The 72089-nt window shown below is 35.6% G+C and overlaps 5 protein-coding genes across 9 annotated transcripts; 1 reads left to right on the forward strand and 4 right to left on the reverse strand.

Annotated features, from left to right (window-relative positions):
- Window positions 1-1118: 1118 nt before the first annotated feature.
- LOC116167387 (aminopeptidase N-like) lies at window positions 1119-8690 on the reverse strand. The gene is made up of 13 exons (XM_031482738.1): window positions 8215-8690; window positions 8021-8170; window positions 7678-7974; window positions 7445-7625; window positions 7224-7374; window positions 3685-3766; window positions 3448-3637; window positions 3221-3401; window positions 2241-2527; window positions 1844-2196; window positions 1659-1799; window positions 1542-1608; window positions 1119-1499 (listed from the first exon to the last, which is right to left on the reverse strand). Exons 1-13 carry the CDS (start codon window positions 8655-8657, stop codon window positions 1383-1385), a joined length of 2640 nt encoding a protein of 879 aa, XP_031338598.1. The 5' UTR covers window positions 8658-8690; the 3' UTR covers window positions 1119-1382.
- Window positions 8691-16318: 7628 nt separating this feature from the next.
- Window positions 16319-18465, forward strand: LOC116166775 (zinc finger protein OZF-like). Its single transcript, XM_031481896.1, has 8 exons — window positions 16319-16556; window positions 16606-16909; window positions 16959-17138; window positions 17193-17359; window positions 17404-17731; window positions 17810-17938; window positions 17989-18173; window positions 18228-18465. Exons 1-8 carry the CDS (start codon window positions 16449-16451, stop codon window positions 18426-18428), a joined length of 1602 nt encoding a protein of 533 aa, XP_031337756.1. The 5' UTR covers window positions 16319-16448; the 3' UTR covers window positions 18429-18465.
- On the reverse strand, window positions 18195-29668 carry LOC116166774 (engulfment and cell motility protein 1-like). The gene is made up of 13 exons (XM_031481895.1): window positions 29488-29668; window positions 29202-29436; window positions 27687-27943; window positions 27378-27631; window positions 27140-27316; window positions 25516-25619; window positions 24561-24651; window positions 24319-24511; window positions 24146-24265; window positions 23942-24097; window positions 23719-23894; window positions 23548-23666; window positions 18195-18663 (listed from the first exon to the last, which is right to left on the reverse strand). The coding sequence occupies exons 1-13, from the start codon at window positions 29656-29658 to the stop codon at window positions 18449-18451; spliced, it is 2268 nt and encodes a 755-aa protein (XP_031337755.1). The 5' UTR covers window positions 29659-29668; the 3' UTR covers window positions 18195-18448.
- Window positions 29669-29738: 70 nt separating this feature from the next.
- LOC116166776 (glutathione S-transferase 1-1) lies at window positions 29739-33218 on the reverse strand. The gene is made up of 5 exons (XM_031481897.1): window positions 33018-33218; window positions 32895-32953; window positions 30256-30397; window positions 30089-30206; window positions 29739-30037 (listed from the first exon to the last, which is right to left on the reverse strand). Exons 1-5 carry the CDS (start codon window positions 33156-33158, stop codon window positions 29805-29807), a joined length of 693 nt encoding a protein of 230 aa, XP_031337757.1. The 5' UTR covers window positions 33159-33218; the 3' UTR covers window positions 29739-29804.
- A 150-nt stretch (window positions 33219-33368) lies between these two features.
- LOC116166966 lies at window positions 33369-51725 on the reverse strand. Of its 5 annotated transcripts, none has more exons than XM_031482187.1 (6): window positions 47874-47943; window positions 44137-44375; window positions 43208-43775; window positions 42944-43120; window positions 33588-34334; window positions 33369-33513 (listed from the first exon to the last, which is right to left on the reverse strand). In XM_031482187.1, the coding sequence occupies exons 2-5, from the start codon at window positions 44212-44214 to the stop codon at window positions 33637-33639; spliced, it is 1521 nt and encodes a 506-aa protein (XP_031338047.1). In that variant the 5' UTR covers window positions 44215-44375; window positions 47874-47943; the 3' UTR covers window positions 33369-33513; window positions 33588-33636. The 5 variants fall into 5 exon arrangements, with proteins under 5 accessions (XP_031338047.1, XP_031338048.1, XP_031338046.1 ...); XM_031482188.1 differs by having other exon boundaries at window positions 44137-44294; window positions 47874-47889; XM_031482186.1 differs by lacking the exon at window positions 47874-47943 and adding an exon at window positions 44435-44920.
- Window positions 51726-72089: the final 20364 nt, after the last annotated feature.

Consider the following 72089-nt stretch of genomic DNA (forward strand, 5'->3'; position numbering starts at 1 on the left):
TCTCTTTCTCGTTAGAGACAATTGCAGATTCTGATATCCTATATACTTCTCATTTCTTGGAGCTGAGCGTCCCCTATTACTATGCAATATGTACTTCATCCTGGCGGTTCATTCTTTACTCGATCCACAATTTCCCCTTGAACTTGTTCAAAGTTTTCCTTGCTGTAACTTTGTTCCACTCTAATTGTATTGCCTACATGCTTTCTCCAAATTAACTCATGTCAATTCTCAGATTTTCAATTTCATTATTTAGATTTTCGTTTGTTCCGTATATTTTTTCATCCATCTTCGTTTCTATACATTTAAATTTCTCACACATACCTTCTTGTCTTCATCATCAATAGTATTAAATAATTCCGTCCGTCTGCTTTTTTCCTCTCCTTGTTGACTTCATACCTTGTTGTCCCAGAGGCGAGAAATTGTCCCCAAAGGCCATTACCTTTCAGCTCTATAAAAGATTTGTGTTTGCAATTATTTTTTATTTTTTCAAATAACCAAATGGCGATCGATAAAAAAATCACAAACCAAGATTTTTTGATAACCAGCCCATCGACAACATTTATCCTAAACATTTTTTTAATTTTTTTAAATTTCGTTTTCCAAAATGCATCGATACAGGTACCCATGTACAGAGATAACTCGCAAATAGAGGAGCTGTGAAGAAAGAAAGAGAAGAATGAGAGGTGTAATGGCAAAACAAATATTCAACTAATATCTGCAGAATGCTCAAAAGCGTGAAAGATATTGAATTGAGGAAAATACTGGAGTCTGGAGCGTAATACTGTATGTTTGTGAAGCATGGACAATAATTAAGAATGACCAAATGAATAGAAGTATTGGCATATGGAGAAGAACGATTCGATTGGGAAGACAGAGTAAGGAATGAGGAAGTACAGCAACCAGTTGGAGAAAGGTGATAAACCATAGATAACGAACAAAAGAAAGAGAATTTGGTTGGGTCACGTATTAAGAAAAAAACTGTTTGCTAAGAGGTACGTTGTGAAAGGAACTGTGAACAGAAGGAAAGTATTATAGGAAGCAGAAGGATGAAAATATATTTTTCTATAAACTTTTAAAATGCACAATATATTTTCAGAGGAACGATAAAATCATCTATCAAGGTTTTTATGATTTATATATTAAAACAACACATTATTTTCAAAAACATAGGTATTCGCGACTAGATCTAATCAAATATATACACATTAGGCACATTACTAGAAAATAAGTTTCACTCAGCTTCCTCGGATGTTTAGAACCAAACCACGTTTTCGTACAGAAAACATCGTCATATTTAGCAGGGCAAAAATGTTGATAAAGTGAAATTACATCAGAGGACTTGTTTTAAAAATCTTCACAGCTCCTGGTATGTACGAGTATTCTTATAAATATTTTGGAAAACCTTCAACAAGCTTTCTAACAGCTTTCTCGTTATTCTCTTCATCAGTAACGAACAAAACACAAAGACGGGTTAAAATTTTCCTGTCTTCAGCGGTAAGCTAAAATAAAATGTTTATAAACTAAAACTAGTACAACCATACCTTTTTTCCGATTTCAGATGGCATTAGCAAATATCGCTCCTTTGAATCCCGAAAGAGCGAATAATATCTGTAACATAAGAATCATTAAAGATCGATACTTAATTGTATTGCGCTAACCTATCATCTAACTGGTTGTCTTTAATGTAATGGATAATCGCCTTTGCGCCCATGAATGTGTTACGAACGAAACTTGCCAGACCATCCGTTCTCTCTTGAGATTTCATGTTATTATGCAAATCAAAAATGAATTTCAAAAACCTGGAAATAATTTACTGATGTATCGTAATTTAAATTCAACTTACCTTTGTTTGAAAACTACCGAGTTGGCACAAGATAAGGCTCTAAGATACTTTTGTCTCAAAATATCGTCATCAGTTAAACTATACTGTTGAATAAGAAAATTCCACAACTGAACTGTGGGCTTTTGCATTGCGGCACATAACCACATTTCCATATCATAATTTCTCAGAGGTTTTCCAGTAGCTTTCCATTCTGTTAGCATCCTCAGACCCTGTAACCTACACCGAAAGTCTCCCAATGTACACAACATTTTCATAATTTCCTCTCTTTTTAGTTTGTCCATGTGTGTATCATATTCTCTTGCGTACAACCCTACTCCGTCAAGGGACGCTTTTAAAAGTGTAATTAGATAACCCTGTAATGCTATAAGTATATATTTCCATTGCGAACTTCGCTTACCTTTACAATCCCGAATTCGTTGTCGTCTCGTCGAATTTCATTTAATTCAAAAATTATATCCAGATCAGTCAGATAACTCTTAATCGGAATGTAGTCTTGTTCTTTGGCCAAATACGATGTAAAATCCAAGAAAATATCCGTATCAAGTTTATCCCTAATAAAGAAGAAGAAGGCATCATCTATTAATTGGGCGCGATTTACCGCCGGGATTAATTCATAATCCTTTGAGTGCAAAAACTCCGTTAAACGTCTCCAATTTTCATTATCGTATGCCACTCGATAGTAACCTACAAAAATAGCGTTATAATTTAAGGGATGGGGCATTTTTGAGTTCTCTCTCATTTCTCAGATAAAAAATATTAGCCAAAATTCAGATTCTTCGGTTTCAAAGTAGATGTTACTTTTATAATCTCGTATGGTAGCGTAATCTTGGTTCCACACCAGTACGAATCAGATCGATGGTGACGTTTTTGTTGCTTTCTCGGTTTGTATAAGTGCACAAAATTTGTAATCAATGAATACCGCCCTAATTATGAGGTACCACCAAAAATTAAATCGGCGGGGATACGATCGCGTTTAGTTGAAGACACCCATCTGCCTTTAGAGAGTTTATTGCTCTGTATGAGAGCACACAATTTGTTGTTATCGGCAATAAATAGCAGAAAATTAGTACAAAACTATTAGCTTCAATTTGTTCGACAATTGTACTTGGGTGTCACATAGCGAAGCAAACCGTGTCCGCCATTTTCTTTTTAATATCTCGATAAATTGATACCACAAAAATGTAACTTATGAATGGATGATTGATTCATGTACTTATACAATGCGTTGATGAGTAAAGTGCGACAAACTTCAAGGGGTGATTCTGCATAATAAAGTAATGACAGTTAGCTATATAACTTTTGTCCGCAAATGCTTGTTTAGCCAGATACGCAATTTCCATGCAATTTTGTAATGAACTTTTCTTGTTTAATTCTCACCTGTTGCGTGCTTATTTACTAAAATCCATCCTCGAGGTTCACCTGTCTGTGCCGTAACAGTTTTATTGGTCATCCACAAATCAGTAACGGTGCTTTCAAAGTTCATCCTATTCTGAAAGGTATATGTTAAAGGAATGTACCAAATATTGTCCTCTGAATCGCCACTCAAATCATTCACTTGCTGAAAAATAACGTTTCTTCATATTAACTTAACTCAAATGAAAAACCTGCGAAAAAGTGACATCTCCTGTTGTGTAGTGTCTAATAACGGTAACAATTGGATATCCTGAACTTTTGGCCCAGTTTGATAAAATCGTATGTAGGTTTAGCCCTCCTAACAAATGCATCTTGCCTTCTCTACGCAAGATGTCTAAGTAACAATCATACAGGTTTTTTGGTTCAGTAACTCGTAATTTACTAAAAATCAAAATATGTTACACAATTCGTGGACCATTGCCACTTACTAGGTGTTCAAGTATAGTCGCAGACCATTTTGGAAAACGGATTCGGTTAATATGTGTTTAGTCATTCTAATGACCGTTGAGGCTAAAAATTTTAAATAAGTAATTTGGCCGCACACCTAAATTACTATAAGTTTAAATACCACGGTGTATAATAATGGAGGTTTATGTACTTCTTATCTTCAGAAGTTATGATCAATGCAATGTAAGAAAGATGTCAGGGAATAAGCAGCACATAACATGAAATTTTAAAATAGTACAGCTAAATTAAGCAAAAAAAAGACAAAATTCGGAAATTAATCTCGTACTTTTGAAATTTGGCAGAGTTGTTCACGGAGGTATTCTGATGCACATATCAAAAATCACCGGTACCTAGAGGAAAGCGGGAAGCCGCTTAAAGGTAAATTTTTGAGTTCTTCCAAAATACTCGTATATTCAATTAAATTTCCTATAAGTAGGGTTTTATGCTTAAATATCGTAAGGTTGATAGTTTATGAGTTATAGTGAGGGAGAATTGTAAAAATGATGTTGAAAATCAAGTTTTCGTCTGAATTGCATTTACAAAAACTCACGATGAAAGGCTAATAAGTAATAACATATAAATATGAAGTTTTGAATCCGATCGGGCCCAATTGTGAATCTGAACCATCCAGCCACACAGCAAAAAATTTCATCACAATCTGTCCAGCCGGTTAGGAGAAGTTCAGTCACAAACACACGTACAGAAAAGTTGTAGGTATACACAGGGTGCCCATTACCTATGTATGGAATATAGCATTACTCGGTAAATATCGACTTTATAAAATAAATTGTACTTATATTAAAGTTATTTGCCATTTTATTTTCCATTCCATTCCATTCAATTTTTTTAAATTTCAGTAAACAAATGAGTAGCCAATAACACTTTAATTTTTTTAAATAGCATTATTAGGCTCATTTGATACAGATTTTTTTTCTCTTTTCGATTACATAAAATCTTAATACCATTATAGTAGAAAATTCTTGAAAAAAATATAAAAAACTGTTATAAGTTAATTTCGCCATTAACATCAACATGGTTATCCAAGATCTCTTTTATTTGTCTTAACAATTGAATGTGTGATAGAATTTTGTTTATTTAAGTAACTTGGTGCATCGGAAAATAAAAATGGTTCATTTAACAGAAACTGAACGGATACAAATTTTTATTATGGTTGGTTATGGAGATCGCAAACGAACACAATTATAGAAGTAGGTAAAATTTTTAATGAGCGTTATCCAAATCGAGAACCAATTACCCAGTCATTATAGTTAGCAAAACTTTGGAACGGTTTAGAGACAATGGACGTGTTACAGATTTGTGGTAGACTGGTCCGAAGAGACAAATGAAGATAAAAAGCTCGATGTTTTACTAGAAATCGAAGAAAATCCAAATACTTCAACTCATCAGTTATGTTTAAACCATGCCGTAAGTAAAGGTTCAATACACAAAATAGTACATTCAGAAAAATTACATCGGTACAAACCGACTTTATTGCAAGAATTATCCATCGACATGTTGAGTTTTGTGAATTTATGATGGAGCGAATCAACAACCATTTTCGCTATAATATTGATTTTTCTGACGTAGCTACGTTTTGTTTAAATGAAAATGTAAATAGGCATAATTGTCGATATTTGGCCGCTGAAAATCCCCACTGAATGATCCAAAATCATACCCAAATACCACAAAAATAAAACGTATGGGTGGGAATTTGTGCAGATTACATAATTGGACATTTCTTTATTCGTGGTACTCTAACTGGTGAGCGTTATTTTCAATTATTGCAGCACTAAATTATTCCAGCTTGTCATGTCAAGCAAATCTTGATGATCTTTGGTTTCAACAAGATGGGGCACTGTCATTTAGCGGGACGCCAATATTTAGATGTGGTATTTGCGGCCCGTTGAATAAGTAGAAAAGGGTATCTGGAGTACGGGAGCCTCCGCAATCTCCGGATCTTACACCTTGCGACTTCTTCTTCTGGGGATATTTGAAATCAAAAGTGTATACAAACCAACGTCAGAATCTGACCGAATTAGACAACAAATACAAGCTGAAGCTCCAGTAATTTCACCTAGATTGCTCAAAAATTCTTTTCAAGCTTTGCAGTTAATGGCGAACATTTTGAACACTTATTACCATGAAAACCGTTTTATTGCTAATTTTGTATTATTTAAAAAAATTAAAGTGTTATTCGTTACTCATTTGTTTACCGAAAACTAAAAATATTGAACCCTAAACCGTTTCAATGTTTTGCTAACCACTGACTGTGTAATTGGTTCTAGATTTGGATGACGCTCATTAAAAATTTCTCATACTTATAATTGTGTTCGTTTGCGATCTCCATTACCAACCATAATTAAAATTTTTATGCGCTCAGTTTCCATTAAATGAACCATTTTTATTTTTCGATGCACCAACTTCTTTAAATGAACTGTATTCTATCACATTAATGACCTTCAATTGTTAAGACAAATAAGAGATCTCGGATAACTACATTGATGTTAATGGTGAAATTAACTTATAATATATAAAAAAATCTCTATCAAATAAGCCTAATGAAAGAGTACATTACTATTTAAAAAAATTAAAGTGGTATTCGTTTAAATTTGGCAAAGTTGCGTATTTTGATACTTAACAAAATGCAGTTTTGAAACTCAAAAAATTCCGACAGCTTTCGGAGATATCCGGATAAGAAGGAAATTTTGCAAAATTAGTTAATTAATTAAAATTAGTTAATTAGTTAATTAAAAAAAAATTTCAAAATAAATAACACATTATTATGACCACTTTTTTCCCTCTACAAAGTACAACACAAGATATCAGTTTTAAATTTTAAATCGGACGGTTCGCCTCCTGTCAACATTCAAAAATGTAAACATCACAATTTTTTAAATATTGTTAAAATATATTCTTTTTTGCCTAGAAAACTTTGTCTTGAGTAGTCTACGTACGAAGTTTCGTGCGTTTTTACGAATTAATACCGCTATTTCCTATTAAAAGATGTTTGCACTTTTGAAATCAGAAAAAAATTCTCTATCAAATGAGACAAAAAGTAAAAATGACTTCCATAAGAAAAAACAATGTTGATAAATGTTTACTGGAGACGAAACGTCAAACTTAAAACTTAAATTGTAGAGGGAAAAGAGATCCCCATGGTGTCTCTCGAATTTGAATCAACCTGTATAATACTTTAACTTTTATGGAGCACACTTTTATCGAAAGTTACGATATTTAAAAAAAAACTAAATAAATTAGGTTTGAACGGCTCACTTTTCCCTCTCACCCCTTAGTAAGGGGGGGGGGATTTTTGATAAGTGCATCAGGACACCTCAGTGAACAACTCTGCAAAATTTAAAAAGTACACATTTCCGATCTTTTGCAAATTTCGCTGGACCAAAAGAACTAAATACCTACACGACGGCATGTATACCTATCTTAAACCGTCTACATGCTTACTCTGTCTTCAGATAGAGCCGTACGAATACACCTTTCGTATGTTACATCGTGTTAAATTTACCTTTCTGATAAGAAATAATTGCTGCTGGAAATACGTAACTTGCTTCAAAAATGAAATCCATAGGTTCGGTGGACGGTAGGAGATCTTCACGAAGTGATCGCTGAAATTCCTCGACAACGTATTGCTCATCTAACCGCCAACTTGATCTTAACTGTATAGAGAATGGACGTGTTGATATGAAAGCAATATTGGAAACAAGTTCATAATCATTAAAAACGTACCTCGGCGGCTATAAAATATTGAAAATATGTAGCGAATCCCTCATTTAACCACATATAATGCCATGATTTTAATGTAACGAGATTTCCAAACCATTGGTGTGCAATTTCATGCGAGTTGTAAGTCAAACACGTCTGAATAGCCCACCGCGTATTGTTATCTGGACAGATCACATACTGTTCGCTATAAGTACAAATTTACCACCTAATCATAAGCCAGAGTCTGCCTATTTTACTCAAATGTAATCAGACCCCAATTTTCCATTCCACCAACTTTGTTGACGACACCAACTATATCAAGCTTGTCTAGTAAATATTTAATACCGGTGTACTTCTCCATTGCATCTAGGACGTTTGCAGCTTCCGTCAGAACAAAATCGGTACTATCCTCCGTAAATTGTGGTCTGACTAAAAGTCGAATTTTCCCATTTTGCCTAGTGTATTTCATATTGCAAATAATAAAGGCCACAAGATAAGTTGACATGGGAGGCGTTTCTTTGTAAACATCTTGGTAGCGATCACCTCCCAAGTACCTTAAAAGTATAACAGTAGATAGTGAATAACAGTAGAATTCCTTACAATGTCTGCACTAGTGGAGAGTTTGAAGCTGAAATTGAAGAAGAGGAACGGATCAAATTTACTATAAATGTCGCTTTCAAGTGTGGTTCGTCGAAGCAGGGAAACGTTTCCCTTGCAGACGTAGGCTCAAAGTCACTTAAGGTAATAAACCTAAAACACCTTCTACAAAAGTTCAATAATGCGGTGTTCATTACCCCTCTGATTTATGTAAACTCTCAAACTTCTCGATGTAGAATCCAGTTCTTGAGTCGGTAAAGGTGCCTTGATAATTTTCGATAGTCAATGTATAAACCCTTCCTCTTTGTAACTCTGTTTCCAATATTATAACAAAAAAATCTTTTTCCTCATCCGAAATCGTATCTTTGTGGAACACCTCATTTCCATAGACATCGCGTATTTTTATGGAATTGTTCGGAATCTCAAGCGATTTCGCGTGTAAAGTAATGTTTGATGTGCTTTCCAAAGCCTGTAGTTCAATTGAAACGCTTCCACGATAATTTGTTTGTGTTAATGGCTCTAATGTTACGATGTAACGCAACGGTTTAACACTCTCAGGAAGAAAATAGTCTTCTGTTTGACATATTACTTGAGTATTAAAAATTGTGAAATAAATGATTAATTTTAACACCTTCATCATACAGTATAGATGCACAAACGAAAGTTTGGTACTGTTCTAATTTCATTAAGCAAAACGATAATAAAGTCATTAGCTTTACATCATAGCGATATGATAATTTTATTTATGTAAGAAGATAAAAGCATACGAGGAAATTATGGTATTTATTTTGAATCAGTCGTTTTCCCAAACGGAAGTGTGCTCTGACGAATAAGTCGCAGAATCCTGGCAATTTTGTTTATTGCCAGGTAGTATTGAAAGGCAAACCTTTGTAACTACTATAAAGGGTATTGTGGGTGTTATGAATGAAATAACACAGATAAGATCAGCAGCATGTGTCTTGATGGCCTCTGGCCTGAGATATATACACTATGTCAATTTCAAGGCGAGATCAAAATAGCATATATGTTAACCCCGGTGCCCTCAACCCTCATCGGGTCCTTGAATATTTTTAATGGTAACAGTGCGTGATCGTTGGGAAACTTTAAAAATGCTTTTCAACCATACACAGTTATGGGCTTCCACTGTGAAAGGTACTCAATTAGCGAACTGAATCGAATGATTATTAAAATAATTACTGAAACAATAGGGGAGGGTGGTCAAACTGTAATCAACCATTTTATTATTCGAAAAGACCATTATTTTTTGGTAATTTTGCATTCACTTTGTTTTATCTCCAGTGCGGTTTGAAAGGGCATAGTAAATTAAAATGAGTGGGTTCCAAACAAGAAGGTTCCAAGTGCCAAGATTGTCCAGCCTTACTTTCGCTAGATATTTAAAAGACGTATTTTATCCATTTCGTTTGATTTTCGGGTACGACCCTTTTAGTAAGCTGACGCTGTAATTGGACGACTGGGCGAGTCGAATGCACGTTTTGCACGTTTTTTTGTATCACCGTAAAAGAAGAAATTTCTACTACTCAAGATCGTACACTTATTATATTTTACCCATTTCGTATGTTTAGAACAAATTTATATTCTCAGATCCTCTGTTGCGTCAGCGAATATGTAAATTAACGTCGGAATTTTCAGGGTAAAAAAAATACACTCATACATTTAATGGATTTAATGGAAACGCTCGTTAGATTTCCGTTTCGATAAAGGAATACTCGCAATAACTACTTAGTTTTTTTTTGCGCGATCGGTCATTTCTGACTATTTACCATGGGTGTTTCCATGACAGTACGTAGAATTTACCAGTTGCTATGATTACGACGACGCCAAAATTACTTACCGATCTAAAAACAGAACAGCAAAAATACTTACCGACGCCTTTTTAAAAATCAACAGTCTTACATTACATTTAATCTTTAATTATTGTTAGGTACATTAATCGTACAATTTGTGCTGTTGTTTCCTATAGCAAGACGCTATTTCTTAGTGCATAGTTATATTGGTTGGATAATTTTAATTTCGATCGCGCAAAAAATGTTATAAGCACGTCGAACGTTAAGGGTTACCGTTCTCAGACAATAATTGGAGTCGTCGCTTCGCTCCTCCTCCAAACAATTGTCTTCGAACGGTAAAAATCCCTTACCGTTCTCCATACTTAATATACTATTATGCTCGCATCTTTCTGAGAACTAATTTACTTTTTGACTATCTGTTGCCCAGATCCGACTTAATCGCCCGTTTTCTGCTCGAAACGAACTAATATCTTGGACCACATACTAAAAGATATCGTAGCCCAAAACCGAATGCCTCTCCAAAAATCCCGGGAAGATCCCTACTTTACTTTGTAACTAGTTAACGCCTTTTTCAACATGGCGTTCGGTAATTAAAATGCAAATCTATTTCACGGTGACGTGATATTACGTCAGCACCTTTGGTTACAGGAGCCCCAATTAAGGTAATTTTTAATTTAGAAAGCTTTCTATAATATAAAGCGCTAACGTTGTAACCTATTATTATTATTAAATTTGAAAACGATGTTCTATCGTCGAAGGCCACGCCACGTGAGCACTATTAGCACAGACAATATATACTATGTTGTCTGTGCTATTAGTAATACTAAAGACGCTAAGATAGCAGTCGATTTTTCGAAAAGTTACAAAATGGCACCATCTAACGAAGCACTATTATGTATGCGTCTAGTGCGTATGTAGTATAGCAAATACGAAGGGAACAAAGACAAGAAGAAAAGATCTAAATGCATTGAAGTAAGAAAGCAAAAATTACAAGAGAGGAAATCAGTAGATGGAAAACAATCAAAGGAAATCAACGAAAGAATGGATACGCTCGCACCCTCGGAAGCGATAAACAGTTACATAATGTAGAGATATAAATGATTAAGAGAAACTAGTAGAAGTTGAGATGTTTATGAGATAGAAACTAGGCATAAAGATACAAATAAATAAAAGGAGAAAGAAAAGTAGAAAAGGCAAAGGAAAAAATGAAAGTGATGAAAAATAAAATAAAACTGAAAAATAATAGAGAAAATGTGTATCAATGATGATCTCTCAAAAAAGACAGCGAAATACAAGGCATATCAGAAGAGTAGCGCAAAAAAGACATTTATTTCACAAAAAAAAAACGCAATACGAATAGGTAAAAGGTGGCTAATTTCTAAATAATCTTCCGTTTAGCCATTTCCCAAGTGAGGTTATGCATGCACTACTTGTTTATACGCCCTAATTGCGCCAACAACTCACGGGCGTATGGTCATACGTCATTAATTATTCTGGGATAAATTATCGGAAGAAATCGAAGAGGCTCCTAGTAATTGATGACCCAAATGGAAGAGTATAGGTAGAAAGAACTAAGGATTCAGGAAAACAATATGCACGCATGGCGTACCTTAAATAATAATTGAAGAAGTTTGGTTGATGTCTGTACTTCTCATGCATACACTGTACACCAATACACTAGGGAAGTAAAGCGCACAGGTGAGACATCTATAATAGATTGCATTATAATAGACAGATATCACAGGAAAAATAAAAGGTACACGAGTATACAGAGGACAAGAAATATATTTGATCACTATTTGGTAATGTCAAAATGAAGATCCTTTCAGGACAATGCAACACGAAACATTAGGGAAATATGCATAGAAAAAGTCAAACATATATGCTGAAAGAAGAGGAATTGAGGCAAATTAAAATAGATAAAATCAAAGTATCAGTTGCAGAGCTATGGATACGTATTAAAGGGAGCATGATACAGGCAGCAACAATCAATCGGTGGAGCAAAGAACTGAAAAAGGAAGTAAAAAATAAAAAACTAAGATGGAAAGAATACTTGGGTAGTAAATATATGGTGACAAATTTAACGATTATAATGATCAAAAAAATAAAGTGAAGGAAATGGTAAAAGAAGCCAAACAGAAAACGTGGGAAAGGAATATCACAGACAATTAATGAGATTAAAACAAAGGAAGCAAAAAGTAAGTGACAGAAGAAGAAGATATTATACAGAGATTGAAGGAATACTTTGAGGGAATGTTAACAACAGACCAAACAACTAGAAATAAAGAAGATCAACACGTAGAACACGAAGACTGGCAATTCCCATCACAGAAATTCTCTTCTAAAGAGTATTTAGGACAAGTAGAAGAGCTTTGTCGGAGTTTTACGCAGTCATAGATGATATAATAAAAAAAGTAAGAAGAAAAACTAGAAAGTTAAAAAAGAAACCTGAGAATAGTAGCGTTAGCGGAAGTGCATTTTTTAAATGATTTGATAGATAGTTTGGATAAAGGATGATATGTATCATCCATCACTGATTGTGAAAATCGATGCCACATCCACCAATATGCACATTTGTGACTCTGAACTACTTATATCTAATTATAATTTTAAGAAATGCAATTTTGCAAATTTAGTGCGTGCTTTAAGAGATGCGGACTGGACGGAAGTCATGAGTTGTACAGACATTAATATTGCTGTAGAAAAGTTCTACTTCATGATTTATGGTATCTTTGATGTTTGCGATCCCTTATCATCAAAAAAAAAGGTCAAAATATCCTGTATGGTTTACAAATGAAATTATTCAACTATGTAAATTGAAATCTGTCTATAATAAAACGAAACGCATTTCGGAAATCCACTTTAGCCAATACAAAAAAATAAGAAAGGATTTGAAACTTCTTACTGATAAGACGTATAGGTAAACTATATGTAAAGGAGGTGGAGGCTAATATCAATAATTCAGTCAATAATTTTTGGACTTTCGTCAACAAGAATCGCGCTTCGAATTTAAATAAAACAGCCATAAAACAGAATGAAAAGGAATTAACGAATAGTGAAGCTTGTGAAACATTTGCGAAATTCTTTGAATCAGTACATTCAGATGTTGGTAGTACGAGTACTTACAACACCGATTTTAAAGATATTAGTCGAAATGAAATTTTAGATATGCTAAACGATCTTGAGATTAGTGTTGAAGATTATAATAAGGCAGTGAAAAAATTGAAACCAAAACTGACTGATTTGATACCACCATATGTTTTAAAGGGCTGTTCGGAATATTTGCAGCAACCACTTCTTTACATATATAAATTATCTATCAGTCAAGCTAAATTTCCTGAGCGCTGGAAAGATAATATCATGATGCCTTTGCATAAGGCAGGAAGCACTTCCAATGTTGAAAATTATAGACCTATTACTATAATCTCAGCTCCTGCGAAACTTTTTGAAGTAATTATATATGAGAAGTTGTTGCGTCAGGTTAGGCCCGTTATCTCAGAAGTTCAACACGGTTTCATTCCCCATAAATCCACAATTTCTAACTTACATGTTTTCACAAATCATGTCTATGAGTGTCTGGAAAGAAACAATCAGATGGATGTGATTTATACAGATTTTAGGAAGGCATTTCAGTACATTTTGTTGTTAAGAAAGCTTTATCAGTATGGCCATAGAGTAAATAATATATGGCCTATCAAACAATTTGTTACACTTTTTTGCTTCTTATTTACGCAGTCGCAAACTTGCAGTGAAATTTAATGGTAACACATCAGGCAAATTTGAAGCTAATTCTGGAGTACCGCAAGGCTCTATTTTGGGACCTTTGCTGTTTCTGATTTTTATAAATGATCTGCCTTCTCAGTTTAGTAACTGTCAATCTTTACTTTTCGCGGATGACCAAAAAATATTTATGCCTATAACCAGTATTTCTGATTGTTTAAATCTTCAAAATGATCTTAATAAATTGTATCAGTGGCGCCGTTTGAATAAATTACCTCTAAACATAAAAAAGTGCAATGTATTATCGTTTTAGCGCAAGAAGAGTACACTCTTTTTTAATTATGAAATTAACGGGTTAAGTTTGGAACGTGTAACTTCCATAAAGGATCTTGGAGTAACTTACGATGATAAATTGAACTTTAATAAACACATAAATATTACAGTGGCTGGTGCATACAAAACTTTGGGTTTTCTTGTGAGGCAAACCAAGAATTTCAAAAACATAAGTACAGTTAAACGAATTTATTTTACATTAGTTAGACCAAAGCTAGAATATGCTAGCACAGTTTGGCATCCAAATACGTGTAATTCAATAAAAGCAATTGAAAAAGTCCAAAATAAGTTTTTACGATTTCTCTATTATAAAAAATTTCGCACTTATCCTAACTGTAACAGTGTTAGATCGGTTGAACTAAGGAAAGTTTTTGAAATCCAAAGCTTAGTGAATAGGAGAAATATAATTTTAATGCAGTTGGCTTTTAATATTCTGAATTACAGGATCAAAGATAGTTATCTTTTAACTCTAATGCAAATCAAAATTCCGCGTGTATCTGCCAGAAATGTACCTTTTTTACACGTACCTGTAGTCACGTACGCTTACAATAGACCGTTTCTGATAATGTATAGACTTGTCAACGAATTATTTAGTTTACTAGATTTAGACTTTACTGTAATATTTAACATTTTTTCCAAACAATTAATAAAACATTACGATTTCAATTAAGGATAAAAGAAAAAAAATTAGTAGGGCTTCTTACACCCTAACAGTATCATATTTTTTTAATTTTTTGTAGGTGAAAGTTTGTAGCATTTTTTTAGTTTGAATGTTATTATTAGATTTATATACTTATTATTCAGCAACCCTTAATTAATAGATAATAGATACCTGCTACGTAATTAGGGCTGTGCCCTGTGTAGTTTGTAACAATAAATAAATAAATAAATAAATAAATGAAAAAGTTCCCGATAGGAACTTGTAAACGATAGCTCTGGTAGCTGGTTCGCTAGCTAAACCTTTTGTTGTAAACGAGGTTGTAAATCTTCATTTACACAGAACCTTATACAGATACTATTTATTTCACGACACAAATTTATATACCTACATTATTTACAACACCCTTTAATATAAATTGAGCACTATGAACATTTTCAGTCGACCTACTTCGATTGTAGGCGAAATGTGACTGCCTTGAAACTTAAAAGTGAACTAATTAACACCCTAAAACTAAGAACTTTTATTGCAACCATATGGGCTGCAATATTAGAGCAAAGGACCGCATGCAAGCGGCTCCTTTGCCTAGTCACGTATCATATAACTTAAAATTTAGGGTGAAAAGCGAAAACAGAAAGAACACGGAAGTCATAAATCGAAGTAAACATATGAAATTTGTAAAACCGCACAAAGCGTGTGAAAGATTGAAAATGAAAAAATTCTAACAGTTCTTAAACAAAAAAAAATAAATGGAACTTAACAAAAATACTTATAAATTAACAATATAAAGACCGGCGGCGTCTAAATTGACAAACAATAGATATGAAAAAAAAAACGAGCAGGACAAAATAATCTGCATTATGGTCAAAAGCCTTTAAGGGAAGAAATTAAAAAATCAATGTTGAATAAACGAATGATGGCGATAGGACAAAATAACGTAAACATTCCAATACATATATAATAAAATAAAGAATAAAATAAATATAAAATCCCGAAAAATGGTAAAATAAAATAAAAGTAGTACATTTATAAATACAAAAGCAATACCTTGAAAAACAAAAATTACAATTTTTAATCCATTTATGGGTGCGAAACCTTGGTAGTCACAAATCAAACCGCAACAAAAATATATGCGATCGAAATGAAATACATAAGAGGGGCAGCGGAACGGGAGTGGGATAACGGGGATATCGAGACCGACAAACTTTAGGAAGACATAGTAAGAAAAGAACTAAAAGTAGAGCCGATAAGGGACTCGATCGAACGGCAACAATTAAAATAGTTGGGGCACCTGATGAGTATATGGACGAAAGAAAATCATCGAAAAATGTATGGCAAGCCAGGCCATGGTGAAAAGGAAAAAGGGTAAGGCCAAGGAAGACATGGAACAAGGAAACAATAGAAAACCTCCGAGAAGAGGTCCTGAATTGGGGTGGTGGAAAAACACTAACAAGAGAAAACAGAATAAGGAAGGAAAAATATACAATCTAGCCAGAATCCAGAATCTATCTAACTATAAGAAACGTTCATATCGAAAACATTTTTGACTTTTATCTAAATTATAAATTGTAATAAATTAACAATAAGGTAAGATTGTAGAAGTAAGTACCATATCATTAAAAAAATGTTCTTGAGGCCCTGCATTCCTCCTTGAAATCCTGAAACTTATGTACCGAAGTCCCACCGGTTTATCCCTTGGTCTAATTTAAATGTATCTTTACACTAAATCAGCAATAAGTTTGTGTTTATGCCTAATATTTTAAAACATCCTATATAACATAAACCAATAGAATTGTGACAGAACCACAACCACTGCAACCATACAGTAGCTACTGCTGTTCTGTTGGTAGGTTCTAGGTTATGTTTACATTTATTAACAAGAACTGAAGAATATGAAACTGTAATATCATCAAATATGAAATTGGACAAAATCTGTAGGACATGTTTAGCAGAAAAAACACCTCTAAACTCAATATTCAACGCATGTTTGCCTAACATGTTAATGACGATTGCTTCTGTTCAGGTATGTTTGAAATCAGTTTTTAAAAGAGACCTGCACAAATTTCTTGTAGGTGCTTGATGGAGACGGTTTACCCAACCAGATATGTATCCAATGTTTACAAATGATTAATCGTGCATACACATTTAAGCAGCAGTGCGAAAAATCGGATGCCACACTACGCGAATATGTAAACAAATTTAATTTTCAGAATATCAGCCTGAGTAGCGATCACAATCTTATGTGCAATGTGAAAAATGACCAGTTTTTCGGAAATAGTGAAGTCTTACAGCAAACTTCGCTTTTTACTGAAATATTTGGAGATGACACAACACATTCTTTGGTGGACAATTTTGCATCTACAGGTTCGAATACAGGTAGTTTACGTGCATCTTGTAACCCTCGGTTAAATGTGTTCTGTTACAGTTGTGTCAGATTTTGCAGATACAATGCAAAGCTTGCAGACTATTGCAGAGCAATGTCTACCTGAAGCTTGGGAGAACGATAACTTAATTGCAACACATAGCAGCTCTGAAGAAACAACGTGTCATAGTTTAAACTTGGAACCGTACTTGAAATGTCAGTTCTGTGAACTTTCCTATAGCGGTATTACCTAAGTTTGTCCTTATCAGATCTATGTTTAGGTATATAACTTTTTAGACGAGTGGAGTTTGGCTGAGCACATCAAGCTACACACTGGACAGTCTAAGCACCTTTGCACTTTGTGTAGCAAGGCATTTACAACTTCATCTGCACTTACTAAACACATTTCCACTCATAATCTCTTGACAAATTCTGTTGATCAGAGCAAAATTCTAGCATGTGATGTAGGTATATTAATTTAACAATCCACTCTGACCACCATGTTTAGATCTGTGGAAAAGGGTGCAGTAGCACAGCTTTGTTAAAGGCACACATGAAGGAGTCACATGCCAACATTAAAAATGCGGAGAAGAGTTATGTATGTCAAATCTGTGATAAGCGCTATTCGCAGAATAAGTTTTTGGTATTGCATTTACGGTCTCATACTGGTGAACGACCGCTTCATTGTGGAACCTGTGGCAAGAGCTTTTCATTGCCGAGCTCGCTGCATAAACACAGGCTGGTTCATAATCATGAGAGGAAATTTAGCTGCACCTTGTGTGGGAAATCGTTTAAGCAAATGTCTAATTTGACTGTTCACATGCGTAGTCACACAGGTTTGTAGTTGGAGGAGGCTCAGCAAGATGTTCAAAAGAACTTCCCTAAACGACAGATTTACACGGTTTTGGTTTTAGGAGCCAAGTCTTTTGTGTGTACTATTTGTGGTAAAGGGTGTGCCACAAATGTGAACCTGAGCATACATATGCGCTTACATACAGGTGAAAAACCGTATATGTGCAGCCAATGTGATGCTGCTTTCCCTAGTAAGTACCAGTCACAGTTCAAAATGATACTGAAATTTTGTTTTGTATAGCTAGCACTCAGTTAAAAAAACACTTCATGCGTCACACTGGCGAAAAGCCATACAAATGCTGGCAATGTGGAAAAGCATTTCGTCAAAAAGACACGCGTGATACCCACGTGCGGTATCATACCGGTGAAAGGCCTTTTGCATGTCACTTATGTTCTAAGAGATACATAGCTGCAAGCCACCTGAGGGTAAGTTACCAAAAAAAGAACCATAGGTACTAATATTTATTATTTTCGTTTCAGATTCACATGAAAGGACACACTGGTGATCGTAAATACCAATGCAACCTGTGCCCAAAGTCATTCATACAATCTCGTACTTTAAAAACTCATTTAGAAACACATAACAATGAAAAAGTCTATTTGTGTAGTTACTGTGGTCTAACTTTTACCACCAAAACTTTGCTAAACAAACATAAGAAAATCTGTGGCATTTCTCTGTAGTCCATAACTTAATAAATTCCTTATTGTTGAATGTTTATTGCTTGTTTTCTTAATTTAGGGGGTGGCAGTTTTGTTGATGTATCTGTCTTTAGTCGAATGGGAGCGGGTAGAGCTGGTATGATTGGTGCAGTGTCAGGTAAAGATACATGTTGCAATTCCAGTAAGTGAAGTGCACAGTCCATTTCGAGTAGAGTTTCTAAGTCCTTCCTGTACTCCTCACTTCGATGTGGTTTGTCTGAAAAAAGTGTCAAAAAATTAGAAATCTCAATAATAATCAAGAAAAGATTAAGTTGAAAGGCCTGTAGTCTGATGGTGACCCTTGAAGTAAAACAAAAAAATAAAAACCACATTTTGAGAAAACGTGTTCTAATTTATTGATGAAAAACTGCTGAGTGCTGCTGGAATTAAAGTGTAATCATAGACATATGATATGAGTATCTTAATATACCTAGGTATGTATATATTAAAAATAAGTATATTAAATATTTATATATATATATTGAACATTGTACAATCAAATTAAACACCATCAACATCAAAATATTCCTAGCAATGACAATAGGTTTACGTTGGTTTATGAAAGTTTTTTGTGGTGTTTTGTTAAAGGATAGATATACCATGCGATAAAAAATGAGGCATAAGAGGCGACTCGACAGCAGACTGTGACTCATTTTTGATCGCGCGTTAAAAAGGTTTTCTGAATTATTTGGACAATTCAAATTACACTTTAATTTTGAACATTTCTTCTCCTCCAATGTGTCAAATTGTATAGGTATTTTCATACTTGATATGTTTTTGAAATTTTTTGACTGATTTTTCTTTCCCCAAAACCAGAAATTTATTTCCTAGTGACACATAAATTGTCTGCTGGTGGCAAAGAGTATACCTAGTATGATCTTTCTAGCGGGTTCTTCAACATTCGTTCAAACACGTATTTCACATGGTTAGGCAACATATTCAACAAATGAGCATTTCTTCCAAGCCCACCCATGTATTGATAACAGATCCCGTTTCTTCGAATTTAGCGACCAAATCTTGAACATAGGCATGGCATACATTTCTCTCGGGATGTCTCTCATTAAACGTTCTAGCTGTTCTAAAAGATGATCGATTTCCGGAGCCATAAATTAATATTATTTCCACACGTTCAGCTGTACTGTTAGTCAATAAGAAAAGAAAGCAACCAATATTGCTTAATAAAGCAGCTCAGGTTGAAGTTCTTGGCCAATTTGCCATAAATCCCACAATATCAACATTTAGTTTTTTTTTGTTAGTTATTATAATGTTAAATTATCTTAATGAATATGAACTTTATTGGTACCACTGGAAAGCATTTTTCAGTAGCTTTCCAACGATGTGTCACAAGTATGGGGTTGCCATTTAGTATTTTTGAAGAGGGGGGTTAAGGGGGTGGGGGGGTTGTCACTCATAACATCATTCTTGTTCCCCTTCGATACCCCCGAAACGGTTTTCCCCGATTTTCCATATCTTCTTTAATTTGGAAAATATGGCCGACTGCAAGTTTTAAAATTGACACCCTGCATATAGGGTCGCTGAGAAGTCTGGAAACGGTCGATTATCGGCGAAAATATACAAAATATCGAAATATGTTTTATGCAAAAGTTTTGGGGTTCTTTAATGTCTACTAGACAGTAATAATTTTAAATATACAGGGTTGCTCATAAGGGCGCGCCACACCCAAATTGAATTTTTTTATGGAACACTGTATATTTTTCAATATTTCAATTTTTTCTCAATTTTAGGCCTAATGTACCTAAATTCAATCGTTCCCGGGGAGTTATCGATTAAAAATAGATGCTGTTATTTATTTATTTATTTAATAATTGCACAAAAAACAATAATTAATGATTCCAAACCATCATAACAAACCTCAAACGATTCTTTTCAGAACCACAGAACGTTTCCAAAAGAAATTCGTCATGTCATTAATTATTGTTCTTTATTCAATACATTTTAAAGCAGTACCTTTTATTTTCCAGACTCGATAACTCGGAAACGATTGCATTTGGGTACGTTATGCCCCTTACAAATTATGCTCAAAATTGAGAGGAAAATTGAAATATCGAATAATATACCTACAGGATTTTCCATTTAAAAATTGCAATATTAGTGTGCGACGCCCAAGGCCACGCCTTTATGACCAACCCTGTGTAATTAAAAAATTACTACTCCCTAGTTAGTAGACATTAAAGAACCTTAAATCTTTTGTATAAAACTTTTTTTGATACTTGGTATATTTAGTTTCCAGACTTATCAGCGACCCTTATATGTGCTCCCAAGTAAAGGACTTGTTCTACAATTTGAGTGACGTCTTGTTTTCACAGCAACCGAGAACAAGATAGAAGAATGAATTATAGCGACTTTTCCTAGTTTTTGGCATTACACATAGCAAACTATGTACAAGCTGATTCAAATTCGATGGCCACCATGAGGATCTCGGAAACTGTAAGGGGTATAGGAAGGTATAGTTTCAATTTGGCAAAGTTGCGTATTTTGATGCTTAATAAAATACCTACCGGTTTAAAACTGAAAAAATTCCGACTATATACTTACAGAGATATCCTGAAAAAAGCGACATTTTGCAATATTTTTTTTATTTTTTACCGAAGTTATTTTACAAGATATTTCAAAATAAATATCACATTAAAACTTTTTTTTAAAATTTTAAGTGTGACGTTTAGTCTCCGGTTAACTACAATCAACTTTGTTTTTTCATATGGATTCTTATGCTTATTATTTGTTTTGCGTTTTTCGATTGCAAGTGGCATTTAGAAAAATGCTTCCGGGTGTGCTGTGTATTCTTTTGACACTCCGACACCTTGTGCCCTATCTCCTGGTATCTATAGCACTTCAGCGGCTTTCTCTTTTTCACTGGTTTCTTCGATCCTACAAAATCTGCTCCAGTCGATTTCGAGAACTTCGACTCAACACTTTTTCATTTGTGTTTCCTTGTCAAGCAGACGGTAATTGACATTTTCCAAATTCAGATTTTCCCCGGGCATCGTGTCAAAAGCCGCGACGACTGTCGATTATGCCGACTCCAGGATGATCAGGATATGACAAACTAAATCAAAATCAAAAATATGACAAAATACTCCTGGAAGTTGCCGGACTAGAATCTCAGAGACATCTGCCTATGAAAATACATTCGGCTCTTTAGTTCGAAGACACGGGCCTAAATATCGCAAATCGCTTTTGGTGTAGCCTTCTCCTGCACGTATTCTAGATTCAATTCGAAAACGGGAAACAAGAACAGTTCGTTTTTCTCCTCATCCATACTCCCAACACTTTTACGCATGCCACTAGTGATGTGAAATTACACGTTTTTTAAGTGTGTAATATTACGTGTAAAATTACCATTTGTTTATGTTTTTTATGGTATTTTATGGAATTTATATAACTTACCTTTTTTTTTTAAAAAAACGTAATTTTATAGTAAAATGCTTCGAAAACGTTATAGCCTAGCTACTACTATGAGTATTTCCCTGGCTGAAAACATGGATTTTATTGCAAGTGAGGTAGCTATTATTATGCCAATTTATGCGCCAAATATTTACATAAAATGTACGCAGTGCCGTTTTTATGTGTAGTATTTTCTTCACTTATTTCCAAAAATATTATATTTTTAATTTTTTTAAATAATAGAGCATGAAAAGTCGAATCGTTTGATACCTGTAAATAAATTAAAATCTTTTTAGCCGTTTAGTTGATAAAAATGGTTAGTTTTTTTAAGACGTGCATGTTCCTAAGAGTTGAAACTTGCGCTGATGGAGGCAAATTTCCACACTATCACTGTGCAAAGAGGGTTCCTTCTATAAAAAAAATGCAGCCTTTTTCATAATTACTATGGCTAATACAATCGTCTATCGTACCTACAGGCAGTGTTTTTGAGTTTTGGAAAGAGTACCTATACATTCAGGAATAGGGATTTTGACTCTAAAGGTGTAAAGTGGATAGCAAATTTCGAGAGCAGAGCATCACTACCTCAAATATTAAATTTATCTTCTTCGTAAATATTGTCATTTTATCTAACTCGCTGATTTTAAACACGCGTTGACCGTGAGTACATTATCAACTGTATTGAATAAAAGAAACCAGTTACCTACAGATGATAACGTGTAAATTTGAATTAATTTATATACCAGTCGAGCCGGGACCGCGTTTCGGGGTTTCTTGCACTGATATCGGCCTTAACTAATTTTCGCCATAATAATTAACTGTATTGTGTTATAATTGTGCTTGGATAGTATGCAATGCTCACATGCACATTGTATAAGAAAAAGGTATGTAAACGGAAACTGTATCTAGACGCCTTAAGCCCGAAAATGAGCGATTTTGTTGCATTATGTTCATTCTTGAACTAAAAACAAATTCATACAATGAGCATTTCGTGAATCGAAACAAAGCTAAAAGGAAACAAACTAACAATAAACATTAAAAGTGGTTGGGATGGTCAAAACAAGACAGGAAGGTACGCTATATAGTATCTTTAGTAGGTAATGCTCCATTCCCACTCGCATGCATTCACCCAAGAGGCCACAGCACAATCCACGAAAGTGCAGGATTCACACTCATCCCCGATGGTACCCTACCCAAAACGCCTCATTCAACCCAACCTAGAAGGTTTTTTTTACGTTGTTGGATCCTAATAGGTCGAATTCCGAAGAATTCTTGGAAGGGGTAAGGAAATTCAAAAATTCAAATCTACCGCACAAATTCAAATGTACCGCTACAAAACGCCCGACATCCGGAACTTCAAATATTCAAACCTCCCGAACAAATTCAAATTTACCAATGGCGCAGCCAATCACAGCGCAGCACGTGTGACTTCATAAAAAAGAGGAGATGGTAGATTCCCTTCTACTGACATGAATTTTATTTATTTTTGCATCACTAGTCAATACCAGTTTAACTCTTTTCGAAAGAGAACTGGTGTCATCAATCTCCCAAGCAACTCACGTCACGTTTGATGAGCTTATATAGGTACTTACAACAACATATGAATTGATTATGCAAGAAAATAAAAATATGTTACCAATAAAATCACTCATTTCTATCTATCCTCAGAAACCAAAAAGTGGTGAGCTTATTCACTTACCTAAAAGTAAACTGAATCCATCAATCCATAGATTGGCAACTTTAACATCTTTAGCCAAAAGGTTTATGACTGTTCCGTCTTCAAGAATTATTGAGAATGCTCTTTCCGGATTTTTAATACTAAACAACGTGCAATGATTTAGTTGAAAGACCAGCCCTTAATATTGTTTACCTGTTATCTTTTACATGTGGACATGCTTTGCCAATTACAAAATGTTTAATTTCTTCTACATTAAACCTTTCTGGTTCTTCCGCTTTAAAATTTTTCAAATTTTCGTTCCAAGCTCCCCATATTATCATTCGCCTGTTTTCGGATAGACGAATGAAACAGTATTGTTGCTTTCCTTTCTAAATTGTATAATTTCAATTTATTAGTGGTGGCTACGAGGACTTACCTTTTCAGGGAGTTTGGGAAATAATTCTCCACTTTGCAGTGTTCTCATTCTGCTCTCAAAAATTAGTTGCTCGTTATGCGAAGAAAATTTTTGTTTCAGTATTTGCACATTTGGATTACTTTGATAAATTCTTTCCCATTCGTTTTGTTTTTCATGCTACAAAATTGTTTTCTTGTACGAGACTTATTTTTACATTAATCCTACCTGCCATTGCTTGTCAACTTCTTCATATGTAACTTTCATCATTTCCGCCGTTAAAGATGCATAATCCATGGGTTTTTCGGCAAGTGCCATTTTAACTTGCTTCTCTAATACCAGTAGTACCTACAGAAACAAAGGTATTGTAAGGAACTTGATGGGTATGTGCTCTCGCCAACCTTTGAATAGTCATCATATGACCAAGCCCTCATTTCTTTCCTAGTTTTGGAAAGCAACCACATACTGCGCGAAAACAGCTCCAAGAAGAACGGAAACTTCAAACTAGTGTTGAATACTAAAGGGTGGTAGGAATCCCCGGAACGGGTGGGTTCCATTCCAATGTGTAAAATATTAGCTAACAACCGAGTAATTCTGAAAAACACATATAGAATGTGGGTAGTGCAGGTATAGATATTTTTACTTATCGCTTGACACATAAATTCCCGGCTCGTATGTATTTTCTTCTATTCGTGACTGGCAGAAATTTTTGTAGTGGTATTTCTTATAATGCACTACAATTAAAAAAAATACAATGTTAAAAATGTAGCAAAAAACACTATGTACCTACTGAAATAAGTGGAAATTGCTGTTGTGCCTTATTTCTGGACTCTGGTGTAATAAGAACAGACTCGAAGCATGCCAAAGAAAAGAGAAAAAGAAAGAGTTCATTGAAGAAGAAGGGTTAGAAGCAATCCATTTTTCATTTGTTTGATCTCCCGATTGTAAGACTGTAACTGAAACCCTAAACTTAAAAACTCCTACCAAAAAACTGACTCGCGTAGGTCGTGGTCCAGCTTCAGTTATAACAAAAAACTTTCTCAAATGTTCCGTTGAGTTTAAATTCGAATTCTGCTGAATTGACTTCTAAACTTGTTTGTGTGCATCTTTTAAGTAACAAATTTTGCAATTTTTGTTGTCAAGGTTGCAGCTCGAAATTATTAAAATATAATTAATCATTTCTTGTACAGTTTAATCCCCAAAATTAAGGATTTCAAGTTCTAATAAGCACAAGACAAATAAATAAACATTTTTTGATTCAAACACCTCATTCCGTTCTTTTTACCAAGGTTCTGAACTAAAACATTAATAAATCTTTCCACATACATTCTGGAATTCATTTGTAGAGTTTTTACGGTATAAAATCTTCCATGCCAATCATGACTGAGTAGTTATGACTGGTTGTGACCTATTTGATGGAACTTGGATCATACCAATTCTCTTTCAAAAACAGTTTATATGCGAATTTAAAAGTAGTAACATTAACCTATTGAGTGTGGCTTCCACCGATCTTTGGCAAAACGGATTCTATACGTAAAGGCTCTAGTGGTACCTCTCTAATTTTTTAATTTGAAAGAACCGGCCATTATGCTACTTACCTAGCGCTTCGTAGGTCAATAAGCTTATATGATGTTCGGACATTGACGTTGTGAGACGATCAACATGATCACTTATTCCACTATCTCCACTTGCAATTGATATTCTACAAAATAGACGCTTTAATTACATTGGATGTAGAAGAGTCACATTCGTGGCAAAATTTTAAGCAAGAATATCCCAACATTTTGAGCTAATTTACGCATTTACGGGACTACTGTGTCCGTACTACCAGGATAGTTCAATAAAGATACGTTCTGATGTAGTAAAGCAAATTAAATAAAAAGATCAATGGTCGTTTTAAATGTTAAGGAGTTCTACCTTTGATGGGCTAGACTTTCATGGTTCTCGTTGTAGTATCTATATGTCATCTTTAGACCTCTAACTTAAAAAACCATCTTTCTGTCAAAAAATATATGGAATGAATTCATTTTTAGCGTTATTATACCGGGTGATTATTACAAAAACGAACATAGGTACTTACTTAACTTGGGAAAAATGTTTTTTGCAGATCGTTGCTCTCCATGTTAACCTAAAGGGTTTATCGAAAGAAGGTTTTTTTCATCATATATATAAAGTAGTCAGAGTTGGGATGTTGACATGTTGAAATTTTTTAGCAAAATTGGGAACCTTCAAGAAGGATTCCTTTCATTATTGAAACTCAAAACCCACTTTTCAATTTGTAAATTAAATGTCAGGATCTCAGAAATAGATCCTTCATTATAATGCCTAATACGATATCCTCAATTTCTAATGTTGTGGAAAGTCTCTTTGGGATAATCTAGATCCTTTTTACGAGTCTATTTGAATATTGGCATTTTAAAAAATTGTAAAGTGAGCTTTAAATATTTTCTTATTAAATGATTTTTCTGCGTTATTTAATTTAGTTTCAAGCTTTTTTACGTGAAAATTAGGCCAATTTTCTAATACCTTTCTTATACTGTTTTGTAGAGGTTGGTTATAAGTCTTGCGGAAATTTTACTGCTGTAAGCGTTGTTTTATACGAATTTTGAACAAAATTAACTTAGGATGTAAAAGTTTCGATCTGTAGGGGACAATTCCTATTTTAAACGAAGAAAATTCCTTTCTATTCTTTAGAAAATATTTTCGTAGATATTTTCTTCCGTTTAGATGTGGCGACCTTGTTACAAGCAAAGCACTTCCAATTTACTGTTGGACATTTTGAAAAGATTCGAATTCTCCCGTGGACCCCTAACCTAATGCAATACATAACAATGCCAAAATGTTGAACACTCGACGATATTCCCTTTGCTAAGATTTCGAGCGATCTACAAACGGTGTCCGAACGACCGCCAGTTACTGGCACTAAAATGCGCTAAAAATGACACTAATTTTTTTCCATGTTCATTATAACTATGGTATCACAAAATCACGCTACTGATTAAATCCTGTACATTTATTTATTTATATACCTATTATCACAGATAAAATGCCCATTATATACGTTTTGGAATAAGTTAGAGAAACGCGCTTTCGAATCAATTTCTTTCCATGGCTACAAGGTTAAAATACACAATCCAATAAGGACTGTGATCAAAACGTGCTTCTAATAAACTAATAATGAATTTCCTATATTTCCAAATCAAAATGCTTTAAATTACTGACCTTACATCATCAATGTCTTCCAAAATAGTACCTGTAGAATTAGACCTATTTCTGCAAATTTCCTCCAAGTCAACATATGTACTGGATCTTGCCAACTTATCATCATACAATTCGAATTCTCTCAACATGGGATTATCGACTGTGTAAAATGGAGTATTTAAAGAAGTTGAGTATACGCTATAAATAAAAAAATAATATGTTGTACCTACATACGCAGATTCCTGTACAGCTATAATACCTTAATATGTACGTTTGGTAGGCGTACAATTCACGAGCCATTCCAGGATCGATTTTTGATTTTTTAATGATATATGTAAAAATGTACTCTTTATTTTTGCTTCTGTTTAAATCTTTAATCAAGTGCTGCCGCTTATCACCTCTAAGATTTTTTACCATTGCATTTATCAGCATCATTGTATTCAATTGTAGTTGCGAAAGCTCTTGTCTCGAAATGAATGAAATTATATCATCGATTGACAATCCTAGAATAATCTAAAATTGGGTTCGTGTTAATGTTGCCAATTCGGTAGTTAATAGGCATACCTACCGTTTGTTTATTCAATGCGTGTCCTCTTAAATACAAAATCTGACACAATACTGCAAGCGCGTACTGTATTTGATTTGTTGTGATTAGAGTGCTTTTCACCCACTTTATTATGTTCTCCACCATAATCGATGGAAGTTCCTTTATGTATTGCTTTTTTAGTAAGTGTAGCAGGATTAAAAGGGATACAGATAATTCCTTGCCACATAGGTTTTCGTTAGTTACCCATTCTAATATATCGGCATCACGTTTCTTTTCAACTGAAATTTTAAGGCCTTAAATATAATACAAAATAATTTATCTGTGTGACAAATCAGTAAAGAAACACAGACTGAATAAAAATTACGAACAGGAGTAGAGACATACCCGAACGGTGATACCAGGGCCAGTTAGCGAATTTGAAGTGTAATCAAAAAAGGAAAGCGTAGTGATTGTACCTCGTTTACCACACTTGATCCGTTTTGAGAGTGTATACATATACGAGGTTTGGCTATTAACTGACACTATAATATAGGGTTTTATTGTAAAAATTATGAAAGATTAAGGTACACCCCTTTCGTATCCCTACACAGATTCGAGCTGTATAGTAACTCCGTCGATATTTCTTTATCGGCCTCCATTTAAATCATGATCCCTTCAACACCGATTTCATTTTCGGGAATAGGAAAAAGTCTGACGGTGGCAAGGGGGTACGGAGGATATCTCAGCAGAGGAACTTTATTTTTAAACAAACACTTCTTCACAGAAAGAGCTGTGTGAGAAGGTGCGTTTTCCAGAATTCTGACTTCATCTTTGAAACTCTCGCGTAGAGTTTTCAATAGTTCCAAATACCACTCATTTACAATTTGGCCCTTTGAAACCCTATCGATGTGGATGACACCTCGAATGTCGTAGAAAAGACTTGCTCATATTGGCCTTTCCCTACTAAGCGAAGGAGGAGTCTTCCATTGCATGGGATGACGCTTGGTGTCGGGGTCATATTAAAAAAATCCATGTTTTGTCGCAAATTATCGCGTTGCTTATCACGTAAATCTTCAATTAAAACGTAAATTTGCAGAAGTGTGGTCGTTTTTTCCATTGTAAGATTAATTTTGTACTGCAAACAAAAATACGCGCAGGGCGATGACACGATGATGTTTAACATTTCACTCATAACAAATCGCGTAATCTAGCAACCTAAAAACATGGTAGGAATTTAAGTACATGTCCAAAGGACCCAGGTTCACTACCCTACCCCTTTCGCGGAATGGTTCTATTGTGCGTAGTTACCCAGTAAAAAATCGATCCTTGGTTATGAACTGTCTGTGGGTGTGAAACCCTTGAAAATAGATTTTTCTGTGAAATTACATGACTGATGATTTTTTACAACATAAGACTACAGCACTTTCAAAAAGTGCACGGTACACATATACGTAGGTGCGACTGGGGGATTAGGGTAATCCGATGACACACAAAACTAATTAAAATTGTTCAGGAAAGTCTATAAGGGATTTGGTAGATTTTGTCATACTCACTAACCCATTAGCTTAATGAATCCAGGATCCGTGCTCAACGAATATAAATCCTGAACGCTTTGTGATCTGTTATGATTAATATTGTCAAATATTCTGTCAATTAACTTATCTAAGGATTCGACTAGTTTCAGCGTACACCCATTTTGAATTGTTTGAAAGTTATCCTCTGTAACGTAATTGCCTTCGTTACTCCGCTGAGCTGTGTAGCTAAATTTAAAACCATAATTTTCTCCGGGACCCTTTAAATAATAAGCATAGTAAAAACTAACTGCAATATCATTTATGCTTACCAGGTTGTTTTCAGCACAGACGCAATCAATATTTTCTTTTAAGGATTTTTGTTTGTTAATTTTAAACAGGAGTTGTGTACCGTTAATTTCTATGCCAATTTTCGCGTCCATCTTTAAACTAAACGCGTTAAAAAATATCTCTTCACGTTGTGGAATGTCCCAGGAAACCATATAATAACACTACACATAATCTTATCTTACAGATAAGTAGGTACGTGTATAGCGGTATAGTTAGTAAATAATACAAAAAAGCGGATTCATATGTTTATTTAAACGCATTCGCTTTATTAGCAAAATACAAAAAAATGACCCCCACGTTATTTTCGCACAGGGTGGAAGGGGTGGTTTAAGTGTCCCAGGTCTGGAGGATTTTTTTCAAATTCTACCAATTCCGCCATACCACCCGCTGCTATTGCCCATAAATCCGGATGGTCTTCTTTAAATGTGGCATACCATTTCGCCACTAGTGGATATCCGCTGATGTCGAAATTGATTGCCTCGAGACACAACGTCGCGGTGATTAATTGAAAGTCAGCAATTGTAACGTGATCTAAAAACAATGACATTTGAGTCATGCAAGTTGCAGAAGTCGCGACTTCACCTGCAGCAGCGTACTTCGTTCCAAGCTGTTGTAAGTAGATATTAAAAGCGTCCAATGCCATTTCTAGCATTTTTTGGGTTAAAGGGGTACGCTGATAGTCAAAGAACATGGGCGCCAACTGGAAATTTTATATTAGGGTAAATTTATATAGGTTTGAATAACTATACTGCGTGTCGCATTATTCTGCTGTAATAAAAAGCCAAGTTGAAGCATAATCGGTGATTGACGATCGCACGAGCTTTGGGTTCTTTGGGGTATAACTCGTCCGATTTTCCATACTGGTCCACCAAGTACTGCAGGATGGCATTGCTAAACAGAAACTCGGTGTTGAGCTTGAGCATACATAAAACGCTTTGTGCCTGAGTAGGCAGGTGGATTCTAGTAATTCAGTGTGCCTGTCAGGGACGTACCTTTTCTCCAGTTTGTTGTAAATAAACAAATAAATATTATCTTACACACCACCAAATAAAAGGCGTTTTAGAATGTTGTAATAAAGGATTAACCTATCGAAGTCATTGAGATGCTTTTTGTGGGTATTGAAGGGGCATATTAAAAAAATAAGGGTAATAATGCCGCAAACCCGAAAGTTCTACTTACGATATTCCATTGCTAAGATTTCGATCGATTTATATAAAGCTTAGAAGGTGCCCGAACGACCGACAGTTAGTGAAACTGTAAGCTCCTTTTTAAGATAAATAATGCACTAAAAAGGTACTCGTATACTTGTTTCATAGATATGAAGTGATCCCTTTTCGCGCCCCCTATGGTAATCGGCTATTGCAATAGGATGCTATTGCACATATGCGGTGTTTTACTTACGGTGCAAAATATATCTCTGTCTTTGTCAGGTATACTGTCACTGAGGCTCTTTACTTCAAGTAAATGGGAAGCTAGAACTATGGAATATGCAGGGTGTTGCATATAAGTATGTAAAAAAAATTGGGTGGTAGAGGGGATCAAAATAAGCACTTCTTCCAAATAAACCGAGAGTTCAACGTGTTTCGTTTGAGAGCCACCCTCAAAAAGTGGTGAAATTTGCATTTGTTTTTTACTTTTTTTCTCAGCAACCATAAAAGTGGCAAATACTGGTGGCACACCTTTGAATAGGGTTGCGAGTATATCCCTTCCGATTTTACAAAAACATTTTCAAAATTCCTACCACAAAAGAGCGCACCCCTAAACGGGGGTGCAAAAAAATCTGATTTCTACAAAATTTTGGTATTTGAACATAAAAATTACGAATTTGAAAGTGGAGGGTATTGCACAGGTACCGGACGAGCTTTGGGAAATGTTATAGTCAAAATTTTCATATAAAAAATTGTGGTAAAGTTTTAGTTTATCCTAAAACTCTTGACAACCATCTGAGGTATATTAGAGATGTACATGTACTTAAAAATCTTTTATTTTCTAATCCTCTGATATTTATATAGAAACGGGCTTGAAGAACATCTTTCAAAAACTACTTTCAATATTCCTCGGGTATCAGAAATTACAGCAACGTTTTTGAAAATATTCTTATTGTAAGTTCACCATGCCAACAAACTCAAAGTATGTTTTTTTTTTCGACTGTAAATTGTCATTTTTATTTATTTGTCGTTTGGTAATACGCCATCTATCGTGACGCATATTAGTAAATACTGTGTGTTTGACTTTTGAAGATGCAATAGGTTTTTTGCAGTGGAGTGCTCAGGAACATTCTTTGAAAAATCTTTGACACTTTATGCTTTAAAATATCAAATTTAGTAGTTGCCTACAACAAACTTTGCGCGAAAAGAGTAATTGAAAGGTGATTAATATGACAATGTTTTTATTTTTTGTCACATACCGGAAATCAGCACTTTAACCTACAAACTATATATTTTTTTATTGTAGCTTAGGAGACAGAAATCATAACTACCAAACATTTAAGGGACCGGCGGCGTAACCCGTTGAAAGGGTGTTGGATCATAATTTCTTTCAGTACCATTATCATTAACCCCATAAAAGTCAATTTATTAAGAAGAAAATCATGGGATTTCCATATAGACCTACGACCTGACGAAAATCCAGGAGTATTGGTAGATCGACAATATTTTCACCCAAATAATTGCAAATCTTGCCCGGAATGACACTATTGAACCACTCAATAACCGCAAAAATCCGGATGAGGAATATCCACAGATTTGCAGGGCCATTGTTAAAGTGACTATTGTTAAAATAAACACTAGAATACATAATTATACAGTTTGGGACTATTGCTACATTATGGACATCAGTTCCATCCGCGTCAATAGAAAATTGTAAGCGTTTTGGGAAATGGATATTCAAAAATTACGTATAGTACCTACATTTACAAATTATGTTAGAGTAAGAGCAGAATACACATTCTATGAGGGCGTGTGATACAAAACACTGCAGTATTATCAGTTGGCAAAATGCTTGCCCAAAGCTTACTTTGCACTTCATTAGGAAGCGGATGCAAGGTGTACATGGTATATTGAATTCGATATAAACATCAAGAAACAATTTTCTAACCGCGATAACCTTTGACTGGAAAAAAGAAAAAAAAACTGAAATTAAAACTAGACCAACAGTTTTTATTACTTCAACGGACATAAAGGTTTAAGTTAAGTGTTTCCAGTTGAACAACTGTCCATAAAGTAGGCAAATGTGGGAAATGTGTTCGTAAAAAGAATAATGCAGTTATATGTACGATAGTCTTAATGATATTGATTTCATCATGATGTGGTAGGAGTATCAAATATCGTTAGTGATTTGCACACACCGGTGCACCGGTATCTGCTATCGACTACCCAAGGATACGTACCTTTCGCCCAAGAAAAATCCATCATCATCCAATACGGGAATTTCCTTCTGTGGATTTTTCTAAAAATGACCACCGAGAAGTTTAGCATTTCTATTAGTCGCGAATGAGCTGTGTGTCACATACCTTTCCGTACTCATCAGTTAGGTGTTCTCCTTTACAGAAGTCCACATTGATAAGTTCGTAATTGATATTCAAATACTTCAAAGCCATTCTCACGGCCAAAGATGGGGGACCATCAGATACTGCATACAACTTGAGTGGCATTTCGAATAACAACTGAACAAGGCAAATTGCGTTAAAGAACTGAGAAGTAAAAGCAGAACAGAGTGAAAGTCAATGAACGTTGAGGGCGAGGCTGGGAATTATTTTGAGGTCTAGCTAGCAATCGCATCGACTACGATGTACGATAAGTTGCATATAATACACCAAAGTTCTAAAAATTGAATTTGTAACAAATCTTACAGTGCAAAACAATAAAAATAATCTTTTATTAGATGTACACATATAACAACAATAAATAATATACAAAAAGAATAAGAAAATGTATTTACAAAACTAATCCTCTTTTGGCAGTCTTATTTATAATAGGAGCTACCGTCATAATAGGAATGGGCGGGACCTAAAAACAAATAATAATTAGAGACAAATTAGGCGAATGATCTGTAAAGTAGAACAAATGCGATTTATTATTACCTCCGCTACTCCAAAATGTCAGGGTTCGTTAGTCAGTCTCCAAGTTGTCCTACGGTTTTAACCAAACTGTAACGGATTTATGTTTATTTGGCTTTGGTCTAGAAATCGATTTGGTACTATAAACCCGTTTTGTCAGTATTGTCGGATTTGAGGGTGCTTTGCGGGGTGGTGGTGGTAGAAGCTTTTCTGAGAACAGGGTGGAGTATTGTCCCTCCATGTCAAAGGAATTGTGCAAGTCTAAGGGATACGATGGAAAATGTTCTAAGCCCTTAATTGCAGCTGGGGCGTTTTGCAGATTAAAGCTGGGAAAACCACCCGGTAATGATAATGGGTTGTAGGTTTCCAACGCTGCGCTATTTTGCTGGATGTCTTTTAGGTAGTTTTGGTCATGCGGTGCAAATGCAGGTGAAATGAATCCTTGCCCCTGAAATTGTTGCAAGCTACTGGAATCGTGCACAAATTGGGATAGTTGAGTATCGGGTGACGGGTAAGCTATCCCCTGATACACTTGGCTAGGTTCCTCGGGAGGTGAAGGTATTTCCTGGTTGTGAACGTGGTGATGTATAGGAGGAGTGTCTTTTGCATCAGGTAAATAGGCGATTTCTTGAGGTTCTACTACTGGTTTGTGCGTTTCCAATAAGTTATGTGCACCAGTATTACCGTTATGGTCGTCTCCTTTCACTTTCGGAATCTTCTTCACTATTAATATACCTTGATTTGTTGATTTCGGGTGTCGTTCTTTATAAGCTGTTCGTTAAAGTCAGGTTTTGTCAGACACATAAAATACGAACAAAGTAAAGGATCGTGCACAAAAATTGGGAGATCATGGCAACTCGTGCATATTTCCAATTATATCACAAAAACATTTGTAGGTAGGTACTTTCTTTTTTGAGGTTAAAACTATACCATCCCACAAGGAAAGTTAAAACATGTACCTATTCATTTGTAAATTACGATAATAACCTATCATTGAAATGTTGAAATTAAAATTTATGGATTATGTTATTAGAAACCCTGACATTAGTGGCGATATGCAAAATTTATTTTCATGTCGCGCCTCGTTAACGTGCTTAAATATAAAAATTAATTCAGAAACGCTATTGATCCAACAAATTGTCTTTCATAAAATTACACAAATATAAACATGGAAGTTTACGTGGACGTGTAGTCATCCATGTATGCTAAAACTTATCGCAATGTGTCATCAGTCTTAGCCATTTTTGCGGTTTCTCGTGCGACAATAAAGGTAGCTAAACTTTTGTGGTTTTTAGATATACATATAGGTATAATTAATAGACTTACGTCTATTACACAATATTTTAACATGAAGTATCTTGAATACGTTATTATTGATTTGTTGAGATTTGTCACGTGGAGTATCATTTTACATAACAGTCAGACAGTATCTCCAGAAATTTGAAGTAATTATACTGAACGAATGAATGACTTATTGCCTTAAATTAAGGAAGTAATCACCATATTCTCACAAAGAGATGTAAAAGAAAGGCGCATACGAAAGAAGGATGTAGCTTCGGCTGAATTCTAGGAATCGTTTTCGAGTGTTACGTAGGTACATCTCTTTTTTTCATAAATCTGTAATTGATGACAACAGTGCACATGACTAAGTAGGTAACCACTCTTATAGGGCCGGCATAATAATAAGATACTCTCGGAATAACTTCCGTAGCAACATGTATTTCATTGGTAACCAACATAACCGTCGACGTTTATTCTATTTTCTTTAAATTAATTTTTTAAGCTTTGACACTTCAAAGAACGGTTTCTCGGTAACTAACTGATCGATTTAGACAAAAGTCCCTTCCATATTATGCGAGTCACTTAAAAATTTGAAAGAGGTTATTCCTAGCCTAAATTTGGCTCCCTCGATATAAAAATCGACCGGTTATATGGATTTTTGTCGAAATTTTAAAATAAAATTGACTCGTTTAAAATTTGAAGTTTAAATATCTAGTCTTAAGATGTCGAATTGTAACTTATAAGTACACGTTTTGGAGTTAGGGGAACGTCTAAATTTCCAGTTTATGCAGAAGATTTGAAAAATGTTTAGTTGTAACATCCCAGGGCTTGGTAGCTCTGATCCAGGACTCTATACAGTGCGTTTGAGATAAGAGGGTCACCTCAATATCTCTTTTATTTGGCGAGATACGAAAATGTTAAATATAATTTTATATAGGTATGACATTACGATCTATCTGATCATCTCCCTGTGTAATGCAACAGACACCATGTATCCTGATAGCACACGGTATGCTAGACTTCATAAATTGTCTAAATATTGAATAACGAATTTCTCTGTTTTGTTGTGTATCAAGAATAAGCTTATGTTATGTTGTCGTACAGAAAATTGATTGCCCTTTTCAAATATCGTAAAAAAGCATAGGCGTTGCATTTGAAAAACAAACGTTGCACCAGCAGTGACACCGGAAGTTTGAATTTGCGGGTAGATAGATGGTAATGTTACATATAAAATTATATTTAACAAAATTTTGTCAATACTGGTATACGCATCTTCGTAATTGCTAGAGGATTGACACGTGATAAGGGGTCATTGACCACTGGCGGAAAACTGTATGACGTGCCTCTATTCGTTAAATTCAATCACACTATATGGTTTCTACTTCATGCAACAAACATACACTGAATAATAAATGATATTTAATTATGCAAATCAACCAAAGCAAATCTATTAGGTAACTAGAAGTCATTCAATTTAAGACAGGTTGTTCTAAAAGCATATTTTGGTTAAAAGCGGTGAAAAGCACAAACGATCAGCTTTGAGTTAATAAAACTTTACGCTTCTATTTAGCAAGAGGGACACGTCTAACTCAAGAACATTTTTCTAAATATTCATGTAAAAAATGAAGTGTTGGAAAAGATCAAAACAAACGTTTTCTATGAAACAACTAAGAATCCCAATTCCTTCGTTCTCCGTACTTTGAAGGATCAAGCTACCAAATGAAACATTTGATCTCTTTGTTAATTAGTAAAAATGTTTATTTCATTTTCACCATTTTAGTAGGCATCACACAGAAGCAAACCTGTATTTTGAAAAATGAAAATTACTTCTATTCGAATGCATTCTTTTCGCCGATGGGGATTGTAAAAAAAAGTGACTAAGCAGTAGGTCTTCGAATTGAAATTAAACTAATGGCAGTGGTTCTTTTAAGCTCTAATCCCACATAAACAGTTATCCTTTTTGATCATTTTGTGATTGACGTGATAAATGAATACTGAAACAGGATGAAGAACTTAGAAGGAATTTTGCCGCCTCCGCTCTTCGCTATACATTGCCTTTCTTTGCACATCCTCGTATCCGCTCCTCTCTTTCATATCGTCTACCATCTTCACTTGTCTTCTTCCCCTTTCCTTGTACCCCGGACGGCTCTTTCAGCAAACTATTTCCTCTTAGCACATGACCAAGCCACACTCTTTTCCTTCTCAATATTGTGTTATATAAAGATCTTTCGTTTCCTATTCTTTCTAGCACCTAGCTGTTCGTTCCTAATCTTGTCAGACCACTTTATTCCAAGCATTCCTTCCCACATTCACATTTCCATAGCTTTAATTTTTTTCTTATCTTTTTTCAAAATTGTTCACACTTCAGAGCATAACATTTCATATAAATCACTTCGGTATTCTTTTTCATAGATTGCATTATGCTGTCTACCCTTCTATTTAACACTCTCAACAATATTTTCGCTGAAGGCCCTACTAGGCCAATTGTTATAGACTCAGTCTCAGGAAATCTTCAGACCATTTTCCTGATTCGTATATATCATTGATTGTAGGATGATTCGCCCCCTAAAATTCGCCCCGGTAAATTCGCCCCCGGAATATTCCCCCACAAGAAAACTCGCCCCCAAGTAAATTCGTCCTCGGACTATTCGCCTCCGTAAGATTCGCCCCAGAAAGATTCGCCCCGGAAAATTCGCCCCCTGCAAGTTCGCCCCCGACAAATTCGCTCCTGGAAGGCAATCTCTTTAATCTTCGTATTTAACCTCCGATAGTGCCTTCTTCTTCCTCTCTTTTTGTACTTTCTTCTCTTTTCCATCATTTCCTGATTTACCGAAGGTTTCTTTGATCTTATTCCTTTTTTATATCCAACTTTTTCTTTAGCTGCTTTGATTATTCCCGCCTTGATTCTGCTTCATTTACACTCTACGTCTTCCTGACTTGTGACTAGATTTATCCTTGGCCATAAACTTTAATTTATAATTTATCCAAGTTCAATTTTTTCTTTTCCGTGCTCTTTTCACGATTTTAAGCCTAATTTGGATGTTTGCCATAAGTAGAATATGGTCACTCGGCGCCTGGTAACACGCACGCTCGCTTTATTCCGATTCTGTGTCTTTCTTCTACAAGTATGAAATATTTGCTTTCGGTAATGATCTCGAGGAGATTTCCAGGTGTTACTAAACCATGTGTTGATAACTATTATTTTTGTTTCATTACAAAAATATAACAGACTATCGCTTCTCTTCCATACATGCCAACTACATTTCCATTTCTTCCATTTCCCACCACGCACCCATTACTATTTTACAACAACCACCTCCTTCCTCCTCGATTATACTTTCTATCCTTGCGTATACTTCGTCCCCCGTGGTGTATGGTTGGTATATACACTTGAATCACTAACTTTGACCAAAGATTACTCTTTGCTTTCACACAGCGTTAAGCTTTAGAACCATCACTCCATCACATCTATAAATTACTTCGGTTACACACCTGGAAAGTTGTTTGCTGAAAATAAATTCTACTCAGATTTTATCATCACAATTTTCCTGCCGTTTCCATCTTCTTTCACTCCAATCAAATTGGAGCCGTTTTTAATCATTTCTCGCCGTAGATTTTCAAGCTTTTCCTCTTTTAGTAGACTTCTGACGTTCCAAATGCTCATCTTCAATTTACCTTTTTTTCTTTTTCTCATTGTTTTTCATGAAAGTATTCTTCGGGTACTGTCTACTCCGTAGATCCAAGTTGGGGACTCCGAAAGATCCATATTTCATTTTATCTTTCTCTACCACTTCTCATGGGATACCGTGAGGCCTTCTCCATCCCGACGCTGTTGATCCCGAAGAATTATTCCGCTTTTGGAGTGACTTCCTAGACATAGTGCCCCGAACCTCTACCCGCTCATCCGCCCTCCTAAGAGACCGTTAGCACTTGGTACAGGGTTGACTTATTATCCCAGAAGCCCACCGGTCGTCAGGGCCCCATCAGTGCAAATTTGTTCTCTGATTATATTACCTTAACCAAAATCTAAAAGAAACGCCCAATCTACCAACGCTTACTGAGGGCTTAACTCTGTACTGAAATCTCCAGTTAAATGTCATGGGTTGCAACCCTCCAAATGATGATCCTACTTGAACATGTAATGACTATTATTGCGTTCCTATTACAAAATGAGATCTTTGTACTTGTACTTTCAGTTGTTAAATAACTGAATCATGCTTTTGTTAGAAATAAAAGGTTTTACGTATGCAAATAGTGTAAATTGTTTATTTACCTAAACAAAACAATGGCAGTGCGTCCCCTTAATCTGTCTGTGCGGTTTCTCATGCGAGAATCAAGATGGGTAGCTATAAACTTTGTGGTTTATGAATAAGTATGCATGCCTCCTTTTTTCCGCGTACTAAATCTATTACCAAAAGCTTTGGCGCGCTGTCGGCAAAGAGAGCTGCGTTAATATTTGTCATTTATTTAGAAATGTTAACTATAATTAGAGTGATTCTACTAAATCTGCGACATTAAAGCAGCTTCCTGTGGTTCTAATAGCAAATTGCGTGGCTTCATAGCTTATTTAGAGAACTGCACCCAATACTGAGCGGAAGTTGCACAGTTGTGGTAGTCCAATGGTCAATAAGCGATAGTCCATATGTGGGCTTCAAATAGATAATGCTTACAATTAATTCCGTGAGTTTAACCACAGTATATAACTTTCATTAAAGGACTGAATTATTCACGGGTGTGATGAAAAGTGGCAAAAAAGAATTGAACCGTTTATTTCCACTTATCACATTTTTAGAAATTGTAACTATAAGGGTTGAATTCAAGCTGCAATTTAGAATATTTCTGTAAACTGCTAATGCATCAGACGTAACCGCTGATATGAAAGGGTAGGTAAAGCTCTCAACGCGTTATCCTCCGGACCATGACTTCTAATTCACTTCTTTTCTGTTTCGTTATAAGCGGTTTTTGTTAAGAGAGGTATTTAGGCGAACGAATTTCTATATTGCTTCCATTTAATTAACGTTCCATAGAATGAGATCTACGATCCATCCTGTTTTTAAGAACTTGAAACCCTTTCGCACTTTTCGCAAATTTTAGCGACAGATTAATAAGTTGCTTACCGTTTCAGTCCAAATAAATAAATAATAATGATCAATAAGTACCTACTAACCGGAAACTAAGGTTTTTTCGACACGTAAGCTTTTGTGTGATGAGTCATCCACTTAATTAATTTAAATTAGGGCAGTTCATCCCTGCTATTTGCGCGTCGTTTAAGTGAAAAATATACCAAGAACCTACTTGTAAATCAATATTAATTTAGTGACCTCACATTTTGTAACATTTCAATGTCTATTGTTACCAAAGCAAAGCGACACCGATGTGTCTCCTAAGTTTGTCAGGAGTTCTTGGCTGTGGGGGTCCCTATAAATATAAACGTACCCCAAAAGGAAGAAGTCACTAAATGATGAACTTCGACTTTCCTGAATCGGGCGTACCAGTTCAAATGTCTCAGCTTTCTTCACACGGCCTCCCGATCTCCCGATCTAAGGCCTTGAAATCTTTGAGTATGGTAAAGATCATGTTTTATATGACCCACTGCCAAGACAGGTCTGAATAAAGAAAAGAATTAAAAGATTTGCGAGAACCAGAAACATGAGAAACCTTGCAGATTTTAGAATTTGAACCTCCTGAAAGATCTGAAGTCTAAAAAGACGGAATCTGGAGAATGGGAAACTGGAAAATCCGGTTAAAGTTACAAAAAAGTAAAAAAACAATTAGCAAATTCGGGTTTTTCCGGTATTACAAATACCTCCACTCTCTATGTAGCGTTTGATTCAGGCTAAGAATTTTACCTCAATTGAATTGACTTCGTCCGACGGATGGTCAGTGTTATGCAAAGCTATAAAGAGGCGCGATGATCCTCAATAAATGCAATTTAACAAGATAAAAAATCCGATACGATCCGAGCGAAATATGTACCTACCAATGTTCAAAGCGATTAGACGTTTCCAAGCAAAGTTATCGTGCACACGGACAGACAGAGAGTAACACAAAATTATATACTATCTCGAGAACCGTTAATAAGTTAACCCCACCAAAAAATATAAATTTCTCAATTCAGATTACATTAAATTATGTAAATTTTCACCACTCGAGAATCAGTCATGATACCGTTGACTAAAGGCTTGCGCGCACTAGACCGGCTCGACCGGCAACGGACGGAACCGTTACGGAACACGAATTTATTTTTACTTGGAAAGGAAATCGCTCATACATACCGGCAACGGACGGCCGGTCGTCAGCGGAAATCTCAGGCGAGAATACTTTTGCCATTATAGTGCATTCATCATAAGAAGGTAGTAGATGACGCTGTGTTTGAAAATAATCACACACAGGAAAAATATAAAATGGCACCAAATTATTGCAAAGTAGAAATACACTGCGAATAGAAATAAATCAAACGATTCCACGTTTGGATCTTTGACATTAACAGTGCATGACAGTTCAACAGTTTAGTTGGCAACCGGAACTAGCAAAATTCGTCACTCGTTTTATTTTTTGGTGTAACACTGACTCGTGTTTTAACCAATCACGATGAAGGTCAAAGCTTTCCTATTCTTTCTACCGCTATCCTCTTTTTTTTATTTATTATCCCTCTCTTGTTCTGGGCCCTCAACAGGCTTAAAATTTGTGTGTGTTTCGTCGTGGAGAAAAAGATGTCATCTTCGCAAAATGGATGAAGACTTTGCTTTTTAGCGAGTACAGGAAACTATATGATTTGAGTCATAAAAATTACTCAAATCAAGGAATAAAGTTTTTAAAAAGGGTAGCAGATCCTGAAATTGTTCATGCCATCCTAACATATTGAAAACTTTTTTCCTGATGAGTTTTTAAATCTGGGAAATATCCGAAACAGTTCCATGAAAGTTTCTAACGAACCTATTTCAAAGCCTAAAGCTGATATTACACGCGGTCCATTTATTTTTCAATCTTAAACAATGATCATTCCGTTCAATATTCTACAATACATTCTTATTCTCTTACCCACGCAAAAAATGTATTAAATTTCCAGCTTTTCATAACAGAGTGCCTACTAGATAAGAACCGGATGACAATCATTTTACAGAGTAGTTGGTGTTATAGAAACTAAACTAACAGATTGACGAAAAAATAGAATTCGAATCTTGAGCTTAAAAGATTGACACATGTAAATGCATTTCCGCCACCTTCAATTTTGACTCCAGTTAAAATTGAGGGACATGTAATTAAAACGTAATTACTGTAGGTAACCGCTTTTCGCACTATTTTGTGACTTTTATCATTTTAATATAAACTAAGTTTGGAAAGCAAATTAATAAGGACAGGCCAATTGCAGCATAGCGTTTGCTGCTTCCGGAAGTTTGCGAGTTTTTAAATTTCAATTTGCATTCAAGTTCTATACCAAAAAAATAAAGTTGCAGAACGTTTTCACAGAACCCGTCTACGAATCATAAAAGTCCTGCTCTAATCGCAACTTTTGGTTTTTACGCATGACTTATTCCTTCCCAAAGACAGAATACCCTATAAAATTTAACGGTCGAGGAAAAAAAACTCTCCCTACTTAGCGAAAATTTTTTAATATTATTCTAATGAGCTTGATGCATAAACCGAGCGTAGCAAATACGTACTTTCTGGTATATTTGTCTGATATCCACCTATTCAATAATAATAATAGTTTTTTGGTAAATCGAAAAATTTTATCTCACCACAAGGTACTTACAAAGTGTGATTAAAGTAGGTGTTCCTGCACATTGGGTAACCAATAATGCGTGTCACTAGATACTGACTGTTATAAATTACTAATATTTCTACTGAGAGCATTCAGATGGCTACCGTTAGTCACTTATTTAACGTCTGAATCTAAAATTTGACGATAAAAACTAGTCTGATGGGTTGAAGTGAAATTTAATTTCATGCGCAAAAAGACATCCTAGCTTCGTACGTAATATAACACTCATTGAAGAATAGAAATACAGTGGCCTATATAGGGACGAGTTTGCATGCAAAAGTGTTCTATATTCCCAATCTTTGTGCATCAATCAACCTTTAATATAATCTTTTACCTTCGAAACTTGATGGATAACTGTGCTCGTCTGAACCTGGTGGCGAGTGTTCGTAATGGTGTGCATGATAATCATCTATACTTTGACCTGAAGGCCCACTTGGACCGCCAGTTGCACTAGGGCCACTTGTACCGCTGTATCCGCTAGGTGGTGACATGTAAACTGGTTCTACTATCCCTATGAGGACCAATACTTTCAGTTTTTATATGTCGGTCAATCACAAATACACGCTATTAAAATTAATGATAAAAATTGAAAGTTTACCTGAAGGCGCCGTGTTATGTCCCACTGGACTGATCAATACAGCGGTAGATGCGATCTGCTTTCCTATATTAGAGAGGGCTTCTCCTTTCGCGCTGATTAGTTTTCCTTTCGCCGAAATAAGGTATCCGGATCCTTTAATAATTTGTCCCTTAACAGCTAGGAGGCCGCCCTTAATTGCCTTGGCAGCTTGAAAGAGTGTCCGGAAAATGGCCTTTTGTAAATCCCAAAAACTAAAACTCTTCTCCTCATCGATTGGCGGCGGCGGCGGCGGGTAATGCGAAAATTTACTTCCGCTTGCACCCGAAAATAACGAACTCGCGTGAGCGCTCGCCGAGGTCAATCCGCTTAGCTTCGATTTAAAACCATGTGAAAGCTTTGATTTGACAGAGCCTAAAATATCTCCGGAACGTTTACGCCGTATTGCTTCGCTCCTCAAATAATCTAAGTATTGTCGATCCGATGGTGAGAGATCTTGCAGTGTTAGGTGATGTAAGGGCGAACTCATCGCTGTATTTTGAACATTTATTATTGCCAATACCGCCAATATACTGGTTAACGTTACAGCCACCTGAAAAATTAATTACCAAATAACTACTTTCATTAACTGGAGTGTCATTTTCTCTTTCATTGATTAAGAGAAAGTACAACACGAAAAAGGATGGATTTGTTTACAACTGCTTTTAGCTAGAATCTTATTTGCAAAAAAATGAGTGCAATTCGAATCGAATTCGTTAAGCGGTTTACATAAAATTGCTAATTCGTTTTTTATTTCTGAAATTTAAGCATTATGAGGATAGTTTATGGACGTCTACTTAAAATTGCAGTAAAAGTTGTATAAAAAAATATAGCCGTAAAAGTTTATCCATCATTTATTTATGAATCGCTTAGGTATAAAGGCGTTTGAAATATTTTCAAGAAATGACCCTTACCTTTACGCAAAGCAGAATCTTACGTTTCGGTAAAAAGAGATATTCGTAATCATAAACTCCTGTTTTCATAAACACCATAAAATCACAAAATTGTGTGACACTTTATCAATGAAATTATACACCGTCAATACATAAGTATATGAAGAAAGTCGCTGCTACTACAATTTAATTAGTTCCTTCGCTGAACACGAATTTTACAGCGAGTACATTTGACTATTCATCCGTAGTTTATTGGAATGCTAAATTAATTTATAAGAATAACAATTTAAAGACCTACAATAGGCTATATCTCACATACAAGACATGATACCAAAAAATGGTTAACGCCGTTTCTAGGGAGAACTTAAATGTAAAGGGGAACTCATCATAAACAACCCCCACGCTTCATCAAGGCACCAACACCAACTAAAAAAATTAAATAGCTAATCCGTATTTGTGATACATCATTAAAAATTCTACAATATAATATCCAATGTACAGGGCGTATCAATAATTACTAAATTAAAAATATATAACAATTTTAAAATCATGCATATCCCACTTGTGATACAATGTGCTCCACAGGCCAATAATAATTTATTTTTAATTAAAAGAGGCCATAATTCTACCATATTTGTGTGATACAGCTATTGTAAGTCTTTCAATAATTGTCATCCGTATATTAAAAAAAAAAGATCGTTGTTAACACGCAAACGTTTGCTATAATTTAATTTTTTTAGTTGGGGTTGGTGCCTTGATGTGGCGTGGGGGTTGATTATGATGAGCTCCCCTTTACATTTTACTCGTAGGTCTTCCTAGAAACGGCGTTAACCATTTTTTGGTATCATGTCTTGTATGTGAGATATAGCCTATTGCAGATCTTTAAATTGTCATTCATAATCTATAATAATTCGATCAAACAGGAGTGACGCAAAAATAATACAGCGACACTTGCTTTAGATTTTTTTCTTCCCCTTCAGAGGTTGTAATATACAGGGTGTTACATGACCGTATGTAAACAAAAATTGGGTGATGGAGGGGATCAAGACAAGCACTTTTTCCAAATAAACCGAGGATTACACGTGTTTTGTTTGGAAGCTATCCCAAAGAAGTGGTGAAATTTTGGTTTCTTCTTTAATTTTTGTCTCAGCAACCGTAAGAGTTACAAAGATTGAAACGATTTTTGGGCATGCCCTATCAGATTTTGAAATTTTGTTTCGAAAATTCCCACCACGAAGGTTGGGTGCTGTGATGCACCGGTTCGACATTGATTTTAATGTTAAGAAATGCCTGTGATCAATAATGTGAATCTGAATAAAAGGCAACACTTTGGTAATGAGAAAGTTGAATTAAGTGGTACCGAAAAGAATAGTAAAATTCCATATTTCAAAGTGCCATAACTATGTTTTCAAATGTAGCTACCACTATTTTATTTCTCTATTCGATAGTCTTTTGCATGCTCTTCAATTGTTATGAGTGTCCTGTGCTTAACCCCTTAGTTTTTAGGTTGTTTGATATTTTTCACAAAAATAGTTACACATTAATTAATTACATGTTTACGAACAGGACTAGGTCGTGATAATAAAAACCAAAGAATGCCAGAAAGTTAAGTGCCATAAATTTATGATTTGCTGCAAGTGTACCCTTATTTCGTAGTAAAATAGGATTATTTAAAAAGTTCATCTTTATCTTAGTGTTTTCTGCTTTCCTTTATTTCACTTGGTTAAATGTAAGGCTCAATAAATTTTATTATTATCTTTTTCGAAATTCGCCTTTTTAATTAATCTTATTTTACTACGAAATTGGGAGTACACTTACGGCACATAAATTATTTGTGACACTTGCTTACGTTCTGGAATTCTTTTTGTTTTTTATTATCACGGTCTACACCGGTTTATAAACATGTAATTAATTAATGCGTAATTATTTTTGTGAAAAATATTAAATAGCCTAAAAAGTACGGGGTTTAGGCACAGGACATATCTTATAAAAATTGAAAAGCACACAACAGACTAACGAATATAGAAATAAAATAGTGGCAATTCCATTGGAAAAAAAATGTTTATGACACTTTGGAATTTGGAAATTTTACTATTTTTTTAACACCCTGTATTAGTAAATCCCACTTCCTCATTGCCAAAGTGTTTCCTTTTGTTCAGATTAACATTATTGATCAAATGTAAGTATTTCTGAACTCAAAAATCAAGGTCGCCACGATTTATCAAAGTGGGGCTTGCGTATTCGGAAAAATATTAATAACTTGGTAACATTGACAAAAAACCAAAAAGTGAATAAGTTTCTATGGAGAGGTTAAAAAGTGATATCGAAACAAATAAAAATATACCAGGGTTTCCATTAAAAAAATCAGTTATCTATTGTAAAAAAGGGACACCCTGTACATTCAAAAATAATATCTGTAGATGCGCAACCATCTGTGGTTGACATTTGCACAAGAGGATTTTTGATATTTTTGACCAGGTGTGAGTGAGGAAAGACCGACGCACTGTTGCAGGACATCTCACCGTGCTATTTCTCCTTATATTTTCCATTGCTTACATTATATATATTATAAATATAGATACCACTGTAAATTAATAGGTACCTACCCTTCTTAAGCTTCCTTTTGGGTGGAAAACATTAAACAATGCAATGAATACCTATGCACAAAAAACGAAGAATACTATAGAGTGTATTTCAGAATTTAAGCTTTTAGTCACTTTTTTACTACAAATCACAAATATTATATCTATTGATTACATATTACGCTATCCTTAAGATGGGTTAAAAATGGGCTACTAATAGAATAGAAAGGAAATAAGACATCAACGAGAAATCTAAATTTCGAAAGTGACCATCAAACATCACTGTATGCCGGCGTATCCATTTGCAAGTTTCGACTCAGATTATAAACAAAATTCAATTAACTTATAACCATGCGTATAACTGAGAAGACGGACAGTGCGACTTTGATTGGACATGAGCATGTGCAGTGTATCCAGTATAAAAACTTTCAGTAGGTGCAAAAAGTATGGAGTGAAATGAAAGTATAACATTTAATTTATGATCGATTTATCTACTTCATTAATAAAGTTACGAATTATTGTTTTACATCTAGCCGTGATGGAATTCAATCCAATTCATTATTGTAGTAATTAGACACCGTAATAAATTTTACAAAGCTTTTATTTTGGAGACTTACCAAATTAACAAACTTTTGAACGTTAAGCAGAGCATTACATGAGATATGTGACAGAATGACCTACTCGCATAAAGAAACTCTTAGGAGACATTTAAAAAAAATTAATATTTATTAATTGCAAGTAAAAGTATTCATATTATAGATCGATTTGTTTACCCTGTAATCCAGGACGCTCATATTCAATTTCGTGCTTTAATAACATTTATTCGTTTTTTTAAGGTGTTAGAATGCAATTTTAATAAGGTCGTTCTATAAAGTAATACGTAGCTACCTACGGTAATAATGAGCTACTTCTGAGCATTGTGTGACTAATTACAATACAACATGCGATAATATTATCTTGATAAGTGAAAGAAATATCATCTGCATTATTGGAATTTTTATTTCATCTCATCGTTTGAAGGTGATTGTCCATGAACTAAGGATGAATAGTGAATTTTTTTAAATAAATAAACGTTTAATGAAAATAATAATAATAGGTGAATATGTGAAAAATGCATAGTCGGAAGTAATGTTACGATGAAGGCAATAATTATGGAGTGTCACGTAAATCACTTACGTCATATATACCACAGTTTTATTTAAAAATTTGACAACCTAAGTACAATCACTGTATGAACTTGCAAAATGTTTTATGCGTTGGGAGGAAAAGGAAGTACTTTGAACTAGTCGACCTGCGGTCGTTAAAGTGGTGATAAAATCGTGATTTCCAGCTAATAATTATACTGGATGTTACCAAAATGTCAATGGACAATGATATTCTGCATATTTGATACGAAAAAAATGTTGCGGTTTAAGTGCGATGCAATTAACGAGAAAAAAAGATAATCTTAAATGCTGTGGTGAAGATACTTCCTTTTTTAAATAGATAGTTGTTCCTAAAATTTTAGGTTTTATTAGTATACAAATTTGGCACTGATTTTTGGTCGCTGAAGGTGTGTGGCGGGTATATGAATCCACCCGGAGGTAATTTTGGCAATCTTTAGAGTGATAATTTATTAAATGAATATCAATGACGGTACCTCGTTTACTGTACCACCTCTTTACTTTTTTCTTCCTTAATTTACTTTTTTTCATAATGATCTAAGAGAACTATTGCTGCACCTTTTTTCTGATCTATTGCACTCATCAATCTGCCATTTTTAACATATTTACACTTGGCGTACTCCTGAACAACGATTGAACGAGAAGGGTAAAAATGATACTCATGCAATGCTCGCCAGCGTTGATGTCTGCTAAGCTCAAACCGAAGTGTGTACGTGAAGGGCTGCTTTAAGGCATTATATGTCTATAATGGTCCAAGGTGCTTTCTTGCCAGCGGGACGCGTCTTTTCCAGCAACGAATTTTATACCACTGATGAATTAAAAATAAAGGCAAATTTAAACTGTTCAGTTAAATTGGTTCATTAATTATATTAAAACGGTCATGACCTTTACGATATCAGTGTACACTTTTTTGTTAATTGTTCGCTGCAGTTTTGTTCCACCATAAGGAAACACAATGATCATTTTTATTGACGAACGTTTTAATAAGAAACCATTTTATTTCTGCATGGGAAGTTGGGAACACAACAAACGTTAGAAATATATTCTAATGTTACATTACCCACCTTAATTTTTAACTAAAATAATTTGTTTGTTGTATAATATACATTAGATAAAATATGTTTATTTCAAAGATGCCGATTACAATCGCATCTCATACTTTTCTATTTAACAATGAAATTCTTGCTGTTACTTACATAATCATATAAAATGACTGTTGAATTAAAATAATAGCTTCATTAAAATGTTTGCTGTTAATTCTAATTCGTCGATTGTCTCGCGTATAGCCGTATACCCTAATGGATTGAACGTATGTTCCTGAAACACACGCACGCTTTGAGAAAACATTTTAATTAAATTAACATTTTAATTCAAGAATCATTTTAAATGGTTTCGTAAATGTTATCCAAATAATTGTCGAATTAAAATTTCTGTCGAAAATTTACAGGTTTAATATTTATATATCTATGTGTTTTCTCATTTTTATTAATCTATGTAATGTCATATCAATAAAAATTCAATTCCACAGTAAAAGAAGTTAACTAGATTCTTTAACACAGTGAACTCCCCAAAAATCAGGGATGATAGATACATAATCATTTGGTTTTTCGAGTTTCCGACGGCTAATTCAAATGGAATTACGAAGGAATATAGATGTTTATGGGCACTCCGAAGCATATCAAAGAAATGCTTGAGCACATTGTGAAAACCAAGAAAGAGGGCTTGCATGTTAAGTGCAGGCGAAGGAAATGATGAAGGAAATACGAAAGGGCGACAAAGTATATTTGCTGAATAAGGGTCTTTACGGATTACATCAGGCGGGTAGAGCCTGGAACGATCAGCTGGACGCAAAACTCCGAAATTTAGGGGCTTCGGTTGCTTTGGATGCAGGTCCGTGCATAATATATCGTTAAGAAATCACCATCACCAGCTACATTATCATTTAGGTACATACGTCGACGACATACTAATTATGTCAAGGAACGAAGCCGAAATTAATTGATGTAAAGATCATCTGTGCCGTAATTTTGAGGAAACGGATTTGGGGGATCTAAAATATTGTTTATGAATCCTTGGGGGTATGTATACGTACATTCTACGCACCAATACTACTATATTGTACATGTTTTGCCCATCAGAAAATAAGTAAGGACTGGGGGTCCTGGGATCTTGCTTTATTAGAATTTTTGAAACACTGTTTTTGTAATAAAATCATAGCCGACTATTGTTTGCATTATTAAAAAAAAAGATTTTTGTGAGACCTTACAAATTATAACTATGAAGTGAAAACCCTATTTACAGTGCATAATTACTGCAACTCATTCCTTTATATATATTCTTTATTAACGTCCCTTATAACGAAGTTATAGACAGAACGAAATACTAACAAAATCGTTTATGTAGGTGCATTATTAACTGAAATTCTCTCCCCATGTCATTATCCTTCTAACTCCACTAGTTTTCCAAGTCTCCATCAGAAAAATTTCAATTTCATCGCAATTGTGAGATGGTCAACACAAAAATGGTAGAGTACAGTATAAAAAGAACTTATGGAATGTGATTAGCGATTTAAAAATTTTGCTACAACACTTGAAAAGGCGTCTCATACATTTTGTGCTTCAGTTTGATACTACGTGGTACTGAACCAAAAGTTATCAAAAATTTCCTAGTTTTGCAAATATAAAGTATAAAACAGTATCTTGAAAGTACGAATGTCCAGGTAAATTGTGAACCTATTTACAATAACATATTATGAAACTTTCTCGAGAAACCGTACATTTAAATTAAAACGGTTTTTTCGTTTGACAAAAATTATTCTAAATGTTGCATTGTAGTCGGTAATTGAAGCGAACGCAAAAACGACTTGATGTGTTAAGGTCGGCTAGAGCATTTCCAATCGGCTGATTACAAATTTGAGACTAGAGCAAAGATCTGGCGTTTCTTCGTAAAACCAAACAGTATACAACGTTGATAAATCGTATATAATCACTGATTTTAAATGGTCGGCTAATTACCGTCAAAATCATTTATGATAATAACTGATTTAATTGGTGGATGTAATTTTGGCTTTACTAAAGTTTTGTTTTTGTGCGAAACGGCATTAATCAAGCCTTATTTAGACCTCTCCAAGTTTTATAAGCGGATTGAAACTTAATTTTATTAGGTTAATTTTAAACTTAGATATTACTTGAGACCCGAAATATAATTTCGTATAAATCCACATTCGGAATGGAAACAAAAAAAGACGGGTCTTAATCTCGTATATCTTACTTATATGTCGACCGTCTTTATATGATCTCTTATTATTTTTAAAAGAACTTTCTCCTGGCGAATCAAATTAACTGACCATGACCTTCTGTAGCCAACTTTATTAAATCCTACCGTTGAAAAATCTAATATAATCCCACATTTTGGAAGTAATTTCGGCAACGCACTCAACGTGATATTGTTATGAGTTTTGTTCCCCTATTTAGGTGTAGGTACCGAACCATAATTGAGTTATAACGCGATCATTAAAACTTTATTTATCACCGCTTAACTTTTACAGGAAATTAAACCGCAAATTAAATTGAAATGATTATAAATATATTTAAATGACGAAAACCTGGTTTTTGCAAAGAGGTTACTTTCATAGTTAGTGGGGTGCCCATATAATTGTACAATTTATGAAAGAACGCGCTGGACACCTTTATCCTGTTTTAAAACCGTAATTTCTAAAATGAAATTCCGAGACCACGCACTTGTATGTCATCATGGCTTACCTCCATCGTGTTAATCCAAAAATATACGTGCACTTTCTTGCGGTACTTTTGTCACACTCGCTACCGTAACGCTAACTCTTACTCTCACTGAATGGCAATGTTGATGACCCACTTGCTAAATATCTATATACGGATTCCCCCGGTTGAGCTTCTTCAGATCACCCCTAAAAGTATTTCCACTATTCTGTAACGAAATTTTAGACGAATTTGAAAGTATTACGTATGCGGCGTTTTCACTAATTACTAATAAAAAGCATGCCTCTTTAACGCGTGATTGTATTACAATTCTTAGGGTACCATGAAGAAGCTTTTTGAACTATTCATTAATATTTATGCGGCATAAATGATGATAATCGCTACGTAATTTGTTCATACACTTTCTTAGGTAACGCAATCTATAAATTACCATTTGCTTTCGGGAAATCACTTCCGGATGAATTTTGTATATGGAGGCATAGGAATAACGCTGTACCGTTTGTAGTTGGATCTTTGCTTTAATTACCTACATGTTAGCGATCAATTTTCCTATTGAAGTTCGAAATATTAGAAATCATTTTTCTGAAAGTTCATAGAGCAAAATGTTTGTATTACCTCAAAAGTTTACCGCTACAATCTAATATTATGCGATTTTTTGAAGACGCATTTTCTTTTTCATAGGGCATTATTCATTGAGATTCCATTTCCCTTAGGACAATCAATTGCGGGGACACTTAGTCACGTAATCCCACTCTTTAGATATCGGTGAGCTTATTACAACAAACGAATTGCTCGGATAAAAATAGTTTAGCATTTTAAAGTAAAAAACGTTGTCCGTGTTAAATGAATAGATTTCATTTTACTGACTACTTTTAATCGTGTGGCCTACCTAAGCACTAAGCAGTGTTACTCTTATGAAAGTATTTGCTGTAACATTATAATTACCTATTTTAACAATTTGATAGTTTTATCACATCAAATAAATGAGGAGAGTGCATGATATTAATAAACCAAATTTTATACAGCTTCCATGCACTTAGGGTGAAAGCTGAAAATATTTTATTATTTTATTTAACAATTCCAATTTTTCACTTACAATAGGTTATGGAATTGGCAGGTAGGTACTCAAAAGAGTTTTAACTAAGGAATATGACACTCTTGATATATATGATTGCAGTTATTGACTTTGTAACGGCACTCTTTATTTCGAAAGTTTTTTATAAATTTTAGGGACGCGTAGTTCTAGATACGGTCCTGCATTAAAACAAGTCGGCATGCAAAAGACTGCACCGTAATCTGTCAAACTTTTCCGGCCGATTATAAAGCGGTAATTTGATCTGGGTGTTTCTTAACGAGAACCAACTCAAGCCCTAACCCTCACGCCCCATATTTTTTCAGTCAATGACTACGTGACCAATTCAAAGATAGAAATTAGATAAATCACAACTTTATTGCCTTACTAAACGTACCGACAAAGACATGTCCATCCACTCTTCTCAAATTTCGCATTTTTCGAAATACTAATGGTGCGCATCTCGCCCAAACTAACGCATTAATCAATCGTAGATTAGACACGGTACACATGTGTGGGAACGCTTTTTCTTTAATTGCTGTTTGTGAAATCTACTACCGGTTATTTTTGAATTTGGCCAATCGTAGCGGTGTCCGTCAGTAAAATTTAAATTCCATTGGCTAAGTTGTGCTGGGACAAATTTTGAGCATGTGGGGAATGAAGGGTGTAGGTAAGCGGTTGGTGGTGAGAAATTAAGGGAGACTCGCGGAAGCTGTCCAGGAAAGCGAACGCCTGGCAGATCGCGAAATTGTTTTTAAGTAAAAAGTTAGCGGTCTTAGCGGTGTAAACTTGGACTTGAATCGAGTCCCACGCGAGATCCGATATAAAAATTATCAAAGTCCTCGTTTGAGATCGAAGGGACTTCAGCGCATTTTTGTGTGGCAGATCAGTATTCTATTAGCCACTTTCGACTCAACCATCAATAACAGATCTTGTCAAAGGCTACTACATTCACTAACCGCTTCCCACTTTCCGCGTGCACCCGCAATTCGCTTTTAATGTTTTGACTCCACCATCAGTAAGATCGTGTCGGGGGCTACCACATTCCCTTTGACGGTACCCCCTTCCGACGTCCCGTTCACCCGCAATTCGCGTTTGAAGATTTGACTCCACCATCAGGAAGATCGTGTCGGGGACTACCACATTCCCTTTGACGGTACCCACTTCCGACGTCCCGTTCACCCGCAATTCGCGTTTGAAGATTTGACTCCACCATCAGGAAGATCGTGCCGGGGGCTACCACATTCCCTTTGACGGTACCCCCTTCCGACGTCCCGTTCACCCGCAATTCGCGTTTGAAGATTTGACTCCACTATCAGTAAGATCGTGTCGCGGACTACCACATTCTCTTTGACGGTACCCACTTCCGACGTCCCGTTCAGCCGCAATTCGCGATTGAAGATTTGACTCCACTATCAGGAAGATCGTGTTGGGGGCTACCACATTCCCTTTGGCGTCGCGGTTGAAGATTTGACTACACCATCAGTAAGATCGTGTCGCGGGCTACCACATTCCCTTTGACGGTACCCGCTTCCGACGTCCCGTTCACTCGCAATTCACTTCTATTGGCGGCACGAGAAAGAGAGACAGCGATTCGATATTTACGAAACGTTAAACCGCGTGAGTTCGCAACGGAAGGTAAAAGGCGCCCGAAGTTGACTACTTCTCGAAAACGCGCGCGCGCGCCTCGCAAAAGGTCGTTAATTTCGCCCCTAGGACAAAAAACAAAATTCCGCCACGCAGGAGTTGTGCGCGTTTACAACATCTTTCCGACGACACCAATTTGAAAAGAATCGGACCAAAACTGTAGTAGAAGATAGGAAAAAGCTGAAAAACCTTCACGTTAGTATACTACGCTCGAGGATGACGCCCAGATGTCGCCAACCCCACATCATGTAGCCATGTCCCTAAGGTTGACAAATTTCACGGCCCCGTAGATACACGTACACCCGTTGCCTTTCTACAAGAGTTCTTCTACGCGCCCACATTTGCTGCCATCCAGCCAGCCAGCCAGCCAGCCAGCCAAAGTGAGATTAAAAGCTACTTTTTACAAATAAATTTGCAAAAATGCGCTAAAAAGCGGAAAACGGGAAAACAGAATTGGTCGGGTCGAGTGGCCGGTTGAGCCGTTTTAATTGTTAATTCCGCGTGTAAAGTCGGATCGTTAAAAAGGGCGCTAACGATCGATCACTAAGTCATTAGTACCTGAACTTGTGAATGTCGTACCAATTGATATCGACGCGTGTGTCTATGTGTTGAAAGGGATTATCTGCCTGCAGTCCTGCCGATTTGTGTCGGAAACAACGGCACCTTCAACAACCATTGGAGAGGAAGATCACCATAAACACAGGTACTGTGAACGTTATCAGTTTTGTGCGGTAAATAGTCATACCCCGAACAGTTAGGGGTTCGTTTTCTTAAGTAATATTTTAATAATTAATAGGTAGTAAGTAATTCTAATTGTATTTGTATAGCTTTTAAGCGATAGTCTTTACCTAGTTGCTACACGGAAGTATCCGGTGGAAAAAGGATGTTGGGTCCAACCAGATACTTCTTGTAGCGTGTATTTACGTAAACATTATCGGCAATAAATTGCATTTAGAAAGTGGCCACAATTAACCCGTTAAAAAAAACGAAGGAGTTAGTTAGTTAGGTTAATTTGTTTTTTTTGGCATCTTTGTGTATTAGTATAACACCTAGATCCTTCACTCAACGGTATAACGTAAGCAATCGTAAGGTAGTACGAAAGAGGGGGCTTTAGTTTAGTGAACTTGTACGATAATATTTTAAAATTGTGTCAATATACACCCCGTAAGTAAAAGGAATTTCGTCTTGTTTTCTTTGTACGATTTAAGTGCTTACCAATTTGGTGAAGACGATATCAAAACGAGATTTACCCCGTGGTACGGTAGGTGGAAGACGTTTGAGTTTTTTTGAATAGAGAGATTGTGAGCGGACCAAACAATTAGAACGGTTCGGTTAATATGTAACGTAACAGGGAGGATACAACTTGAATTTTAAATTCATAAAGGCAACTTTAAGCTTGAGGAGAAGAAGTTCGTCTTTCATGGCGAACGGACGTGTTTTGTGCCAGCTCCGGCTGATTTTAGGGTCTTTTGTGACTGTATGTATATAGGTTTAAAAATGTTTGTCCTGTGGGGCCGGGAGTGCACAAAAATTTGTAATTGTTTAGTGCTTATTCGATCGAAATCGGTTCAGTGATTGAGATTTTACGAATTTTTAAAGTATTAAGTTTAATCTCAAGATGCATAACGCGCGGGACTAATTAAATCGTGAGAAGACAGGGCAGGAACCTCCAATCAACAGAACAAAAAGGGCGTAAAGTTAAGATAAGTGCTTGCTTGCTTGCTTACTTACTTACTTACTTACTTACTTACTTACTTAGAATTAAGGCTAAATTTAATTTAAAATTGAACAAAGGGGAAAAGATAGAATAGAGCGGCCCAAGTCACTGGGAGCTACATTGAATATTATACCTACTTCGAAGCGGGGCGGAACAAATTGACCCTTGGGAAAGGAAATATAAACTTGTCAACCGGAGACATATAAAGGAACTATAGCCATAAATTACCTACAATATTTAAACCCTCAAATTTCGGCTTAATAGGCATGATTGACAAAAAGGAAACCTTTCTTACCAAATTTAAGCGGCTTTTTTTTCCTGTTTTTTTTACACTTTTTTACTCTCGTTAGCACCTTTAGTTTAGAGTCTCACAGAATAGGATATACGGGGTGGCCAAAGATAGACGTCTCAGTGACATAACAACTAACTTAACTAAATTATCTCTCCTAGATATCTCTTTTAGCGATTAACAAACAGCACTCACCACCCAAATCAGAATTAAGACCTTAATGACAAGTATCAGCGATCAAATAGAAGTGCGATCAAAGAACACATCCTAGAATGCATCAGTATAAACAAGGACGGGGACTGCCTGTTTGGAACGATTGCGCACCAACGGAGGGGACTGCCAGGGACATCAGAGCCTCTCATGAAATTAAGCAAAGGATTAAAAAAGAAATCAACGCATACATCAGGGAAAACCTGGAAGATTTCTACCCACAATTTGTAGGAGACGTAGACGGATAGATGGAGAGAACCAGCAGAGTTACGGAAATCGTAACCAAGAAGCACCGAGGCATTGAGGTGGAGATATTTGAAGGAAAAGCAAGAGTATACCCATGGCCCAAATCAAGATGAAAATAGGAAGACTAACAATCACAGGATGCCACATCCCCTCGGGCAAAAGAGGACAGGCGGAACTCAGAAATCGAAGTGAAACAACAGAAAAAAGTGCGGAAAGAACCTAGGTATCACACTAGGCGGCTTCAGTACGCAACTAGGCAAACTGGACGAAAGTGAAGAGGAGGAAGGGAACACAGCAGACATATAGGCAAAAACAGTAGGATCGGACCACAAAATGGTAAAGGGGAAACTTCTGTCAGGGGAGAAGAAAAGAAAGGAGTACCGAAAGGAGCAGTAAGAGATTAGAAGCAAAAAGGGGGAAGGGATACCATATCGGAAAAGATCGGCGAAACGCTCAAAGAAACAACAAAGAAAACACTAGGGGAACAGAAACGCCCATGTGACCGAACAGAAAGCGGGCCAAAACCCACACTAACCTGAAACAAAGAAGGAGCTAAGGGAAGCCAAGGAAGAAGAAAACGGAGCCTATGAGCAACACGAAATCAAGGAATTCGCCGTGTTCGCGGAGAACATCGCCAAACTCAGACCAATGAAGAGGAATTATGCAAATGTAATGGTATAGGCACATCAAAAAATACAAAAGGAGGAAACAAGGGTGAAACAGAAAATAATATACCAATGACAGCGTGGGCGATGCTGGAACTACCCAAATTCCTAATCAACAGAACCATAAACGCGTGGCAAAGGGAGTATACTAGTATACAATGGTTTTGGAAGAAAACCGAACACCAAAGGAAAACCAGGGGGATCAAACAAGGATGTCCGTTTCCCCAAGGCTCTTCGCGATAGCACTTGACCATGCTATAGAACAAACAAGGATGGTGGTGACGAACCTTAGCACAGGCGGCCAATTACTACTACCGACATTACTGGCGTACGCGGACGATCTATTTGTAATCCCGGATAATTTATAAGACACTGAGGACTTCGTCCAGGCCAGCGTGGTACCAGGTACACCTGGAAATGGTGGACCTGCAAATACACAACGAAAAGAGCTACATGATGATAAGAGTGCCAAGAAACAACACCCCCAGTACAAAGAAGGAAAGAAGACCATAATAGCCGAGAAGGAGATAACCATGAAGCACAAGATCAAATATCTGGGAACGTACATAAACAGCACCCTCAGCAGGCACAACGCAGTGCAAGACAGAATATCCAACGCATTCAGAAGCACCCACGGAATCTGGAACTTCTTACGAGAGAAGAAAATACCGGGCAGCTGGAAAATGATGATTTACAACACGAACATAGCACCGACAATGTTATACGGAATTAACACTTCAGCGCTAACAAGGAGCAACAGACGAACATTGAGGAGGGCGGAGTGGAAGGCAGTCAGGATACTGAAGAAAACAGCAACCTTACAAGAAAGCAGAGAAGAGAACTACTAGAAAGAAAGACGATTACCAGGAGACTGAAGATGATTCAGATGAGATACTGGACATACCAATAAGAGGAACAAAGACCATATCATACGGGCTGCCAAGATTCTGTGTGCCTCGGAATGGAAGGTACGCCGACCCTGCCACACATGGAGCACCACCATAAACCAAACGGTAAGAGGTCTCGGGGATTACCATGGGAAGATGGGAAGAAAAGAGCAAAGACACACATCAAGGAAGAAAGAAAGCAGAAGAATACTGGAGGTGGAGGAAGAAGCCAAGGGGCCAATATATTGACAAATGGTCATTAAATGACTAAACCACCCCAAGCACATGTCCAACTAGCTCTACTAGATATCGGTACACTAACAAACGCTTTTAAAATGAATTATATTTTTTCTAGAGCACGTCCAACCTCCGCCACAACGACAATCTTGATATTCACGTAAACTATATCAATTTGCGAAATTTACCAGGCCTTGACGGCCTCCAAAGGTCCAAAAAATTAATTAACAAATTTTTAATTGACCCCTGATTTAATTATGGGTACGAAATAGAAAAATGTAGCATTAACACTTTTATCTAGGTCGTAATTTGGGCTCGATTAAACAAAAAATTAACAGATAAAACAAATTTCGCAACAAGAGATCGATAGGACAAATTAATTAAAGAAATCTTAAGGAGTTGCGGCGCGACACTCGTGTAGTAAACATCGTAAGATTGTTAAAGGTTACCTGTGCAATTAAAACTTTTGTGTTACTGATTATTTTCAACCGACTAACTCATATTTCAAATCAAATAAAGCACCTAAATTCATTGTGAAATTTGTAAAAAGCATACAACGTTTTTCGATATTAAAACGTGGAAATATTTATACTATAGTCCATAAATTACCTAAATATTGTTGCTAAACCAGAATCGTAGACACGTACACATACAAGGACACTCTTGAGATAATTCTGTTTACACTCGCCTAATATAATATTTTGCATTATCAATTATAAACAAACATGACAATCGATACCTCCGAACTTTGTAAAATATTTGATAATTTTAAACGGGAGCTAAAAGAAGAAATGGAACACATTATTAGGAAAGAAATACATACTCTCAATATACCGGCCTATATTGAAGGTTCTAATAATCGGTTTAAGCTTCTGAAAAGCGAAAATCGTGCATTGAAACAAACAGTTAACCAACAACAAAAATTAATAGAACAAATACGTAGGCAGAATAATGTCGTAATCTTCGGAATGAGAGAGAGCGATGAAAACTATGACACATTGGAAACTGGAGTTATAGATCTGTTCAATAATGTGTCACAAACAAAGATCACGCGAGATAATTTAAACTATATTAGACGAGTAGGGCAAAAAAGTACAAAAATACGACCAACCATTGTCTCCTTCACATCAAATATATGTAAAGCAATGGTGTTGCGCAATGCTTTTAAATTAAAGGGTTCGAAAGTGTATATCTCTGAAGATTATGACAAGGAAGCTCAAGAACAGAGAAAAGAACTCCTAGCGATGCAAGCGAAGCTGAAAAGAGCTGGACAGGAGTGTAAGATAAGAAGAAATGGACTTTTAATAAATGGAAAATTTTGGCACGTATCAGAAATAGTCGCAAGTGAAAAATATAGAGAGGGGGAAACTGCGGAAGATGCTGAAAATTTTGCAGGTGAATTAGAGAAGGTTAAAAAAAGAAAAAGAATAACGGGCGAGGAAGCGAAGAAATCTGGTTCATCTACGAGCAACATAACTGATTTTTTTCGCCCGCGTACCAATTCCGGATCCTCTACAAAATCAATTAAATTGTAACAGTGGCTATAAGCAATCATAAATTTAGAAGTATCTTACCATAATCCCTTTTTTGATGAACATTTTTTTTTTTTTAAATTTTGTGCCGACAGTTAAATTGGTGAAATATGGGAGGCCAAGTGACGGTACTGTGGTGAGAGTTAGAACCTCGGTTAGAAATCGTTACTTCAGAACAATCGTGAACTACTATGTCATGGTAATATCAATCCAGTCCAAACATTTTTTTTATGTAATGCCAATTTGCCTAAAATGTAATTTTAAACAAATATTGTTACAATAAGCAAACTATAATATAATTTAGGTCACAGAAAGGAAAATGTAAATGTTTTTATTGCAGTTTGCCCAATTTTATAAGAATTTAGATAAGTATGCATTTTTCCAATAATAATTTGTTAAGTAATTATGAATTGAAAGATTATGTCAATAGCGAAAATTCAGTTAATTTTATGTTGTATTACAGAGAAGCATAAGTATGTTGCATTTTTGGCAATGTTTAAAAGTTAAAAACTTTGCTTAAGTTTGAATTTTTATTCCTGCTAAATATGGCAAAAACAGTGATGTAGTAGTTTCCATTTTTTTGTTATTTATTTGGATACCTATGTTTATTTAAGAACCAACTCCTCAGACGGTCTATGAACCATGAGAATGGGTCTGTTGCCAAACAATGTTTTGTTTTAGTTGTTATGAGGTATAGCAAAATAANGAAGAAGTTCGTCTTTCATGGCGAACGGACGTGTTTTGTGCCAGCTCCGGCTGATTTTAGGGTCTTTTGTGACTGTATAGGTTTAAAAATGTTTGTCCTGTGTGGCCGGGAGTGCACAAAAATTTGTAATTGTTTAGTGCTTATTCGATCGAAATCGGTTCAGTGGTTGACATTTTATGAATTTTTAAAGTATTAAGTTTAATCTCAAGATACATAACGCGCGGGACTAATTAAATCGTGAGAAGACAGGGCAGGAACCTCCAATCAACAGAACAAAAAGGGCGTAAAGTTAAGATAAGTGCTTGCTTGCTTACTTACTTACTTACTTACTTACTTACTTACTTAGAATTAAGGCTAAATTTAATTTAAAATTGAACAAAGGGGAAAAGATCGAATAGAGCGGCCCAAGTCACTGAGAGCTACCTTGAATATTATTACTGCTTTCCATTTGAGTGAAAGAGGAGCTCTAAGCTGTACCGTGCACGATGCCCTGTGTTCCTTTTAAGAAAGCTTCGAGCTCTGACGCGCCCGAAATTGGATTTCCCTTGTCCCCTCATGCACCACCTTTTTGCTTGGGGCTTGTAACACTTTTGTGGTTATTTACGTACTGTGAATGTCAATTCAAATGTGTTAAAAATGAACAACTTGCAAAATGAGCTGCTCCGAACGAACTGCACCAGAGCTTCACGCACTCAAATGGAAAGCAGTATATACCTACTTCGAAGCGGGGCGGAACAAATTGACCCTTGGGAAAGGAAATATAAACTTGTCAACCGGAGACATATAAAGGAACTATAGCCATAAATTACCTACAATATTTAAACCCTCAAATTTCGGCTTAATAGGCATGATTGACAAAAAGGAAACCTTTCTTACCAAATTTAAGCGGCTTTTTTTTCCTGTTTTTTTTACACTTTTTTACTCTCGTTAGCACCTTTAGTTTAGAGTCTCACAGAATAGGATATACGGGGTGGCCAAAGATAGACGTCTCAGTGACATAACAACTAACTTAACTAAATTATCTCTCCTAGATATCTCTTTTAGCGATTAACAAACAGCACTCACCACCCAAATCAGAATTAAGACCTTAATGACAAGTATCAGCGATCAAATAGAAGTGCGATCAAAGAACACATCCTAGAATGCATCAGTATAAACAAGGACGGGGACTGCCTGTTTGGAACGATTGCGCACCAACGGAGGGGACTGCCAGGGACATCAGAGCCTCTCATGAAATTAAGCAAAGGATTAAAAAAGAAATCAACGCATACATCAGGGAAAACCTGGAAGATTTCTACCCACAATTTGTAGGAGACGTAGACGGATAGATGGAGAGAACCAGCAGAGTTACGGAAATCGTAACCAAGAAGCACCGAGGCATTGAGGTGGAGATATTTGAAGGAAAAGCAAGAGTATACCCATGGCCCAAATCAAGATGAAAATAGGAAGACTAACAATCACAGGATGCCACATCCCCTCGGGCAAAAGAGGACAGGCGGAACTCAGAAATCGAAGTGAAACAACAGAAAAAAGTGCGGAAAGAACCTAGGTATCATACTAGGCGGCTTCAGTACGCAACTAGGCAGACTGGACGAAAGTGAAGAGGAGGAAGGGAACACAGCAGACATATGGGCAAAAACAGTAGGATCGGACCACAAAACGGTAAAGGGGAAAGTCAAGAGGGAGGGGGGAGAACAAAGGACAAGGAGCACAGCGGGGAAACCGAAGGGTGGGATGTGAAACTTCTGTCAGGGGAGAAGAAAAGAAAGGAGCACCGAAAGGAGCAGTAAGAGATTAGAAGCAAAAAGGGGGAAGGGATACCATATCGGAAAAGATCGGCGAAACGCTCAAAGAAACAACAAAGAATACACTAGGGAAACAGAAACGCCCATGTGACCGAACAGAAAGCGGGCCAAAACCCACACTAACCTGAAACAAAGAAGGAGCTAAGGGAAGCCAAGGAAGAAGAAAACGGAGCCTATGAGCAACACGAAATCAAGGAATTCGCCGTGTTCGCGGAGAACATCGCCAAACTCAGACCAATGAAGAGGAATATGCAAATGTAATGGTATAGGCACATCAAAAATACAAAAGGAGGAAACAAGGGGGAAACAGAAAATAATATACCAATGACAGCGTGGGCGATGCTGGAACTACCCAAATTCCTAATCAACAGAACCATAAACGCGTGGCAAAGGGAGTATACTAGTATACAATGGTTTTGGAAGAAAACCGAACACCAAAGGAAAAGCAGGGGGATCAAACAAGGATGTCCGTTTCCCCAAGGCTCTTCGCGATAGCACTTGACCATGCTATAGAACAAACAAGGATGGTGGTGACGAACCTTAGCACAGGCGGCCAATTACTACTACCGACATTACTGGCGTACGCGGACGATCTATTTGTAATCCCGGATAATTTATAAGACACTGAGGACTTCGTCCAGGCCAGCGTGGTACCAGGTACACCTGGAAATGGTGGACCTGCAAATACACAACGAAAAGAGCTACATGATGATAAGAGTGCCAAGAAACAACACCCCCAGTACAAAGAAGGAAAGAAGACCATAATAGCCGAGAAGGAGATAACCATGAAGCACAAGATCAAATATCTGGGAACGTACATAAACAGCACCCTCAGCAGGCACAACGCAGTGCAAGACAGAATAACCAACGCATTCAGAAGCACACACGGAATCTGGAACTTCTTACGAGAGAAGAAAATACCGGGCAGCTGGAAAATGATGATTTACAACAGGAACATAGCACCGACAATGTTATACGGAATTAACACTTCAGCGCTAACAAGGAGCAAAAGACGAACATTGAGGAGGGCGGAGTGGAAGGCACTCAGGATACTGAAGAAAACAGCAACCTCACAAGAAAGCGGAGAAGAGAACTACTAGAAAGAAAGACGATTACCAGGAGACTGAAGATGATTCAGATGAGATACTGGACATACCAACAAGAGGAACAAAGACCATATCATACGGGCTGCCAAGATTCTGTGTGCCTCGGAATGGAAGGTACGCCGACCCTGCCACACATGGAGCACCACCATAAACCAAACGGTAGAGATCTCGGGGATTACCATAGGAAGATGGGAAGAAAAGAGCAAAGACACACATCAAGGAAGAAAGAAAGCAGAAGAATACTGGAGGTGGAGGAAGAAGCCAAGGGGCCAATATATTGACAAATGGTCATTAAATGACTAAACCACCCCAAGCACATGTCCAACTAGCTCTACTAGATATCGGTACACTAACAAACGCTTTTAAAATGAATTATATTTTTTCTAGAGCACGTCCAACCTCCGCCACAACGACAATCTTGATATTCACGTAAACTATATCAATTTGCGAAATTTACCAGGCCTTGACGGCCTCCAAAGGTCCAAAAAATTAATTAACAAATTTTTAATTGACCCCTGATTTAATTATGGGTACGAAATAGAAAAATGTAGCATTAACACTTTTATCTAGGTCGTAATTTGGGCTCGATTAAACAAAAAATTAACAGATAAAACAAATTTCGCAACAAGAGATCGATAGGACAAATTAATTAAAGAAATCTTAAGGAGTTGCGGCGCGACACTCGTGTAGTAAACATCGTAAGATTGTTAAAGGTTACCTGTGCAATTAAAACTTTTGTGTTACTGATTATTTTCAACCGACTAACTCATATTTCAAATCAAATAAAGCACCTAAATTCATTGTGAAATTTGTAAAAAGCATACAACGTTTTTCGATATTAAAACGTGGAAATATTTATACTATAGTCCATAAATTACCTAAATATTGTTGCTAAACCAGAATCGTAGACACGTACACATACAAGGACACTCTTGAGATAATTCTGTTTACACTCGCCTAATATAATATTTTGCATTATCAATTATAAACAAACATGACAATCGATACCTCCGAACTTTGTAAAATATTTGATAATTTTAAACGGGAGCTAAAAGAAGAAATGGAACACATTATTAGGAAAGAAATACATACTCTCAATATACCGGCCTATATTGAAGGTTCTAATAATCGGTTTAAGCTTCTGAAAAGCGAAAATCGTGCATTGAAACAAACAGTTAACCAACAACAAAAATTAATAGAACAAATACGTAGGCAGAATAATGTCGTAATCTTCGGAATGAGAGAGAGCGATGAAAACTATGACACATTGGAAACTGGAGTTATAGATCTGTTCAATAATGTGTCACAAACAAAGATCACGCGAGATAATTTAAACTATATTAGACGAGTAGGGCAAAAAAGTACAAAAATACGACCAACCATTGTCTCCTTCACATCAAATATATGTAAAGCAATGGTGTTGCGCAATGCTTTTAAATTAAAGGGTTCGAAAGTGTATATCTCTGAAGATTATGACAAGGAAGCTCAAGAACAGAGAAAAGAACTCCTAGCGATGCAAGCGAAGCTGAAAAGAGCTGGACAGGAGTGTAAGATAAGAAGAAATGGACTTTTAATAAATGGAAAATTTTGGCACGTATCAGAAATAGTCGCAAGTGAAAAATATAGAGAGGGGGAAACTGCGGAAGATGCTGAAAATTTTGCAGGTGAATTAGAGAAGGTTAAAAAAAGAAAAAGAATAACGGGCGAGGAAGCGAAGAAATCTGGTTCATCTACGAGCAACATAACTGATTTTTTTCGCCCGCGTACCAATTCCGGATCCTCTACAAAATCAATTAAATTGTAACAGTGGCTATAAGCAATCATAAATTTAGAAGTATCTTACCATAATCCCTTTTTTGATGAACATTTTTTTTTTTTTAAATTTTGTGCCGACAGTTAAATTGGTGAAATATGGGAGGCCAAGTGACGGTACTGTGGTGAGAGTTAGAACCTCGGTTAGAAATCGTTACTTCAGAACAATCGTGAACTACTATGTCATGGTAATATCAATCCAGTCCAAACATTTTTTTTATGTAATGCCAATTTGCCTAAAATGTAATTTTAAACAAATATTGTTACAATAAGCAAACTATAATATAATTTAGGTCACAGAAAGGAAAATGTAAATGTTTTTATTGCAGTTTGCCCAATTTTATAAGAATTTAGATAAGTATGCATTTTTCCAATAATAATTTGTTAAGTAATTATGAATTGAAAGATTATGTCAATAGCGAAAATTCAGTTAATTTTATGTTGTATTACAGAGAAGCATAAGTATGTTGCATTTTTGGCAATGTTTAAAAGTTAAAAACTTTGCTTAAGTTTGAATTTTTATTCCTGCTAAATATGGCAAAAACAGTGACGTAGTAGTTTCCATTTTTTTGTTATTTATTTGGATACCTATGTTTATTTAAGAACCAACTCCTCAGACGGTCTATGAACCATGAGAATGGGTCTGTTGCCAAACAATGTTTTGTTTTAGTTGTTATGAGGTATAGCAAAATAAAGATGATTATTATTATTATTATTATTATATTATTAAAGAAATCTTAATTACCTTAAATTGTTAATAAACAAAATCTCCAATCGTAACTGCGATTTACAATAAATCACGTACGAATAAACAAACTAAGATACTTTAGAACTTCACTTCGTTGATTGCACTTAAATTTCGAGTAAGACGACCCTGCTTTCGTTGTAATTACAGATGTAAAACTGGCTTTTTGATGGCGGAAAAACTCCCTTTAACTGGTACTCTGACAGGTTTTAACTAAACGATAAACGCACTATAGACACAACAGTCCGACAAAACTTCTTCGTAAACATAAAACACGCTTCCGCTTAACTCGAATTAAACATCTCTTAGAGCACTCAATTGACTTTCTTCTACAAACACTTTCCAACTGTCAAGATGAACTGTCTTGGAAAAATACACTGAAATCTGGCAAAACGATTAACGTCCGTTTGTTCCATTTAAAACAATTTCACTTTCTCGTCAACGTTGAACGATAAACTCCATCTATTTTCTTGTCTTGAAACTCTTTAGCTTACGCCGCAAAAACAAAACTTCTTATCTACGGCATCGATTTCCGGTTAAACCGAAAGTTTGAATATGCGTCAGATAGATCGTAATGTCACATATAAAATTAAACAAATTTTTCAAACCTCGCCAAATAAAAGAGATATTGAGGTGACCCTCTTATCTCAAACACACTGTAAATATGTGGAAAAGAATTAAACAAATACAAATCAATTTTGGAATTTTTTGCGATAGAATCTCTACAGAACTTTTGGAAAGTTTACAATCTTTAGAACCATCAGAATATTGAGAAATATATATGTATATTATGACCCTTAAATTTTTTTTACAATTTTCCTAGTGTTCTGAAGAGCAAAAATTGCAATAGTTGTAGGTATGGACGTATTGTAATAATTCTGTATATTTCTTATATTAAGAAATGTCATTATCATATTGGTGTGTATATGAGATTGGTCCCCAAAACCATTTGGTTCCGTATAGAAAACTCTTTTGTACCACTTTCCTTTCAGTCCAATGTAACAAGTTGGACATCGCTTAGAAATCACAGGTTGAGGTGAAATTTTCGATTTGGCTAACAGCATCCTCCATTACAATTTTTCCTTGCGTTTTTTATTCGGATTGTAGTCATTGTTTGGCAAAGAGCACCCCCGATATCATCTACTTGAAATTGGTGTCATGTATCAAAGAATATTATATTATTTCATTGAACGTTCGTATGAAACGTTTTAGGGCGTTTTGAACGTTTTTAACGGATATGATGTCATTTTTGGGTTTATCGAAAATTCAGTCTTATATATTAAGGTACACCGTCGTGACCATACTTTTTGATACAATCTATTTTTCTTTCTTCTTTGGCATAAGCAAACAATTTTGTGATATCTGTATATTAAGCACAATTATTTCATTATGTCAAGGATTGCAATAGGTTATGTTGGGAGTAAATGTTTACTTACAGAGAAGGTAAGACAACTATTTTACTGACGCAGTAGTGTACCTACTTGTATTAAACTTCTGTTGTTGCAAGTTTGGTAAACTAAATTTTGTGTAATATTCAATTGGCCATCTATTCATTTAAACTTAGTTTACTTAACATTATAGTTTCGGTTAGTTTCAGCAAGTCCTGTACACCGTTTCGCATCGGCCACAGCGTAGAGGACCTTACTCTGTGTTTGCTCTGTGACCAAGTGGGTATACAATTTGGTTAACCGTATTATTGATCCTTTAACTTTATAGTAATTCGCTGGCGAGAGTAAACACAAAACCTATCGAATGTTAGGTACATTAACTCTGAAACTCATAAAATTACTAAGTCAAAGGAAAGACGAATATATCTCCGAAAATTTCTAATATTACAAAAAGGTATTTAATAACTGGCAATAAGGTAAGATTATTAAATATATTAAATATTATTAAATATGTCGGTGTAAAAATAACTTAAGGGATCGAAGTTGTAGGCCTACCTTCTTTCAGAAATATTCCTTTGATGTGCATTCTTTCTGACACAATGCAGATATGCTTGCTCGAAGTAATTACATCTATATACTACGACAAATAATTAACGCCGAATGATGGAGAATATAACTCCTGAGGTCTTGAGCAATGTATGAGCTGGGATGGAATCGAGAATTTTCTTAGTTGTTTAGTAGTAGAGTTCCCGCGCGCTCAAAAGTGATTAAGAAATCAACCCCGTCAAGCTTTTAAAGGTAAAAAGCATCTAATGATGTTTTTCTGTAGTGTTTGGCCTACTAATTAACCTTCTAAATTTTTCTGCTGATACCGATGTCCAAAAGTTCCTATTTTTAATTATCTTTACAAAGGTGCGTTTTCTTTGTCGTTAGCTCTAATGGTAATGAAAATATAAGGGTTTTTCTCCGCGCATGTGTTTTGCAAAATGTAACTTTTTAAAATATCGTTTATAAGGCCATTGCTCTTAGACGAATCAGAACTTTAAAAAAAAAGTTTAAATAAAAATTATAGCTGGTAACTTAACGAATCGAACGAGGGGTGTAGTTTGAAAATATCTTTATAATTAAAGGCACAAGGAAAAAAAATGTATGACGTTGCACAGAGTAGCGGTGGTCGCTTTTCAACCGATTCGACGATTCCCCTCCTTCAAGCAATGTTTTTATTCACTTCAACTCGCGTAAGTAGACATCTTCTTGTTCATGCTCGAACTGAATCTTCTAAAAATGATTTATTTTAATTTTTGTCAATAAGTAATAAATTTAATAACTTATAACTTACCTTTGTGAACTTTACTAACTGGGAACTTATTGACTTTATACAACACAACTGTAATGAATTTAACAAAACACGTCCAACACTTCTCGTATATCCAAAGGAACTGAAATATGCCGCGAAAACGGCTCTAACAAATGGGCCCGACCTCACGAAAAACGGTCAAAGACCACAGGCGAACAACCAAAAGGTAACTGAGCACATTAATACACTAACTCTTCTCTTTAATACCTTTCCTTCTCTTATCCCATCTTCGATTTCACTTCCTTCTTTTTTTGTAAAACCACAACAACCTTATCTAAAGTGCACCCGCGTTAAACATCCGTTTACAATGTATTTACCTTTTAGTGATAATCCATCCGAGAAAAAACAAGAGATAAACTTTTACAAATATGATACAAATAATTTTCCTTATCCTACAACACGTAAATTCTTAACAATTAAATAAACAAAGTATACAAATTACAATGCAGCTATAAACAAAAAACTACATAAACTTTACACAAGATTGTTTATTAGATTACGCGGTTTGTTGTGAGTGAACCGTTAAACAGAATTCGCTCTGAAAAAAGGCAGAAAGTTTCTATACCAAGATAACACACATTGTTACACATTGCCCTGTTGTGGTTTGGCCCCGATGTATATTTCTAATTCCCCAAAAAGAAAATCCGCTGTGAAGGGATCACGATTTAAAACACTGGAGGTCATAAAAAAATCGGCGTAGTTCGTGTATGTATGTACAGCTAGATAGAGAAGGACCAGCAGACTTAATTTGAAAATGGACAATTCAGTGTGGAGACCTCGTATATGTTAATGCAGGTCTATAATTTATGAATAATGGGAGAAGTTCCGTATACTTTCTACTAACATTTGAGTAATCCTCAGTAATCCGATGGGTCGTACGGGTATTCTAGTCAAAATTCGAATAAGTGAACGTTTTGTTGGTCCGGATTTTGGAAGAAATACAAGGTCTGAGTATCGAGTCGTATTCATTCGTAAGCTACACTATTAGAAGATTACTCTGATGTATGTTCAAAAAGATTAAACTGAAACTGTAAAAACAATTTAAATGAAATGACATTGTTGTGAGAAATTTTCCCTAAATTCCCGTACAAATGCTGTTTATTAAAACGATTTAATGTGAACTTTTAACGGAGTAACTCTGAAAAGGGATTTTCCGTAAATCCAGAATTACTCTAAATGGGGGCGTAACTAATGGGATAACACGATGCTATCTGCTGGTTTTATAAATTATAAATACTTGCGGCATAAAAATACTTTTTCGTAACCTTTCGAGGGGAAATAGTGGAAATATATCGCACGTTTGTAAAGTTCGCGTGGTAATATTAAAAATATCATTTTTAACACCGACCGGCTATGAAAGGACCGCTGGCTATCCGTGCCAAATTGGTACTTAAACGTGAAAATAGTACTACGTACGTAAAAAATCAAAATGGGCAATAACATGATTTTTTATTATACCTGAATCACATGCGTGCGAAAAGGGGCCTTTAAAACACACGTGCTTTAAAGTTGCTAAGTAACGATACTTCAAGTATGACTTTTGAAACTGTCCTCTGGATGAAATAAAAAATCCTCTTAGGTCGCTTTCTGTAAATGCAGAACATTTCTTTGGCTTTTGTACCTATCCTTTGGTTGAAGCTTTCACAAACGCGCGTAATTTAGGGTATGCTTCCAAATCTGCTCCACTTTTTAATCGCAGCATTGCTTTAAAGTTTGAATGAATGCACCAAAATATAGAAGATTTAAATACCTTTGACATTTCCTTCATATATGCCAGCATTATGGATGCATTTAAGACTGTATTCGTAAGTAACTTCCTATTCGTCCATGGAAACAACTTTTCATATTCTTTATAATAGGCTTTACTGGATTTGGATTTTACACCTACCGCTACCAACGTTTGTTTAGATTTTACAAGCGATTTAATGGACGATGTATTATCTTTTTCAACGGAAATCGTTTTATTTACAAAGATGATGATGATTATAAGCAAACGTCAAGTGACATTTCCATGGCAATCGTGAAATTTCGAACACCCAGGCCCCAGCCCACTTAATTAAACATGTATTCGAGTATAACGTCAATATGACTTCATTGTATTTCCTATTTTTAAATTATACTGCAGGTATAATAAAAAATACTATAAGATACACGTGTATAATTGGTCTTTAGAGCACTTGCAACGTTAAAGGCACTCCGCTTTGCGTCGTGCCCTTAAACTCGTTGCGCGTGCTTTAAAGACTTGATTATACACTTGTATCTTAATATACTATTTCCGATCTCTATACTTTGGATCTACATTAAATTATGCACTGGCATACTTAGACACAAACACCGCTTCAATTGGGTTTAGGCAAAAAAAAACACAAATACAAAAAACCTGAAGATCAATCAATCATCTTTATCTACAAAAAAGCGTCCGAAATATTGGTGGATAACCAGTAGGTACACATCACATACTTTCTAAATTAGATACGAAAGTGGTCATGAGTTATTAACTTGCTTTGATGACTTTAAATTAGTTTGTATGCTATTTTTAGTAGAGTAAAATTGTTTACATCTTGAAAAAGTCATTTTCAGATTCACTTATTAACAAGGAGTGTTTAGGTAAATTTTCTCTAAAAGGCACCCTTCTCGTTGTTGTGCTACTTAAAAAAACACTTATGTGCTTGTAAATATTACATATGCATAATGAAATTACAAGGGGTAGGTAGGTTTTGGTAGCACCATTGAAGAAGAATTCCGATTCTTATACTATGGTAGCACTAAAATTGCATGAATATGAAATGAATTTGATTTCTAATAGCTTGTTTTTTTATTATTAGCAAAAATATATTAAGACAGTGTTTTTGGTAGCTTAGAGGATTTGGCAAAAGTTTTATATGGAAGCTTTTAAAACTGTTGTAATTGGAGAGTACTTTTTTATTTTATGTGTCAATCCTTAGTTTTTATTGAATTTTTGTTGTTTGTGTGGGGATGAACGTGTCGAGGGAGAATGTACCAATAGTCGAGGAGTTGGATGAAGACATCTACGTAGATGTGGAGTCAACCCCAGACAACCTTGGTAGCGT

This window comes from Photinus pyralis, unplaced genomic scaffold (assembly GCF_008802855.1).
Source record: "Photinus pyralis isolate 1611_PpyrPB1 unplaced genomic scaffold, Ppyr1.3 Ppyr1.4_LG3b, whole genome shotgun sequence".
Classification (NCBI taxonomy): domain Eukaryota; kingdom Metazoa; phylum Arthropoda; class Insecta; order Coleoptera; family Lampyridae; genus Photinus; species Photinus pyralis.

What these genes read in the sequence shown, in the direction of transcription:
- LOC116167387 (XM_031482738.1), bottom strand. Translation starts at nt 8,657, where the DNA reads ATGATGAAGGTGTTAAAATTAATCATTTATTTCACAATTTTTAATACT. An exon ending in TCTCCACTAGTGCAGACATT is followed by an intron (nt 7,975 to 8,020) that starts GTAAGGAATTCT and finishes TATACTTTTAAG; the next exon opens with GTACTTGGGAGGTGATCGCT. An exon ending in GAGATGTCACTTTTTCGCAG is followed by an intron (nt 3,402 to 3,447) that starts GTTTTTCATTTG and finishes GTTATTTTTCAG; the next exon opens with CAAGTGAATGATTTGAGTGG.
- LOC116166775 (XM_031481896.1), top strand. Translation starts at nt 16,449, where the DNA reads ATGAAATTGGACAAAATCTGTAGGACATGTTTAGCAGAAAAAACACCT. An exon ending in ATCTACAGGTTCGAATACAG is followed by an intron (nt 16,910 to 16,958) that starts GTAGTTTACGTG and finishes GTTCTGTTACAG; the next exon opens with TTGTGTCAGATTTTGCAGAT. An exon ending in TAGCTGCAAGCCACCTGAGG is followed by an intron (nt 18,174 to 18,227) that starts GTAAGTTACCAA and finishes TTTTCGTTTCAG; the next exon opens with ATTCACATGAAAGGACACAC.
- LOC116166774 (XM_031481895.1), bottom strand. Translation starts at nt 29,658, where the DNA reads ATGGTTTCCTGGGACATTCCACAACGTGAAGAGATATTTTTTAACGCG. An exon ending in GAAGACATTGATGATGTAAG is followed by an intron (nt 25,620 to 27,139) that starts GTCAGTAATTTA and finishes TCTATTTTGTAG; the next exon opens with AATATCAATTGCAAGTGGAG. An exon ending in ATTGACCTACGAAGCGCTAG is followed by an intron (nt 24,652 to 25,515) that starts GTAAGTAGCATA and finishes TTTTAATTGTAG; the next exon opens with TGCATTATAAGAAATACCAC.
- LOC116166776 (XM_031481897.1), bottom strand. Translation starts at nt 33,158, where the DNA reads ATGCCACTCAAGTTGTATGCAGTATCTGATGGTCCCCCATCTTTGGCC. An exon ending in TAACTGATGAGTACGGAAAG is followed by an intron (nt 32,954 to 33,017) that starts GTATGTGACACA and finishes GGTCATTTTTAG; the next exon opens with AAAAATCCACAGAAGGAAAT. An exon ending in GGATTTTTCTTGGGCGAAAG is followed by an intron (nt 30,398 to 32,894) that starts GTACGTATCCTT and finishes GTTTCTGTTTAG; the next exon opens with CAATGCCATCCTGCAGTACT.
- LOC116166966 (XM_031482187.1), bottom strand. Translation starts at nt 44,214, where the DNA reads ATGGTGTTTATGAAAACAGGAGTTTATGATTACGAATATCTCTTTTTA. An exon ending in AGATTCTGCTTTGCGTAAAG is followed by an intron (nt 43,776 to 44,136) that starts GTAAGGGTCATT and finishes TTAATTTTTCAG; the next exon opens with GTGGCTGTAACGTTAACCAG. An exon ending in TTATCCATCAAGTTTCGAAG is followed by an intron (nt 34,335 to 42,943) that starts GTAAAAGATTAT and finishes TTTAACGAACAG; the next exon opens with CTTATAAAGAACGACACCCG.